The sequence below is a fragment of the Hordeum vulgare genome, chromosome 1H (assembly GCF_904849725.1).
Source record: "Hordeum vulgare subsp. vulgare chromosome 1H, MorexV3_pseudomolecules_assembly, whole genome shotgun sequence".
Lineage (NCBI taxonomy): Eukaryota > Viridiplantae > Streptophyta > Magnoliopsida > Poales > Poaceae > Hordeum > Hordeum vulgare.
Window position 1 is genome coordinate 316,478,101 of NC_058518.1, and position 72,089 is coordinate 316,550,189.

Here is a 72,089-nt window from a genome sequence, read left to right on the forward strand (position 1 = left end):
CAAGCCAGCGTAAAAGATTTGTATAATCATCCAAAGACTCAAGCCATGAGCGGGACAATTTCTAATCATCAATTCCATTCTCTCCCAAGATTGTGCAACATGTTCATGATCAAGTTGCTCAAAATTCATGATATCATTACGGAGAGAGATAATCTTAGCCGGCGGAAAATACTTGGATATATAAGCATCTTTGCACTTTTCCCAAGAATCGATACTATTTTTGGGCAAAGACGAAAACCAAGTTTTTTTCTCGATCTCGCAATGAGAAAGGAAAAAAGCTTCAATTTAATCACATCATTGGCCACATCTTTCTTCTTTTGCATATCACAAAGCTCAATGAAAGTATTAAGATGGGATGCGGCATCTTCAATAGGAAGGTCGGAGAATTGCTCTTTCATAACAAGATTCAGCAAAGCGGCATTGATTTCGTATGACTCCGCACTAGTGGCGGGAGCAATCGGAGTACTAATAAAATCATTATTATTAGTATTCAATAAGTCACAAAGTTTGGTGTTTTCAATCATGGTGACCTCATCAAGCAAGCAAGCACACAAGCGAACAGAGAGCAAGCGAGAGAAAAGGGGGAACGAAAAAGGCAAACGAAAAAGGCAAATATTTTTTTGTAATTTTTTGTTTTTTCAGAAGTGGGGGAGAGGAAAACGAGAGGCAAAAAAGTAAATGCAAGAGATGAGTTTGCGAGACTTACTTGGATGAGTTCTTGACTTGATCCTCCTCGACAACGGCGCCAGAAATTCTTCTACTGCGGCAACACACAACAGTGCCAGAGATTGACATGTTGTCGGAGGTTGGGCTTGCGTTGGTTTTTCCCATGAAGAGGAAAGGGTGGTGCAGCACAGGAGCAGTAAGTATTTCCCTCAGTTTGAGAAGCAAGGTATCAATCCAGTAGGAGAATCTCGTCAAGTCCAGAGTACCTGCGCAAACACAAACGAGCTTGCACCAAACGCTATAAAGGGGTTGTCAATCCCTTCAAGATTGATTGCAAAGTGAGATCTATAGGCGGAAAGTGCAACAAAGTAAAAGAGTAAGGCTGAAAATATGGTGTGGAGTAGACCCGGGGGCCATAGTGTTCACTAGAGGCTTCTCTCAAAATAGCAAATATTACGGTGGGTGAACAAATTACTGTCGAGCAATTGATAGAACCGCGCAAAGTCATGACGATATCTAAGGTAATGATCATACATATAAGCATCACGTCTGAAACAAGTAGACCGATACTTTCTACATCTACTACTATTACTCCACACATCAACCGCTATCCAGCATGCATCTAGTGTATTGAGTTCATGACGAACAGAGTAACGCCTTAAGCAAGATGACATGATGTAGAGGGATAATCTCAAACCAATGATGAAAACCCCATCTTTTTACCCTTGATGGAAACAACACGATGCGTGCCTCGCTACCCCTTCTGTCACTGGGTGAGGTCACCGCATGGTATGAACCCAAAACCAAGCACTTCTCCCATTGCAAGAATCATAGATCTAGTTGGCCCGACAAAACCCACAACTCGAAGAGAATTACAAGGATATGAAATCATGCATATAAGAGATCAGAAGAAACTCAAATAAGATTCATAGATAATCTGATCATAAATCCACAAATCATCGGATCTCGACAAACACACCGCAAAAGAAGATTACATCCGATAGATCTCCATGAAGATCATGGAGAACTTTGTATTGAAGATCCAAGAGAGAGAAGAAGCCATCTAGATACTAGCTATGTACCCGTAGGTCTATGGGGAACTACTCACGCATCACCGGAGAGGTCATGGTGTTGATGAAAAAGCCCTCCGTATCTGAATCCCCCCTCCGGCAAGGCACCAGAACGTCCCCCAGATGGGATCTTGCGGAAACAGAAGCTTGCGGCGGCCGAAAAGTACTTTTGGTGATCTCCTGATTTTTTCTCGAATTTATGGGAATATATAGGCGAAAGACCTAGGGCAGGGAAGGCCCAGGGAGCCCACAAGCCTGGGAGGCGCGGGCCCCTCTGGCCGCGGCTAGGGGGCTTGTGGGGTCCCTGGAGACCCCCTGCCTTGGTTCTCAAGCTTCCCAATCTTCCTCTATTTCGGAAAAAATCTTTTTGGAAGTATCGTTCTGTTTGGACTCCGTTTAAAATCCTCCTCTGAAAAGGGTGAAAACCACGGAAAAAACAGGAACTGACACTTGGCACTGAGTTAACAAGTTTGTCCCAAAAAAGATATAAAAGGCATACAAAACATCCAAAGTTTGACAAGATAATAGCATGAAACCATCAAAAATTATAGATACGTTGGAGACGTATCACACGCCTCTCCAAAAGGTAATATATGTGGTAGAACGATGAACTCCTTGCTCTTGTGCTAAAAATATAGTCTCCTCAACACTCAATCACTCTCTCATAGATTTGGCATGAGTAGGAGAGATTGATTTTGTGGAAAGAAACTTGGGGAGGCTAGAAATCAAGTTTCAAATGGAGGGATTGGAACATCTTGATCTCAACAAATGAGTAGGTGGCACTCTCTCAGAAAGATGGATCTGGCAATGAAGTGTGTGTTCTGACTGCTTCCTCGACGAATGAGAGGTAGGTGGAGGGATATATATAGGCAGCACCCGAAATCCAACCATTACACCATAATTGACCAACTCGATGACACTCAAGTTATAAACTCGATGGTACCGACTTGCTCAAAAGGCAGCAACTTTTGATTCTCGGTGGAACCGATATACACAACTCGGTAGAACTGAAAAGGTGACTAACGGTCAGATAGAAAAACTCGGTGGCAGCGATACTCAAACTTGGAAATTCTGATTTTGTGCAATCGGATACCAGAGGATTGACCAACCGAACTCGGTAGCACCGATGCAGAATCGGTTGCACCGAAATGGTAGGGTTTGGCTAGGTTTCTGTCTCGTATGGATACCGGTAGGACCGAATCTGGAAACTTGGTGGTATCGATTTTGGATATTTGTCTTGGGACAGAAGTGTTATGTGGGAGAATGGCTGACTATTTTTGGTGGCTTTGTCTGAGCACTTGAGCAACCAATTCATCTTAATACCTCATCCCCTTTCAATAGAATTGGCTTTCCTATTACTCAAAAAGTGAGTGCTCACAAAAGTAAAATGAATAGTATTATAGCTTGAAGCTTGAGCAAATCTTATTCCATCCTTGCATCAAGGGGCATCTCCACATAAACCTTTAGCCAATGCATCGTTTGAACTTTTTTGAAATATACTTGGATAAGATCATTAGTCCAATGATGCATATGTTGTGATCAATTATCAGAACCACCTTTAGGGAGCAATTGTGCTTTCATTCTCCCCCTTTTGGTAATTAATGACAACATACAAATCAAAGCTTCGACAAAAGATATAATCAATGATTGGCATCGACGCTTTCAGAAGTATGTGAAAAGCCAGAGCTCCCCCTAAATTTGTGCATTATTTATAATTTGTGTTTGAATGCAAATGCACAATCAATTAGGATCATGGGTCACTCTTCCATATCATATACATCTTGGTGGTGCGCATACATGATAGGAATGAATAGTAGTGCACATAACACCAAAAGGATAAGTGAATGATCATCATATGAATAAAGTTATCCAACGAGAGAAAAGTTTTGAGAAAAAACAAAATGAGAGCAAATAAAGTCAAGACCTCTCTCTCTCTAGAAGTCCTATGATCTATACATTTCTCCCCCTTTGGCAAAAAGTTACCAAAAAGTTCAAAAGTATAGAGCTAATCGTCTACCAGGACTCTATCTCCTCTGGCAGTCGATGATGGAGTCGACAGGAGAGCGTCGACGAAGGCTTCGATAGAAGTCCTTGGAGCTGGAGGTGTAGACACTCGAGGTGCTGGAGCTGGAGCTGAAGCTGAAGGTGCAGATGGCTAAGGTGATGAAGATGGTCTTGCTTCCGTCACTGGCATAGCTGCTGATCTAGGCTAGTTGCTAAAACGAGTAGTCGTGCGAGGAGGCGACTCTTCATCATCACTTCTGCTGGAGCGGTTAATGTTCATAGAATTAACTTCATGATGAAGTTGCATAATTGCAGTACCCATCTTTGTGACTTTAACATCCAAATCATGGAATTTGGTTTCCATGATCCTCCCTAACCACTTTTGGTTCTGCAGAACCTATGATGTGTTCTTCTCCATTCCCTCATTAGTGCTTACTAGAAATTCCATTTTCTCAGCTTGAGTTCTGAGAAGTGGAACTCGTGGTGGCACATTCCTAGGAGCCTTTGCTTCTGCAGCCTCTGTTGCCTCTCTAACTGCGCTGAGCTTGGATTAGTGTCATCCATCACTACCACGTTATCTTCAAATCCAGGCTGAAGCAAAAAATGAAGACGATCATGCAGATATGCATGCTTGCCAACCTTGGCATTAATGAGCATCTAAATATATGGGGCGTATCCACAAGATCTATTTGGATCTGCAGCAGTCCTCCTGCTAGTATCTACTATCAAATCCATCAAATTAAAGCGAGTGTGGGTGTCTAGATGGTGCAGCATATTTATGGAATAGCCTCTAATCATATTTTCATCACCTGATTTAGGCAACAAGGTATGTCTCATGATGGTATTGGGAGTGGGTATCCCTACTTGCAAGAAATAGACAGACCCAAAATTTTGTGTGGCAACGTACTGGCGAGGAATTGGCTCGTACATATTGGCCATGGAGTTGTGATTCGTCTTTGACTCTGAATGGACATACAAGTCTCCTTCCTTCTCCTTTGGGGCACCAATGATAGTGGTCCATTCATGAATTGTGGCTTCATACTTGTGACCATCAGCCATCCAGACAATTGAGCCATCACCATAGAAATGAATAATTGAGTAGAATTGCATGATCAGTTCATCATTCCATGGAGTCATCTCTTTCCCAAGAAATTCTTCAATGTCCACCAATTTGAAGTTCTCTTGAACAAGGGGAAATAAAATTTCATTGGCTTTGATGTAATCCCGGTCAACGTATCTCATATCACTAACAGCTCGACTCTTGTCAAATACTACAGTCTCATAAAAATCATGTTGCCCCTTTGTGTGGAAGAAAGGATCAACAACAGTCCTCCTCTTGACAGCATAGGGATCATTAGCTCTCCACTTCCTCAGCCCTCCATCTCTCCTCTTCTTCATGTCCTCAGCTACTGGGTGAGAAGCATTGTGCAGTGGCAAATGAGGTCTAAGCTTCATGAGAATGGGTGCATTCTCTTCTTCCTCTACAACAAAGGCTCTCGAAGCAGTGCCTTTCTCCTTGGTAGCTACAGGAATGTCCTTTATAGTCCTCCTGGGTGCTACAACCTTCTTAGCTTTTATTGTAGGCTTTAGAGCAGATTTCTTCGAAATGGCATCAGCCATGAGATTCTTCTTCCTCTAAGGAGGTGCATCATCTGGGATCTCTTCTTCTTCCTCCTCACTCTGCTCTGGAGTTCTTACCATAGATGTTGGCCTGGAAGTGACATAAAAAGTTGACTTTCTCTCTCTATTTTGATTGCCTAGAAGAAGGTCTCTCAAGTGTGAGAACCATCCCTTGTCCAACAGACTCTAGGGCTTTGGTTTCAGTAGGTCTTGCATACTACTTCCTGACAGTCATCTTGACAAGAGCCTTGATCTTCTATTTCGAAGGAACATAAATTTCTTCTGGCACAAAGTCAGCATCTTCCTCGTCAAAACTAAGCTTTCTTCTGGACCTGGTAGTTGCCTTGGGCAAGCCATGGGAGCTAGGGGTACCAGGGTCAGAAGGTGTCCTCTCAGGACTTTTGCCTGAGTGCATCTCAATAATGTCATCTCTAAAATCGTTCTGACTACCCTCGGAACCTGACAATCTGGCTATCCAAGCAAACTAGTAGACAAGCACCAGCAGACGAGCAAGCAAGCAAACCCGTGAAATAGATATAGAAGAGCACAAGGGTTGAGCATCACAAAAGACAGAAGATTTTTCAAAATTTGAATTCAGAAACTTTGGGTATGATCTACTACAAAATAAATATCAGTAGCACCGGGTTGGCGTTTTCAGAATCATCGAGACTAACCACTCGCATAACAGAAAGTTGGGCAGCCTTTTCGGTGTAACGAAAAGAGCTACTTGATATGTCTCCGTCGTATCTACTTTTGCAAACTCTTTTGCCCTTGTTTTGGACTCTAATTTGCATGATTTGAATGGAACTAACCCGGACTAACGCTGTTTTCAGCAGAATTGCCATGGTGTTGTTTTTGCGCACAAATAAAAGTTCTCAGAATGACCTAGAAATTTACGGTGATTTTTTGTGGAATATATAAAAAATACTGGGGCAAGAATCAACGGAAGAAGTGGAGCGTGGAGCCCAGAAGCGCACCAGGCACCCCCCTGGTCGCGCGTGGCAGGCTTGTGGGGCCCACGAAGCTCCACCGCCTCCAATCTCAGGTCTATTTAGTCCCTTTCGTCCGGAAAAAAAATCAAGGAGAATAGTTCATTGCGTTTTACGATACGGAGGCACCGCCACCTCCTGTTCTTCCTCTAGAGGGCAGATCTGGAGTCCGTTCTGGGCTCCGGAGAGGGCAGATCGTCGCCATCGTCATCACCAACCTTCCTTCATGGCCAATTCCATGATGCTCTTCACCGTTCGTGAGTAATCTCATCGTAGGCTTGCTGGACGGTGATGGGTTGGATGAGATCTATCATGTAATCGAGTTAGTTTTGACAGGGATTGATCCCTAGTATCCACTATGTTCTGAGATTGATGTTGCTACTACTTTGCCATGCTTAATGCTTGTCACTAGGGCCCGAGTGCCATGATTTCAGATCTGAACCTATTATGTTGTCGGCAATATATGTGTGTTCTTGATCCTATCTTGCAAGTTGTAGTCACCTACTATGTGTTATGACCCGGCAACCCCGGAGTGACAATAGCTGGAACCACTCCCGAAGATGACCGTAGTAAGAGGAGTTCATGTATTCACCAAGTATTAATGCGTTGTTCCGGTTCTCTATTAAAAGGAGAACCTTAATATCCTATAGTTTCCATTAGGACCCTACTGCCACGGGAGGGATGTCATGCAAGTTCTTTTCCCTAAGCACGTATGACTACATACGGACTACATGCCTACATTACATTGACGAACTAGAGCTAGTTACATATCTCTCCGTGTTATAACTGTTGCGTGATGAATAACATCCGGCATAATCATCCATCACCGATCCAATGCCTATGAGTTTTTCCTACTGGTCCTTGCTACGTTACTTTGCCGCTACTGCTATCAGTGCTGCTACAGTTACTCTGTTGCTATTGCTGTTACTTTGCTGCTACTCGTTACTGTTGCTACTACTGCTATCATACTACTCTGCTACTGATACTTTATTGCAGATACTCAATCTTTCAGGTGTGGTTAAATTGACAACTCAACTGCTAATACTTGAGAATATTCTTTGGCTTTCCCTTGAGTCGAATCAATAAATTTGGGTTGAATACTCTACCCTCGAAAACTATTTCGATCCCCTATACTTGTGGGTTATCAAGAAAGATCCAAGAACAACTATGGCGCTGTTGCCGGGGGAGCACAGATATATGCTCTGAGTCACTTGGGATTTTTACGTCTGCTGGTCACTATGAGGAATCTGAAAGATCCAAGAACTAAAGTCTTGCCCTCAACTACGAGGACAGGTAAGGAACTGCCATCTAGCTCTGCACTTGATTCACCTTCAGTTATGAGTAAGTTTGCGACACCACCTCCTGCTAGAAATCTTGATATGTTGCCTGTGCTTGATGATGCTACTTTTGCTGCCCATGATGCTTATGATGATGCTATGCTTGATACTGCTTTGCCACTAGGTGCATTCCTTGATGTACAAATTGCTAAAGTTCAGCTAGATGTGATGATACTTCCGAAACTGCTGATACTATTGAAGTAGAACATTCTATTTTGCCTGTTAGAACTAGCTCTCCTAGATATGAATTGCTTGATATGCCTGAGGGTAATGTTATGGAGGGAGAGATAGCTGAGGACTTTCTTGCTTGTAAGGCTAGCTATGATGTTGAGAAATTACTGCTCAAGTGGAAAGAAAAATCTCTGAACGCTAGGATGAAATACGACCCGAAGTTTGCTACTTTGCCTATCTTTGTGACCGATAAGGAATATGAATTCTCTGTCGATCCCGAGTTAATCACTCTGGTCGAATCTTATCCTTTTCACGGTTATGAGTCTGAAATGGTTGTAGCCCATCTTACCAAACTGCATGATATAGCCACCCTATTCACTAGTGAGGAAAACATCTGCCACTACTATATCCTTAAGGTGCTTCCTTTCTCGCTAAAGGATGATGCTAAGACTTGGTTCACTTCTCATGCTCCTCATTGTGTGCATAGCCCCCAGGATATGATCTATTACTTCTCTGAGAAATATTTCCCTGTCCATAAAAAGCAAGCTGCCTTGCAGGAAATATACAACTTTGTGCAAGTTGAAGAAGAGAGTCTCCCACAAGCTTGGGGGAGGCTCGTCCAGCTACTGAATGCTTTGCGTGATTACCCTCTTGAGAAGAATGAAATACTTGATATCTTCTATAATGGACTTACCGATGCACTTGTTCACAATGTCAGACTCGAAGAATTCATCTCCGATAAATGTGAACAGTATGTTACTCTCACTGCCTCTTTTGTTTGTAGATTCAAATTTTCAGTTGGCCGTGACACATCCGTACTGTTTGATCTGTATGAAAAATCGTATACCATGGATTTAGAGGATTTCAATAGAATTTGCAAGATACCTGTTTGGGGTTGTCTCAATGATCCTCCTAAATCTTCGGTTAGAGATTTTTTCTCTGGTATAACTGTCAGAGAAACTAGAGATATTACGCAGGATACCATGGGGAGCATTCATTTTCCTGCCTTGCATTACTTTGCCCTCTTCGTAGGTAGATGCATTAACGGCAAGATTGAGCATTGTCACCTCTGCGCACCCGACCTCAATATTCTTAAGAGCGCAGTAACGGGTGATAGAAGTTTCAACATGGGAGCCATAATAGCAAGGAGTCTGGATAATAATGCTAATGAAGGGGATTTCTTTGGTGGGATCTATGCCACTGCATAGCAAATTTTCTTGGAGTACCGATCCACGAAGGAGATCCCCCACTCCATACAGCTTTCCTTGATCGCTCCGCTTTGACACGCTATCAGTTCCTTGAGAGGGATGATGAATCCCTCCTATACCGGTTAATATTTAACCGACGGCGTGTTTTCCATATTACCCTTCCTGCTCCTGCCTTCTTTGACTTTCAGGTAAAACGGAGATATTATATAACTAGAGGAGAGGCAGAGGAGTATGAGAGGGAAGCAAAGGCTGCTCGTCTCCGTGAGGCAGCTATTCAGGTAGTGGCTGTAGCGCTCCCGTATAACCCCAATTATGATTTTGGGTATCGCCCGGACCATCCATGGGAGTAGACAAACTTAGGCAAAAATCCTAAGCTTGGGGGAGTACGTGTTTCTCACCGACTTTATATTCTTGCTTACGCTTTCGTTTTGTTAGTCGGTGTTCACACTGTGCCACTGTATCATCCATGCTAGTTTATTTCTTTTTCTCGTTTTCTTCTCGTGTGTTTGTCTAGTTTGAGAAAACCCAAAAAGATTTTATTTTCTTCTTTTGCTTGTTGGGAGCTTTCCCGTGTAAATAGTTTTCTTTTTCTTTGGGTCAAAGTAGAAGACCATGGTTACAATGTTTAGTGGCTCTCGCATGCATATCTATTTATCTGTCAAAGAGCCATATTACTTTGTCATCTCCTTTGTGTTTGCTTGGAGATTCCAGCTTAGTCCAATGCACGAGCACTCTTATTATTGTTCACATCGTTCGGTCGTGCAAGTGAAAGGCAATAATGAGGATATACGATGAAGTGACAGAGCCTGGAAAAGCTGGTATGAACTCGATCTATTTTGTTTATGTAAATATGACTAGCTCTTCGTGCCTGATTCAGCTTTGTTGTGAGAGAAACATGTTTGCAATGACAACTTAGAGATCATAGTTTCTGATGCCATGCTTAATTAGCTAGGAGCTTATAATGGTTTGCCTTGGATGCCAACATGAATTTTGAGATGACTATGATGTAGTGTGATTGGATGGTATCCTCCTTTGAATGATTCAAGTGGCTTGACTTGGCATATGTTTAGCATGTAGTTGAAACAAAATCAACATAGCCTCTATGATATTCATGTTCATGGTGATTTATGTCCTACTCATGCTTGCACTCAATGTTGGTTAATCTCAATGCATTTTGATGACTATTGTCGCTCTCTAGTTGGTCGCTTCCCAGTCTTTTGCTAGCCTTCACTTGTACTAAGCAGCAATACTGCTTGTGCATCCACTTCCATAAACCCAAAGTTGTTCCATATGAGTCCACCATACCTACCTATATGCGGTATCTACCTGTCGTTCCATGGGAGGACTTAAAGATAGAGCCATCGCACCTTGGTGGCGACTCAAAGGGGGTGAGCGAAAGCGAGACTCAGATTTACCCAGGTTCGGCCCCTTGTGAGGAGGTAAAAGCCTATGTCCTGCTTTGTGTGGATTAATGGTGGTTTCGATTACAAGGAGGGCGTAACTCGCCTTACCTAGCTCTCGATTCTCTCTTACTCGCCGGACCTTTCCCTCGGACTCGCCTTTATATACAGGTCGAGGCCCTAGGGCTTACAAAGTCCTCCCATCCTACTCTTGGTAGCTTTCCTTATCTCTAAGTCGATGTGTTCCCAATGATCAGGAGCTTCCTTGACGTTACATCATCCTCATGGTCTGTTTGAACCGCCCTACACCTCCTGGGCCACTGGACGCATAATCAAAGGTGAGTCGCCCCTTTGGTGACCCGGCCCATTAAGGGCGGGTTATCCACAGGTAATATCCCCAACATTAGGCCCGAGATTGTCGTGAATTCATTCGTGTCAATAAACTCCCATCAATCTTGGTGCGACTCTCCACATTTCTGGCCTTCGGCGAACGTTGAGCCACCAACCGTGGTACTTAACCTGAGTCGCCATACAGTATTAAAGGGTGTCGCCTCATCTCCTTGGTTCCAGTCCCCAAACACTGTAACCGTCAACGAATCTTTCGCCCATAATTGCTTATCCCAAAAATCTAGGCGCCATTATTGCATTCACTGACTTGTTGCCTCGATCTCGGCCTTGACATCCTTGTTTTCCGTTCCTGTCCTTTAAATAATAAGAGAAATGGGGGGAGAGAAGCCCCATCACCAACCCCCATCTCATCTTCATCTTCGTGCTCCCTGTGCTCTTCATCTCCGCGCACTGACACCCCGGCACCGTCTTCGAGCTCCAGCACCCCGGCGTTGTCCCCGGCTCCTGGAGTTTTTCTCCATCGACCGCGACTCTCCGGGCACCAACGAACACTAAGCTCCAAGCCTTCCTTCCCGGCGGCGATCTCCTGTTGACAGGTACACACCTTCCCCTTCTTAGGTTTAGACCGAGAACGCCATGACCGTAGCTTCCTTGCGAGCTAGCTCCACAACATGATGAACACCTCAAACTGTTTCAGATCTGTTCCCCGCTCGAGTGATTGGCTTTATATAGCAACAGGCGTTGGCCATTTTAATCACGTCCTCTTGCCAGTTCAAACCCATTTACTGTTGACCAACACTGTAGTTGTACTATATGCGTAGTTCATCACCATTACTTCAGGCGATATCTTCCTATTTTAATCCGTCCGTAGATCCATAATTTACCGCCTGTTTGTAGAAACATGTTCATTCACCTGTTGAGAATACCTCTAAGGAAAAGAACACTTCTGAGAGTCGCCATTTAACTTCAGCCTTCATAGCGACTTAGTTTCATTACTGTAGCCAAGATTCCCTTTCTGCCAGTCTGGAGGGCGAATTAGAACAACCCCCGAAGATATACTCATAGATCGCCCAAATAACGGGCTACGATGCACGTCAACTGTTTGGCGAGTTAACAAACCCTTTAAGAACACCATAGGCCCGTACCAGCGGGTTAGAATATTTTGGCGGGTTAACAAAACCTTTTGCTGAGCCGCCCCATACTCTATTTTTTTGTAGTCATGGCCATTACGAGGTGTGATTGGTTGCCAACCAAAGTCGACGATGCTATGCTCGAGAAATTCGTTAAGTCGGGTCTCCTCGATAGTAAGGAAACTATTGGTTGGAGAACCGCCCCTGGCGAGCTAACCCCCAACCCTACTCCAGGGGAAGTAGTGATCTTCACCGATTACCTTGAGCGTGGATTCAAGCCGCCTGGGTCGAATTTTTTCGGGACGTCCTCCATTTCCTCAATCTCCATCCTCAAGACCTAGGACCCAATTCCATCATCAATTTATACCAGTTCCAGGTCTTCTGTGAAGTGTATTTCCAGAGAGAACCCATGATCCCCTTGTTCTGGAACTTCTTCCACCTAAACCGCCAGACCGAGTTCCCCAACGGTCCCAACCACGAGCTTGGAGGAGTTAACATCCAGAGACGCCGCGAGCATGGATTCCCGATAGTTCTTTTGACCAGCCATCCCAAAGGATGGGCCGAGTCATGTTTCTACTGCCGAGATACTTCTCCACCACGTGAGAACCCTCTCCCGGGCTTCAGAGCAGACCGCCTGCCTATGGATTTCAAGTTCCCTAACAAGCTCACCGAAGAAGAAGAGTCGGAGTTCATCCCACTCATTTTAGATCTGAAATTCCTGAACAACAACGGGCTCATCGGGATCGACCTGTTCCGCTGCTGGATAGAATGGAATATCCTTCCCTTGAGTCGCCGCGAAGGGCTGATGTACGATTACGATGGCACTTTAGACCATCCACAGCACGCCAGTCGCCGCCAACTCTCAGAGAGCGAAATCGTCGGAGTCATTAAGAAGCTGACCGACGAGTCTCTGGAGGAATGCGCCAAGATCGGCCTTAAAGGCTTCTGCCGTGCCAACCCGGTGCCACTAGTAAGAATCTAAGCCGCCACTTGTCTTGTTTATACTTAACAACCTTTGTGGTTAAAGACCTGCCTCTGTCTATCAGAAAACCGATGTGTTTTGGCGGAGGGTCCCCAAAATTGTCACCCCGAAGTCCACCAAGGTGCCAACCAAAAAGAAGAAAACGGTGAGCAAAAAGAAAACCGCCACAAAAGATTCATCTTTTGTTGGCGACTCTCATGCAGACGAGGCACCTTCAGAGGTAAGGCTTTTTCCTTGTCCCTTATTTATGTGTTCCGACTTAAGCTTATACCATATATCCTTACATGTAGGGCGACGATGATGAGAGCAAGAATGACGCAGTCGAGGTAATTTCCATTTCTTCTGACTCACCTTCTTCTTCCCCTAGACCAGCCAGGCGGATCTGTGGAAAAGTGCCCATGTCTCACCCTCATGCTTATATGGACCCTGATTTCCTTTTGAAGAAAGCAAGATTCACCCCCTCTCGCAAGACCCGTAGTCGCTCTAGCAACTTGATCACTGGACTGCCCGAGAAGACAACCGGTCAGAAATGCACGAGTGAGGTACATCTTTGTTTTGTTATATCTTTTGCCGTGTGAAATATGACTCGCCAATTTTGTTAACTTCAAGTCTTTGTCCTGTCAGACTTCTCCTCCCACATCTGGCGACTCGGCCATCTCTGCTCTCCCGTCGATGATTCATGTACAAGGGTAAGTCTTCTTTGTTAACCCAGTTTTTCTAAACAATGACATGTGCTTTTAACCTTGGTGGTTTCGTCGCAGGGCACAAGCGAAGAGGAGAAAAACCGGCGACTCTCCTTCTGCACACCAAACATCTGAAGCCTTAAGCACGGGCACCTCTATTCGTGAGGCTGAAGAGGAGCAAAAGGCGGCTTGTGACATTCCTGTAGGCGATATTCCCGACGCCCGGGATGACTCGCCCGTCATTTTGAAGCAAAAGAAGAAAAAGAAAATCTTTTTGGGGTTTTCTCAAACTAGATAAACAAACGAAAAGAAAACGAGAAAAAGAAAATAAACTAGCATGGATGATACAGTGGCAATGTGTGAACACCGGCTAACAAGGTGAAAGGATAAGCAAGAATGTAAAGTCGGTGAGAACACGTACTCCCCCAAGCTTAGGCTTTTGGCCTAAGTTGGTCTACTCCCAAGGAGGGAAATAACCAGCTCCGGGGTACTCTGGAGTGGACTGTGGACGCCACTGTTGTGTGAGCTCCTCTGGCTCCCACTGATAAACTGGCGTCTCGTACTCGAATGGCGGCTCGGGCACGGGCACCTGTGGTTGGGCATGGCCCCAATATGCGTAGATCTCCGAGGGCATAATAGTGTACCTGCCTACATGAAGATTGAACAAAGAAGGAGCAGGCAAAGTAATAGTATCACGAGTACCCTGACTAAATACCAGGTTATAAATCATCCTTCTACCTATATCTCTCTCAAGAAAGTCATGGCAAACCATGCCATCGTAATCTAGATATCTCTCAGGAAGAAGCATCTCTTCTTCCTCCTCCAGTCTAATGGGTATCTCAAAGTGTCTGGCAAGACGGGTAGCATAGATACCTTCATAGATAACACCTTTAGAACGGTTAAGGTTCAACCGTTGAGCTACTATAGCACCCAAGCTATAAGTTTTATCGTTATAAAGGGCTTCGGGCAAGACTGCAAGATCTGGGGAACTAAGTGACCCAGCTTTCCCATGGCCAATCAAACATTTCCCCACAAATAATGAGAAGTACCGAAGCACGAGAATATGAATGCTAGAAGCTCTAGCACAAGACACTCCTCTCTCCTCTCCTACAACAATAGTACCGATGAAAGCTTCTAAGACCCGTGGACGAGGTTCGTGAATATCCCCAACGTAAGGTAATTTGCAAACATTGCAAAAATCCTAGAGTGACATGCGATGCGGGACATCATAAAGTTTAAACTCAACCATAGGAGGATTCTTCCTCGGATAGAAGTTAAAGCTTTGTACGAAGATATTAGTGAGGAGGAGGTATTGCGAACACTTATCTTCAACGAAGGCGGTAAGGCCTGTGTTTTCCACCAAGTGATAGAAGTCCTCATAAATTCCGGCGGCGCGTAAGAACGTGTCGCTTGGCCATTCGCATGCTCGAACTTCTGCGACTCGAGGGACCGGATACTTGGGCTTCTTCTCACTCGCATCATCCATGGGGTCACGGCTTGACGAGCCTCTCAAGAATCTCCTCATGTTTTCCCTTTTCTATCTCTGAAAATTTCTGAATTTTTTAGTGATTCTAAGGAAAAGTGAATATGGCCCAACGAAACTCGTAGCAACTACTCCCACAAGTGCCTAGAGACCATATTACACATCAAAACTACTTGGGACCAACTAGAATCAGCATACAAAGATTAAGAACATGGTCACCAAGGCAGCAAAAATATGCGGAGTATAAGGCACTAGAGCAAAAACTAATTGGACCAATTGAGGAGTCACTTACCAAGGAGTAATTTCCCCAAAACAGTTCGGAGAACGGTGATTTGAGCAAAGAGACCGAAAATCCCAGCAAGAGGAGCAAGAACACGGGTTTGAGCTGCGAAATGATTTTTTTCTGGAGGTAGGAGAACCAGATGGGAGCAAGAATGAGTGGAGGGGGTGACTGTGGGCCCCACAAGCCTGGGTGGCATGGCCAGGGGGGTGCCCGCGCCCCTAGGGCTTGTGGCCCACTGGTGTGGCCCCCAGACAGACTCTTTCTCCCAGTATTTTTCAAATATTCGAGAAAAATCATACTAGATTTTCACAGCATTCGAAGAACTTTTATTTTTGGGGTACTTTTCCACCTGACGCTAAAACAGAAAACAGGGGAAAATAAACTAGATCTATAATTTTTCTTCTAAGCAACCTAAAGTGAAATCTTGGAACAGAGGTTTGTAACTCCTCGATTCATCCATCTCATGGTCATCGAAAAAAATCCGTCAATGGGGTTGATCAAATCCCCTCGACAAAACTTTCTCGAATCGCAAAAGAAGAAGGAGAATTTGTGAATAGTCACTAGGTCACCTCAATGGGGATGTGTATCTTCCCAACAAGCAAATCATACTTCATCTTGACACGAGGAATAGGGCATTCAAAGCTCCCAATAAGAATCGATGAATTTTTTTCGATAGCATTGATGCAATGTACTCGATATTGTTTCTTAGGAAATTACACCGTATGCTCATTACCGTTGACATGGAAAGTGACATTGCCTTTGTTGCAATCTATGACAGCCCCTGCGGTGCGTAAAAAGGGTCTTCCAAGGATGACAGCCATGGCATCGTCCTAGGGAATATCCAAGATAACAAAGTCTGTTAAGATAGTGGTGTTAGCAACCACAACAGGCACATCCTCGCAAATGCCGATAGGGAAAGCAGTTGATTTGTCGGCCATTTGTAGAGAAATTTCAGTGAGTGTCAACTTATCCAGTTCAAGTCTACGATAAAGAGAGAGAGGCATAACACTAACACCGGCTCCAAGATCGCATAATGGAGTTCTAACGTAGTTGCCTTTAATGGAGCAAGGTATAGTGGGCACACCGGGATCACCTAGTTTCTTAGGAGTTCCACCCTTGAAAGTTTAATTAGAAAGCATGGTGGAGATCTCAAGATCAGGTATCCTCCTCTTATTAGTCATAATATCTTTCATTTACTTAGCATACGGAGACATCTTGAGCATATCTTTCAAATGCATCTGCAGAAAGACAGGTCTGATCATTTCAACGAAGCGCTCAAAATCCTCATCATCCTTTTTCTTGGATGGTTTGGGAGGAAAGGGCATGGGTTTGTTAACCCATGGTTCCCTTTCTTTAGCATGCTTCCTAGCAGCGAAGTCATTCTTATCGTATCTCTTAGTCTTAGGCTGTGGGTTATCAAGATCAACATTAGGTTCAATCTCCACATCCTTTTCATTGCTAGGCTGAGTATCTTCATGAACATCACTATTGATATAATCATTAAGCTCATGTTCATCACCAGATTGTGTTTCATCACTAGAGATAGAGGCATCATTTGGACTCTCAGGTGTAGCAACAACGTTGCTAGCGTGCAGGTTTCTATCATCTTTCTTCTTATTTCTAGGATGACTAGGTGCATCAGTGCTAACTCCTTAAGACTCTTGTTCAACTCTCTTCGGATGACCCTCAGGATACAGAGGTTCCTGGGTCATTCTACCGCCTCTAGTGGAAACTCTAACAGAATTGTCATTCAACTCATACAGCAAGTCATTCTGAGCTTTAAGTACTTGTTATACCTGAGTAGTAACCATAGAGGCATGTTTACTCATAAGCTTAAGATCATTGACATTTCTGTCCACACAAGCACTTAAATGACTAAGCATACGAGTATTCTTTTCCAATTGTCTGCTAACATAATCATTGAAACTCTATTGTTTGGCAATAAAATTTATCAAATTCATCCATGCGTTAGCTAGCAGGTTTATCAAAAGGAATATCACTCTCATCAAACCTACGTAGAGAATTTACTTCTACTACCTGTATCAGGGTATCGAGACCATGGATCTCTTCGATAGGTGGTAGATTTTTGACATCTTCAGATTTAATGCCTTTCTCTCACATAGATTTCTTGGCTTCTTGCATATCTTCAGGACTGAGGAATAGAATACCCCTTTTCTTTGGAGTTGGCTTAGGAGGTGGTTCGGGAATAGTCCAAGCATTCTCATTGCACAAGATGTTATTCAATAGAATCTCAGCTTGTTCTACAGTTCGTTCCCTAAAAACACTACCGACACAACTATCTAGATGGTCTTTGGAAGCATCGGTAAGTCCATCATAGAAGATATCAAGTATCTCATTCTTCTCAAGAGGGTGATCAGGCAAACATTCAGTAGCTGGATGAGCCTCCCCCAAGCTTGTGGGAGACTCTGTTCCTCAGCTTGAGCAAAGTTGTATATTTCCTGCAAGGCATCTTGCTTCTTATGGGCAGGGAAATATTTTTTAGAGAAGTAGTAGACCATATCGTGGGGGCTACGCACACAACCAGGAGCAAGAGAAGTGAACCAGGTCCTAGCATCATCCTTTAGCGAGAAAGGAAACAGCTTGAGCATGTAGTAGTGGCCGATCTTTTCCTCACTAGTGAATAGGGTGGCTATATCGTGCAGTTTGGTAAGATGGGCTACAACCGTCTCAGACTCATAACCATGAAATGGATCAGATTCAACCAGAGTGATTAACTCAGGGTCGACAGAGAATCCATAATCTTTATCGGTCACAAAGATAGGCGAAGTGGCAAACTTTGGGTCGTATTTCATCCTAGCGTTCAGAGATTTTTCTTTCCACTTGCGCAGAAGTTTCTCAACATCATAGCTATCCTTACACGCAAGAAAGTCCTCAGCTATTTCTCCCCCTCCATAACATAGCATGTATCAGGCATAACAGGCAATTCAGGCATAGTAGCAGGTTCTACTTCAATAGTATTAGTTGTTTCAGAAGTGTCATCACATCTAGCAGCAACTCTAGCAATATGTGCATCAAGGGCACCAAGTGGCAAAGCAGTATCAGGCATAGCATCATCGGGCATAGTATCAAGCATAGCATCATCACGCATAGTATCAAGCATAGCATCATCACGCATAGTATGAAGCATAGCATCATCAGGCATAGTATCAAGCATAGCATCATCAAGAACAGGCAACATATCAAGATTTCTAGCAGGAGGCGAAGTCGCAAACTTACTCAAAACAGAAGGTGAATCAAGTGCAGCGCTAGATGGCAGTTCCTTATCTCTCCTCGTAGTGGAAGGTAGGATTTTAGTTCTTGGATCTTTCGGATTCCTCATAGTGATCAGCAGACGTCAATCCCAAGTGACTCAGAGAATATAGATGTGCTTCCCCGGCAATGGCACCAGAAAAAGCCTTGATGTCCCACAAGCTATGGGATCGCAGCAGTTTTCGAGGGTAGAGTATTCAACCCAAATTTATAGATTCGCTCACAAGGGGAAGCTAAAGAATATTCTCAAGTATTAGCAGCTGAGTTGTCAATTCAACCACACCTGAAAGATTAGTGTCTGCAAGAAAAGTATCAGTAGCAAGGTAGTACGATAGCAACGACGCCAGAAAAAGCTTTGACAATCCCTGGCAACTGTGCTAGAAAAAGCCTTGTTGACGGGATGTTAGCGCCAACAAAATCTTGCAACAAGTAACAGCGGAGTAGCAAGTAACAGCAGTAGTGACAGCATCAGCAAAGTAACAAGTAACATCAGTAGTGACAGCAACAACAAACTGGCTCAATCCCTCTTGTAGCAAGGGACAAGCCTAGGCAAAGTAACATAAAGAGAACCAGTAATAAAAGACTCGTAGGCAGTGGATCGGTGATGGATGAGTGTCACAGATGTGATTCATCATGTAACAGCTATAACACGGAGAGATATGTGGCTAGCTCCCGTTCGTCAATCTAATGTAGGCATGTATTCCGTATGTAGTCATACGTGCTTAGGGAAAAGAACTTGCATGACATCTATTTTCCATCCCTCCCGTGGCAGCGGGGTCCTAAGGGAAACTACAGGATCTTAAGGTTCTCCTTTTAATAAATAACCTGACCAACGCATTAACACGCGATGGATACATGAACTCCTCATACTATGGTCATCTCCGGGAGTGGTTCCGGCTATTGTCACTCCGGGTTTGCCGGGCCATAACACATAGTAGGTGACTACAACTTGCAAGATAGGATCTAAAACACACATATATTGGTGACAGCATAATAGGTTCAGATCTGAAATCATGGCACTCGGGCCCTAGTGACAAGCATTAAGCATAGCCAAGTAGTAGCAACATCAATCTAGAACATAGTGGATACTAGGGATCAATCCCCGTCAAGAACTAACTTGATTACATGATAGATCTCATCCAACTCATCACTGTCCAACAAGCCTACGATGAGATTACTCACGAACGATGAAGCGCATCATGGAATTGTCGATGGAGAAAGGTTGATGATTTCCCCTCTCCAGAGCCCGAAACAGACTCCAGATCTGCCCTCCGGATGAAGAACAGGATGTGGCGGCGTCTCCGTATCGCAAAACGCGATGAAACCTTCTCTCTGAATTTTTTTCGAGGCAAAACGAAGATATAGAACTGAGATTGGGGGCGGTGGTGCCACGTGGGCCCCACAAGCCCTCGTGGCGCGGCCAAAGGGGTTGGCCGCGGCCCAGGGGCTTGTGGCCCACTGGCACGCCCCCTCACGTGGATCTTTGCGCAAGTATTTTTCTTTTATTCCAGAAAAAATCTCCGTAAATTTTTAGGACGTTCCGAGAACTTTCATTTCTGCACAAAAACAGCACCATGGCAATTCTGCTGAAAACAGCGTCAGTCCGGGTTAGTTCCATTCAAATCATGCAAATTAGAGTCCAAAACAAGGACAAAAGAGTTCGGAAAAGTAGATACGATGGAGATGTATCAGACTCCGCTGCCACGAGAGGGATGGACAATAGATGTCATGCAAGTTCTTTTCCCTAAGCATGTATGACTACATACGGAATACATGCCTGCATTACATTGACGAAGTGAAGCTAGTTACATATCTCTCCGTGTTATAACTGTTGCATGATGAATAACATCCGGCATAATCATCCATCACCGATCCAATGCCTACGAGTTTTTCCTACTGGTCCTTGCTACGTTACTTTGCCGCTACTACTGTCACTGCTGCTATTGTTACTCTGTTGCTACTGCTGTTACTTTGCTGCTACTGGTTACTGTTGCTACTGCTGCTATCATACTACTTTGCAACTGATACTTTACTGCAGATACTAAATCTTTCAGGTGTGTTTGAATTGACAACTCAACTGCTAATACTTGACAATATTCTTTGGCTTCCCCTTGAGTCGAATCAATAAATTTGGGTTCAATACTCTACCCTCGAAAACTGTTGCGATCCCCCATACTTGTGGGTTATCACTACTCGGTCTCACCGAAGCGCTTCTCAGAAACCCTAAAACAAAAATAGATGGAACCGATTTTCACCAACTCGGTATCACCGAGATGCATGCTGCGGAAGATCAGATCCAAAATTTCGTCATTCTGTATTCTATGGAGGTTTTTGTGGAACACGAAGATTGCAAACTAGGGACTATGGACGGGAGTGATCTAATGCGCATGAATGAGATTAATGGAGCGCATAAGGGTTCAGATTCATACCCTATCTTGGTGATGAACCCGCTAGGTGATGACGGTGGCGAGGATTTCGTCGACAGCGGAGATTCCCAATGGCGGAGGCGCTCGGGGATGCAAAGGCGATGACCAAGAGGTCCTTCGGTGGCAACTTAGGGCTGGATTTTGAAACGTCCGGTCCACCAGACTTTATACCCATCATTGTTGGTGTCACCTATAATAGAATTTTGGTGCCACCGAGTTCCACTATTGTCAGCTGACAGGGAAACTCGGTGAAACTGAGATGGTGGTATCGGTGGTACCGAGATGCAAAACTTGGATCAGATATGGGAATTCGGTGGAACCGAGAATGTGGGGTTGGTTACACCGAGATTCACAAAGAGGTTTTCGAATGCAAGCTTTGTCGATATGGAACTCCGAGTGCTGCTTCACACGTAGGGATCGAGAAGTGATTTTTCAAGTTTTGTGATGAAGCATGAATAGAACTTGAGACGAGAAGGCATAGAGAGAAAGAGGAGGGTCCTCCGCATTCTTGTCCATCCAATTGGCAAAAGATAAATCAAAACCGAATAACAAGAATTGGATGTTCTAGAATGAGCAAAACATGTAGACCAACATGCTCACACAATAAGATCATAGGCAAAACATGGTGAACATGCACAAACACCCTAGCATCTATCAAGCACTTTGGCGATGACGAATTCGTCTATATATAAGTATATTGACATAGGAGACATGTAAGAATACTTGACCATAGGTCATACTCATCGTTTAAGCAGAAGTCGGGTTACCACTTTTACCTAAAGCATTAATGTGTTCATATCTTTAAGAGATGCTCATACCAAAGATTTAGAGTAAAGCTCCCCCTTGATATGACATCCCCCCTAAATGGGACAAACTAACCTTGGGTTTTGTTGTAGAAGACTTAAAGTAGGTGAAGTAGTGGTGGATGCTCAATGTTGATGAAGATCATCTTGAGTTGGGAGCAACCCTTGTTTTTTATTACTCTTCTCACATACATGGGTTAGTCCCAAAACACAAGGAACATATGCAAGAATATATATGGACATGGAGTGAAATACTTCTAGGATGATGTCCAAAGATACATTAATTGCCTTGTCCCTTGCTTACCTTTGAGGGAATGTGTGACTCCTTGAACTAATGCATATGGTTGAGGTTGATTGCATATAGTTCTTGTCAAAATGAATAAGAGTTAATTTCATTGGCAGAGTCACCCCTCAAGAACTTTCTAGTTCTTCCTCCTTGTGATCCACATCAACTTGATGGGAATCCTTGGAGTTGTGGTAGCACTAGATGAGGTAGTGCTAGTAGTGTCCTTGGGAATCCAATCGACCTTTGCTTGGGGTTACTCTTCAAATAAGTCAATGTCATCTTGAAGATTTCCCATGCCCTTATGTCTTGTGGTAGAAGGCCATCTTGAGAGCTTGTTCCCTTGGGAGGAGTAGGATCATACTTATCATTTTGAGGAAGAAACTTGGGAATGGGATATGGATCTTCTTCCCAAACATCTCCGTTGACGTTGTCGTAGCCAAAAACTTGTTTCTTCCAATGTCCTCCTTGCTTGCGCACAATTTCCTCAAATTTCTTACTCCCGGCAAGATCTTGAATAAATAATTTTCATGCTCAAGTATAACTTGGCTAAGAGAATCATTCGTGGAATCAATTCGGTACTAGATGAAGAAACTTTCTTGCCTTTGTTACTAGTGTTCTTCGGTTTAACTTGTGGAACAAAAGTAGACAAGAGTAGTCGTTTGGCTAGATAAGAAGAACTCTTCTTTCGTAAATCATCATTGATTGCTTTTAAGAACTCATGTTGTTGCTCCAAGTTGCGCTTATTGAAGCGTAGCTTCTCATGAGTTCTTGCAAGATCTCTATGATCTTCTAGAGAAGTTTCATGAGATAACTTAAGAGTGTTTAATGCTTTAGTTAGTCATTCAATCTCTTTCTTACCATCATCATTCGACTTCTCTTGATTAACATGATAATTAGCAAGTTCATTTTCAATGTGATCACTAGTTTTATCAAAGAGCAAGTCATCTTCTCCTAACAAGTCATCCTCATCACGATCAAAATCAAGATATTTGGGGTGTGATACCTTGGGGCCTTTAGCCATGAAGCAGTTTCCACACCCCTCATGTGGTGAATCAAATAAGTCATAGGACTTGGAGGAAACAAGTGCAATGCCGACAACACCTTCATCTTGACTATAGCCAGAGTTGGAGTGGTAGCTTCTCTCGGATTGGTTGTCAGACTAGGGGCCAGAAACCTATTCACCAACACGATCTTCATGTATTCTTGTAGAACTATTCTTGGTGAATTTATCCTTCTTATCCGATTCCTTGCCTCTCCGTGAGTGTATTAGATAATAACGATCTTCTCTACTCATTCTCGCTCTGCGAGGTGACTCATCTCTTGAGCTTCGTCTTCAACGTGACTCTTCTCTTCGTTTGTAGGGAGCCAAGCACTTAGTGGAGTAGTGTTCGGGATTCCCACGGTTGTAGCAGTTTCTGTCACGACTAGACGAACCCTTCTCATCATGTCTTGAGCTTGAGCTTCTCTCGTTGCCTCTACTCTTGTAGAAATTGTTGAATTTTCTAACCATGAGGCTTATCTCTTCATTGGTAACAAGACTGTCCTTTGAAGTAGCGGGATGATCGCTTGAAGCTTTGTAAGCACCGCTTGACTTGTTGTGCAGCTCATCTTTGTCCTTGAGTGACATCTCATGAGCAACAATCCTTCCAATGACTTCCGTTGGCTTGAGATCTTTGTTGTTTGGCATCATTTGTATTAATGTGCATACGTTGTCATATTTTCCATCCAAATCTCTAAGTATCTTCTTGATGATGAATTTGTTGGTCATCTCTTTGCTTCCTAAGCCGACAATCTCATCTGTGATGAGAGCTAGCCTAGAGTACATCGCATCGACTCCTTCACCATCCTTCATATTGAACTTGTTAAATTGACTTTGAAGCACATCCAACTTAGATTCTCTAACCGAATCAGTACCTTTGTGCATATCAACCAAAGTATCCCAAATTTCTTTTGCATTCTCAAGGCGGCTGATTTTGTTGAATTCTTTGGGGGCATAGGCAGTTGAATATGATGTCACGGGCTTGTGCATTGTATTTAAACATCTTCAATTCTTCATATGTCGCATCATGATCCGGTTCTTGACCTTCTCCGAAGAAGTCACCTTGGACACCAACACGAACAACTGCCCATAAGGCAATATTATAACCATCAATATGCATTTCATCTTATGCTTCCAACTAGCAAATTAGTGCCATCGAATTACGGACCTCTATGGTGATAACATCCCTCACTAGATGTCGTACTCTCCTAGGATGTGAAACCAATGCAATGGAGACCAAAGCTGTGATACCACTTGTAGGATCGAAAGTACGTCTACGGAGGGGGTGATTAGACTACTTGACCAATAAAAACTTAGCCTTTTCCCAATTTTAGTTGTGGGCAAGTTTTAGCAATTATAATGAGTCAAGTTCACCCTACAGATGCACATCTAAGAGCATAGCAGCAGAATGTAAAACATGCAAGTGTAAAGTAAAGGGTAAGGTAGGGAGATCAAACGCAAGAGGATGTCACGGAGATTTTTAGCATGGTTCTGTAGGTGGCGCTATCGTACATCCATGTTAGTGGAGACTTCCACCAACGGAGGGTAACGACTGCGAGAGTCCATGGAAGGCTCCACCCATAAGGGGTCCACGAAAAGCGGCCTTGTCTATTCCACCGCGACTTCCGTCCACGAAGGACTAGCCTCACTCACGGTAGATTTTCACAAAGTAGGCGCTCTCCATGCCCTTACAAACATATTGGTTCAACTCCACAACACGAAGTAGGTTGCTCCCTAGCGACACCTAACCAATGTAGGAGGCACCACCCTCCAAAACGTAATAGATGCGGTAGAACGATGAACTCCATGCTCTTGTGCTTCAAAAGAGAGTCTCCTCAACACTCAATCACTCTCTCACAGATTTGGCATGGGTAGGATAGATTGATTTGGTGGAAAGCAACTTCGGGAGGCTAGAAATCAAGTTTCAAATGGATCGATTGGAATATCTTGATCTCAACACATGAGTAGGTGGCTCTCTCTCAGAAAATGGATCTGGCAATGAAGTGTGTGTTCTGAGTGCTTCCTCTATGAATGAGAGGTAGATCGAGGGATATATATAGGCAGCCCCCAAAATCGAACTGTTACAGTATAATTGAACAACTCGGTGACACTGAAGTTATATATTTGGTGGTACCGACTTGCTCAAAAGGCAGCAACTTTTGAATCTCGGTGGAGCCGATATGCACAACTCGGTAGAACCAAAAAGGTGACTAACGGTCAGATGGAAAAACTTTGTGGCACCTATACTCAAACTCGGAAATTCCGATTTTGTGCAATCAAATACCAAAGGTTTGGCCACCCAAACTCGATAGCACCGATGCATCATCGGTTCCACCGAAATGGTAGGGTTTGGCTACGTTTCTGTCTAGGATGAAAATTGGTACGGCCGAATCTGGTAACTTGGTGGCACCGATTTTCGATATTAGTCTTGGGACAGAAGTGTTATGTGCGAGAATGGCTGAGTATTTTTGGTGGCTATCTCTGAGCACTTGAGCAACCAATTCATCTTAATACCTCATCCCCTTTTAATAGTATTGGCTTTCCTATGGCTCAAAAAGTGATTTCTCACAAAAGTAAAATGAAGAGTCTTCTAGCTTGAAGCTTGAGCCAATCTTATTCCTTCCTTCCATCAAGGGGCATCTCCACATAAACCTTTAGCCAATGCATTGTTTGAACTTTTCTGAAATACACTTGAATAAGATCATTAGTCCAATGATGCATATGTTGTGATCAATTATCAAAACCACCTTAGGGAGCAATTGTGCTTTCAGTTGGAGGCTCCACGTGAGCCGACGTGTCGAAGCAGGACGACGTGTTGGAAATTGGCTCAAAGAAGAAGTGGCACGGCAATGCTGACGCAGGTTAAAATTTCTGACACAGTCAATGTCGTCTTGATGAAGTGACCATGCGGTGATGCTGGTGTGTCCGCCCTGTGTTATCGGTGGGCAACGACTTTGGTGAGGATTTAGCCTTGGCTATGCTGGCCTCTTGGTCGTCTCTCCGACTCAATGATCCGATGAGGTTGACCTCGGCGCGACGAAGTGACGATATGACTAGCACAGGTGGACTTTCGTGGAGCAATGTTGTCGTGTTTGTTTAACACCGACGCGACAGTGACGGTCACCTTACAAAAGGCTTTAAAATTGTTGGAACATGTTTGAGAACACAACACAATACTCTAGGACAAAATTCCTTGAAACAATACGCGTGATAACTAGTTCATGAAAAAGATGAATACGGTCAGATTCATTTTCGCGTAGAAAATAGATCCGAAAATTGATGCACTCATTGTATATTTTCCAGAGTTTGAATGATCGCATGAAGCTGAAATCTTGAGGTGTTATCGATATAGGAGTTCGGCAGCTGATGAATGCCTTGATCTTTCACAAGATATCCAAGCTGAGCTCTAGACACCTCGCCCCAAACTTGCCCAGATTCCTGTCTAGACTCGACATGACTCTGGTATATCAGAGATTTCCGTATATTTCTTCATCGAGATAAGCCAAAATTATACAAGGTGGTTGCAAACTCAATTCCACACTTTTCTACCAAAGCAATCGTCAAAGAGATGCTCGAGGAGGCAGGGACTGCGAACAAGAATCTGTTGTCTAGAAAAGTTGCACGGTCGCCCGTGGGCAATGTTGACGCTGAGCCCCCGAGTTCCATCAATGATTGTCTCATCATCTTGATACAAATGAGAATTGATATTGATGAAAGCACCTGTACGAACTTAAGGATCCAACACGGAGCGCAACCCTTGATCTAGCCGAGGTGACCAGTCGAGCCGGCGATGAAGATGCGTTCACAAGTTGAACCGTTTTGTCTGTCCGTCAGGACCAAAACAGATACATTCAGACTGGGTGCGGACGTGTGTTTTGTCTGTCTGTTTGTAGATGTTCTAACCAAGTTGCCAAGCGGGAGTGACCGGCGGTGTCAGATCAATGAACCGCTTAGCATTTTTATTTCTAGGCTCTATAATGTACTTTCTCTGTCCCATGATATAAGAGCGCTTTTTACGTTAGTATAGTGTCAAAAACGCAACGGACGGAGTAGAATTATATAGTGTAAAAAACGCGACAGAGGGAGTAGAATTATGGGGACTGATCTGCGCCGGCGCGCCGGCCCAAACTTTCGGCCGGCCGCACGCGAGCCGCAGGATCCACCAACCCCGCGCCGTCCGCACGGTTGGATCCGCATGCAACATTTTTCCCCCTATGCAGCAAAATTTCGATGCGATGCAATAATTTTTTCAACGGTTGCAACATATAACAAAATTTGTGGAAAAAAATATCTACGTGATCGTAGCAAAAAAACGAAGCTGATGGTGCGTGGTAGCAAAAGTCAAACGCAGGTTGTAGCAAATATTTACGTGACGTGTATGCAACTTTTTTAATGAACGGTTGCAGCAAAACATGATGCCGGTTGTAGCAAAAATTAACACGGTTGTAGCAAAGTAAAAAAAATCGATTGTAACGAAAAAATCGACGAACTGAAGTTGCAACCAAACGTATATGCAGTTTTTTTACTGGGACAAAAAATAATAAAAAAACGCTTGCAACAAATATGACGCTGGTTGCAACATATTTAGATGAAAAATGTTGTATCCACTGACCAGTGAAGCACGCGGATGAGAGAAAATGTTGTTTGGGTCCACGCGCGCGAGGGGGTGAGCGGCGCTTCGGTTCGGCGGGCGCGCGGGTGGGAAACGATTGCTAGAATTATTGTGAACGATCATGCCTTTTATGTGCAACTTTTGGTCATGTAAGCTCGAATTGATTATTGTTATTGTTATTACGTACTTTTCCACGGAACTGGTCAAGGTGAACCTAAGCCATTCGTTTTTTGCCTGAAACGGAAACCTAGTCTACGCGCGCTGGAAAGAAAGCTTTGACGTTTGCAGCTTAGAGATGGATGGCTACCTTCTTGAGTTTCTCTCTGGCCAATCTTCCTTCCTACCCTGCTTTCTCTTAGGCCTCCGTCTTCCCCTCTCCGCCATCTTCCTTCCCCATCTCGGCTGCCTAGGACAGCCGGCCGGGCTGCCGGGACGAGCTTCACCATGGAAGGTTATTAATGCTTCTCGTCCTTCTGTTGCATTTGGGTTTGGCCAAGCAGGGAGGCTTCATGCTCGAAGAGATTCCCTATGTGCATAGATCTGGCAGCTAGATCGATCTGAGAAGTACAAAGATTACTCCTTTGAAATGAGGCCTTAGCTCCTCTGCTTGTTTTGCGTGCGTGTAGTTCAATTACAAGTAGTTAGTACTCGGTTCATTTCTAGCTGCTAGCTACGGCCCTGCATGGTGTGCGCCTCTTATTTGAATCTATTATTGACGATACATCCATTCATGGACGCAGCTTCTTTCAAATTAACCAGTACTAGTAGTTTGTTTGTACTTTGTAGCTACCTAGATCCGTGGATTGACAAAACAGGTGAGTATACTAACACTTTGCTATTGCAGAAAATCACTGGGAAACCTTCAGGGGGATTGATTTTGGTGTAGCCGGAGAGTTTAAAGTAAAGGTGGAGGACGAGGAAGCGAGGAATCGTACTGATTCTACCACTTTTGGTCTGCACCAATGTGTTTATACCGTTGGTCCAGTCGAATCCCAGAAGATGGTCAAAAAGGGTAGCTTGGGTAATCAAATATCAAAAGAGCAATTTGTTTTCCTTGCTAGCTTGAACAAGCACCCAAATGCATTTTTTGTTGAGAACTACTACATGGATGGGGATGGCATTGGATGTCTTGTAGTGGAGTCTCTCAACGGCAGATTCCAAAGCTGGCTTAACTATCAGGTTGACACGAAGAATAAGCAGCCTAGTGCTCCTACGCTGTTTACTGCTGATGGGAGAATGCTGCCGACGTTGCGGACCATCATTTTGTAAGTTAACTGGTGGCTTCTTATAATTTGCAGTGCTAGTATGTTCATCCGTTTTTTACCTCTTTACACTTCTTCGCGGATGGCATGCGTTTCCAGCATCATCATTTAGTATCTCTTTAATTTTGTTTATTGTAGACAATCCATTTTCTGGCAAGTAACAAGTACACTTGGTGCACAGATCTCTCTGTAGCTTTGTAGAGCATGTACTGGAGAAGAGATGGTATCCTCGGCACCTCACCATGGATGATCTGTACCTCAAGATGATGAATAATCAACCTACATTGAAAGTTTTGATGTCTGATGGTAACTAGATACCTACACATGCCTTTCCTGTATTTGTGTGACTCTATTTTCATGCCTTGTACATCTTTTAAACATGACCGATCAGATTGTTGATGCACGTTTTAATTGCTACGCTATGCAGTGATACAAGGTACTACTCCAACAAGAATTGCCTCGGTGTGGAACCATGTTAAGGAAATCATCACCCACTGTTGCACACTTGACAATGCCACACTGAGTGGTGACAGTAGTAGCTTTTATGACTTCATTGGTCGTCAATCAAAACGCGTACCATTAGAAACATATCCTGATGCTTGGAGTTATGCTGACAAGTCTGCTTACCTACTGCTCATAATGCAAGAAGAAATGGTGATGATGAAACGATATGTTCAAGCGTCAGGCATTGTTTGGCCAACTGAAGATGGACTCATACAACCAATGTTGCAACTCATCCTCGATCACGATAAGACATCAACATATGATACAGATGTACCATGGGATTACATCCGACTCTGCCGAAATGTCAATAAGAAATTTGACGTACCTAAATCTGTGAAGGTTTCTGAATAGAGCGCATTACAACATAAACAAAACATAAATGACAACACTGATTTCCGAATTCTGTTTTATCTACAGGCAGTGATTAAAGATCACATTGGTTTCCTGAAGAAAATGGAGGAGTGGACACCAATGATCTGGGCAAACTTGTATGAAACTATCGGTAAGTATTGTCAGTCTTTTAATTGCGATGGTATTATTAACTGATGTTGATCATTTAATTCAAAAGTGTCAATCCTTTCATGCAAAAAAATATATCAAGACTGTTTTTGTGTGTTTTTTACCTGTGTTGAATCAAGATCGGTCCGAGTTTTATCTGCTAAAAAAAAGAGACCGGTCTGAGTTCGTATTAGATGTCTTACATGTTGCCTGATGTTTCCTTCATGATTAGACAATTCAAATTAAATATCTTACTTTTTTCCCCTACGTTTGCTTCTTAATTAGGACCTCTTTCATTGAGGCGATGAAACCTGGTGACTACCAAAGTCTGTTGTATCTGGAAGCTCGTTTGGTGGAGTACTTCGGCTTGAAAGAACCGGCTGAACTTCAAGAGAGAAATAAATGAGGGATTGTTTTGTTATGTATTGTACTGTACTAGCAGTCGTCAGCCGAAGACATGAATTCCGGCACCCTGCTACTACTTGTTATGGTTGTTATTGTACTTATCTTCTCTGAGGACATCCAACACCCCCTAGTATTATCCATGGTTCTTAATCCTAACATGAATTTTAACCAAAAATGAGATACTCATTTTCCTTTTCATGAAACCAAGATTGGGCGCACTAGGCCATCCCGTTTTCTCTCTCCCCTCACCTCTTCTCTTGCAGCGCCGCCGGCGACCCATCTGTCTCCGCGTTTGGCACGCCGGAGAAAGCTCCTGCCTAGACAACCGCCCCTTTTCTCTCTTCATCTGATCGCATCCCCCGCCGTCCCGCCCCCCCTCCATATCCCTCCTCTCTATATAACTACCCGCTCGTCCACATGAATACTCATGAAGGTTAGAAGGTACAGGATGCCTTGAAAGAAAAACCTAGTAGGAAGGGGGTAGAAGCAAGCTTTAGCTTCCTATATGCTAGCCGGTGCTCAGCTATCTTGATTTCACGGATGCGACAACCAGACGCTCCTATTTGAAGCACTCGATTGTATATTTTTTATTTTGATATCGCTCTTCAAGCATCGGTGCATTTTTCTTTTAAAAGGAGGCGTCGCCCCTACCTCTGCATCGAGTGATGCATGCAGCCTTTTATTAAACATGAAATCAGTCTGAATCAAGTACAAAGTGGTCTCAAAAAAGAAAAAAAGAGATACAAGGCGTCTATCGCGCCACAACTGATGATTACAACAGGCCTAGATAACTATCCACCTATCCTATTAATATGTCGCCATCCAAATCGGTTGAAGATACCTTGAGCTACTATCTCCCAACGGACACACCCATTAACCAAAGGCTCCCTGACTTCCACAGGAGTGAGTAAGGACCACTTGCGGATCAAGGCAGTAGCCCTCAAGATGACCTGCAAAAAGTGAACATATCTTTGTCTGTTAAATACTAGATCATTTCTGCAGTTCCATGCAGCCCACAACATGGCACAGATTCCAACCCGACTAAGTTTAGCGTAATCAACATTAACCCCCTCCAACCACGTCCCAAATAACATGTTAATGCTAGTAGGAGGAGAAATGTTAAAAGCAATATGTATCGAGCGCCATAAAAGTTTAGCCATAGGACAATCTAGAAAGAGGTGCTTGATATTTTCTTTATTCTCACAGAAGCTGCATCTTTGTTTTCCTTTTCAATTTCGCTTAGCCAAGTTATCCTTAGTTAAGACAACTCCTTTTTGAACAAACCACATGAAGATTTTTATCTTAAGGGGAACCTTGACCTTCCATATATGCATGGATTTTGGAATAGGTGAAGAATCTATGAGGTGCACATACATAGATTTTACAGAAAATATACCATTAGTGGTCAGCCTCCATTGAACATTATCAGGGCAGTCAGAAAGGCTAATGTTCATCAACCTTCTGATTAGATGCAGCCATCTAATCCATCTATCACCAATCAAGGCTCTACAGAACTGAATATTTAGAGGAATCTCACACAATACTGTCGCAACGGACGTCTGTCTGCGTTGGGCAATATTGTAAAGCTGCGGATACTTAATAGCCAAGGGCTCCTCCCCTAGCCATGTATCTTCCTAGAATCTAGTTGATTCATCATTACCTATGATAAACCTAGTTCTGTTAAAGAATGCCGTTTTCGACCTTATCAGACCCTTCCAGAAAGGTGAGTCGCCCGGTCTCGCGGTGACCTGAGCTAAGGTCTTGTGTTGTAGGTACTTGTTCTTCAGAATTTGTACCCACATACCTTCTGTTTCCACAAATAATCTGAATAACCATTTGCTAAGCAGACATCTGTTCTTAACCTCTAAATTTTGAATCCCCAAACCTCCTTGTTCCTTCGATCTACAGATAATATCCCATCTGGCCAGCCTATACTTGGTCTTGACCTCATCACTCTGCCAGAAAAACCTTGACCGATAGAAATCCAACCTTTTCCGCACTCCAACTGGTACTTAAAAAAAGGATAGAAGAACATAGGCATGCTTGATAATACCGAATTAACAAGTACCAAACGTCCTTCATAGGATAAAAGCTTGCCTTTCCAGCGGCTTAATTTTTTTTCAAATCGGTCTTCGATACATTTCCACTCCTTATTTGTCAACTTTCGGTGATGAATAGGGATCCCTAAGTACAAGAAAGGTAGATTACCACCCTCACAACCAAAAAGTTGATTATAAGTGAGTTGTTTTGCTTTTGCGTTCCCAAAAGAGAACAGTTCACTTTTATTAAAATTAATCTTCAGCCCAGATAGCTGTTCAAATAAGCACAATATGAGTTTGATGTTTCTGGCCTTTTTAAGATTATGCTCCATGAAAAGGATCGTGTCATCTGCATACTGTAGAATAGAGACACCCCCATCCACTAGATGTGGTACTAGTCCCCCTACCAGGTCTTTCTCATTAGCTCACCTGATCGTGAGTGCCAACATATCTGCAACAATGTTAAATAAAATAGGGGACATAGGGTCACCTTGTCTAAGACCCTCTAGTGTCTGAAAGAAATGACCCACATCATCATTTACTTTAATACCAACACTTCCTTGTTTTATAAAACAATCGATATGCTTACGCCATATCTCACCAAACCCCTTCATACGTAGGGTTTGTTGCAGAAAAGACCATTTCACTTTGTCGTATGCTTTTTCAAAATCTACTTTGAATAACACTCCGTCTAGTTTCTTGGAGTGCAACTCATACAAAGTCTCATGCAAGACGACGACCCCTTCAAGAATGTTACGTCCAGGCATGAAGGCCGTCTGCGTAGATTGCACCACTGAATGGGCCATCTTAGTTAGCCTATCCGTTCCCACCTTTGTGAAAATTTTGATGCTAACGTTCAACAGACAAATTGGACGAAATTGTTCAATCCGCGTAGCACCCTCCTTCTTTGGTAGCAACGTAATGGTACCAAATTTTAGGTGAAAGAGTTGTACGTGTCCAGAGAACAAGTCATGAAACATCGACATAAGGTCTTTCTTGATAATATGCCAACATTTCTTATAAAACTCAGACGGAAACCCATCCGGACCGGGAGCTTTTCTGTTCTTCATACCCTCAATAGCCTGTAGCACCTCTTTCTCTAAGAATGGAGCGGATAAACACTCATTATCGGCCTGTCCGACTTGAGGAATATCCTCTACCCGATGCTCATCCATAGACACAAAACTATGATCAGGAGCACCAAACAGCTCCCAAAAAGTACCAGGGAACATATCCATAGACATAAAATGATAAGCACCCAACACCTTACTTTTTTTAAAGCTTCTCTCTCCGTCATTTTATTCATTTGGCGGCAACCTGTCTGAGCCCAAACTGCAGCCCGAAAAACCAGGGATCACATGAGAGTAGTTTACAACACTCTCTAGTTGAAGAGCTTCTCTGGCACAACAATGTCCAACAGAATTAAGAGAAGATTTTTTAAAATTTGAATTTAGAAACTTTGGGTATGATCTACTACAGAATAAATATCGGTAGCACCTGGTTGGCGTTTTCGGAGTCATCGAGACTGACCACTTGCATAACACTAGTAGAAAACGGGGCTATAGTCCCGGTTGGTAAGGGCCTATAGTCCTGGTTCATCAACCGGGACTATTAACTTGGGACTAAAGACTCCTCCCTTTAGTCCCGGTTTGCTATGAACCGGGACTAATACATTTCCACGTAGATGGCAGCGTGCTTGGCATGGCCGAGTTCTTTAGTCCCGGTTGGTGTTACCAACCGGGACTACATGCTTTGATGTTTTTGGGTTTTTTGGGGTTTTGTGGTTTATTGTTTATTTTTGCTTATCATTTTCTGTTTTCAAATTTAATTCTTTTTCATTTAGAACATATCTTACGCTTGTACATACCGTACACGTTATGCATAAATCGTAGGATTTATTGTAGGACCAACCATATATTATAGAATTTCGCGTACGACCCTGCATGTGCATATTATATAACACACACACACATACACATATATATATATATGTATATACAATTTGATATATAAAATCTCTATTACAACTTGCGGATCAATTACACGCGTGCATTAATTGGTGAATTGGTATTCTCCTTTGGGATCTATGATCTGCTCCAGCAAAAGTCCCTAAATTTATTTTTGAAGTGCTTGTATGCGTTCCATTCGGAGGAGTTCCTCCCGCTTCTCAAACATCTTTTAAAGAAGGTGTCACATCCCTGGAACCCTAGTCAAGTATGGCATTGTGCTCATATCTTCTTCGCATTGCATCCAAGAAAATTGCAACAATATCAAAGCAAGTGGTGAAGCAAAACTTAACAACCCTAGCCACTTCTCAAATTCAAAGAAATTCTAAATTTGTTCAAATCAATGAACCCAAAATGGCCTCAAGAAAAGTTCAACTTTTCTGATAACTCATGGAAGCAAATAAGCAATGAAGAAAACCATTTTCATAACACATTTGGCATTTTATTTAAATGCAAAAAGCTACTGGTTTCAAGTTTAAAATTTGAATTCAAAAACTTTAAGTTTTCAAAAATATTGAAAACTTTATGGGTGATTGGAAATATTCCAACTAACACCCCAGCATTTTTCAAACTATTTTTAGTTTGCTTCTTGAACCAAAATAAATAGAAATGAATGTCAGTAGTTAAAACAGAAACAGAAATAGCAGAAAATGGAAAAAAACCCTATACTACGCTTACCTGGCCGAGGCCCAGTCGCTCTGTCGTCTTCCTCCTCGCAAGTAGGAGCAGGAGGTGGCCGCCGCGACGCCGCGCGCCTCCACGCAGCTCCCTGCCTGCCTGGCCGCCGTTTCGGGCTGGCGCACGCGGGGATAACCTCCCTGAGCTTTGGCCTATCCATTCCCGAGCGCCATTCCCCCTCTCCTCTCGGTTCTTTCCTCCCCCCTTCTGCCGCCATTGGAGCCCGAGCAGAGCTCGAGCTCACCGTCGTTCTAGCCTACCTCTCTCTCTCCTGAGCCGCGCAATAGGTCCACCGCAACTCCCTGAAGCTTCCTAGCCACGAGACCGACGCCGAGATGCAGTGAAACGACGAGACGCAATCGTCTTCTTCCTCGGGTCACCGAAGTTCATCGCCGGCGTTCTCCCTCTCCAGGACGTCCCCGAGCAAGCTAGCCCCACCTCTGCACTCCCCGTGAGCTTGCGCAGCTTTCCCCCAAGTTCCCCCCTTTGATCCCTTCCTCTAGCCTTGATTTCACCGGAGCCCGACGAGATCCGCCGCAGGAGCTCGTTACCGGTAGCTCTCCGGTGAAGGGTTGGTCCATCTGAGGCCACCAGCAGCTTCAGGCCGTCATGTAGATGTCGTAGGAGCTCAGCCCCATGCGTAGCTCCCTCTATTACGATGGCCCCGATGACGCCCGAACCTTGGCCGCCGCCAAGCTCGTCGCCGGCGTCATCTCCGGTCAGATCAGCCTCGGCTAAGTGCAAAAATGATCCTGCGGGAGACGTGTCGTTCCTCTGATGCACTCCGCGCAGAATTTGGCCGCCTGTGCGCCGTTTCCGAGCCCCTCCGCCATACTGGTGGTCGTTGGAGGCTCCCCGCCGGCAAGGACGACCTCGCCGCCGGTGGATCTCAGCTGGCCTGAGCCACTCACGTGTGGGGCCAGCCTCTCGATGATTTTGGTTAACAAAAATAAAATTAATTAATCTAATTAGTCAATGACATGTGGGTCCAGTACTGTTAATGAGCTAATTAAGTTTAAAACTAATCTAAAACTGGCCAGAGTCACTAACCAGTGGGTCCCACTGGTCAGGTTTGACTTTCAACGACCAGTTGGACCTCCTGATGTCATGCTGATGGAATAAGTGGATTTCTGATTTAAAAGAATTCCAGAAAAATGTCAAAACTTCTAAAAATCATAGAAATTAATCTGTAACTCCAATGAAAATAATTTATATATGGAAAAGTATCAGAAAAATCCAAGGAATCTGAATATGTCATTTTCAAACATGTTTGGAAATGTTACTGGACCAAACATGTAGAATAATAAATAGGTTAAATTTTATAAATGCTATGGAGATGGAATTTGAAAATCATTTGAATTCCACTTCAAATGCTATGATCAAACCTTGTTCAATCACAACCAGCAACTTAACATATCATTTGCATGCATGTTAAAAACAATTAGCTATATTAGCATACCTTGTTTGAAGTGGTATTTGAATCTGATTCAAATCAACTTCAAACCTAATAAACGTTAGCTATATTAGCATACCACCTTGCATTCTCATGCCATGCTCATGCATCATCTTGTTGCATATGACTGTTATTGATTGTTGTCATTTCTTTCAGTAGGCTCCGCTCCTCCAGATTCCACTGAATATCCGACTGACGGATATTGTCCCTCCTCTGAGCAACAAGGCAAGCAACCATTTTGATCATCCCGATAAATCCCATGTTCTCGCTCCTGCACTTATTGCATTAGGATCAAATGCTTCAAATGCTTTTGCCATGGTAGTTGAACCCACTTCCTTTGGATGACTTGTCTTTGTCATAGTAAATAGCTTAACCTTGCAACCTAGCATACCTGATAGATGCTTGAGCCATGATGTGCCTTATCCTGCTATGCATGCTATGCTTAGAGTTGTGTATGGTCTGTCATCTGGGAGATGAACAGAATTGTGAGAATGTGTTCAGTAGGTAAAGGTTGTGTGTTGAACCTGATTTGGTAAAGGTATCGGTGAAAGGCTATGTAGGAGAACATGGCGGGTTGTTTCATTGGAGCCGTCCTTAGGAACTGAGTTCCATGTATGTAATCCAAGACTAGATACTACCACACGTTGGGATACATAATTGACCCTCTCGACTTATTAATCGCTTAGTACTCGGTCCAGGAGTTGAAAGTAGTTTCTAGTGTTTATAGTCATGCTGGAGGCCGTGCATAGCGCTGACCTGAGAGGTGGGCTGTGATGCGGTAGGCAGTGGCACGGTGTACTAAGTGGCACCCGGATGGTGGGCTTGGGAACCCTGCGCATATCGTTTGGGGCCGTGGCGGAAACCTCGGCCGGACTTCCGTGCGGGATACCCTCAGATAGGCGATAGACCTGGACTAACTATTAGCGTGGTTAACGGTCGTGGCCAACTCCCTCGCTGGGCTTCCGCTTGAAGGTTGCCGAGGTGCATGACGTGCACATGGCGATAAGTGGCAAGAGCGTGTGTGAAGAAGTACACCCCTGCAGGGTTATGCTCTATTCGAATAGCCGCGTCCGCGGATATGGACTACTTGGAGGCATATGTTGTTCATAGATAACTTCAATGGCTACTCATAAAATTGTCAAGATAAGCGTGAGTGTCGTGGACGGCATTTCCGTAGGGAAACGGAATGATTCCACGATGGAGTATTGTTGTGGTGTTAGTGGACTCGTGTGCGAGAAATCAAGTTGTCAAAATGTGTTTTAAAATGCAAGTTGTCTAGCCACGAGTCAAATGCTGGCTTTCCGCATGAAACCCCACAATTCCTTTTTGATACATTGCATGAGTAGATAGTTACCCTAAAATCTTGCTGAGTACCTCCGTACTCATGTTTGCTTAATATTTGTTGCAGAGGTTCTTAATGACCCTAATGGAGGGTTCTTCCTAGACATCGACGATGACGAGTACCTGGTATTGAAAGTGCGTTATATCGACTAGAGGGGGGTGAATAGGAGATTTTTAGAATTTCATCACTGAGGAAATTCCTTTTGAGGGAATTCCTCACTGATGACTAACTTACAGCGGAAACAGTAAAGGATCAGATGTGCAAACGTACACAACAACAATATTTCAGAGTGAAGAATGTGAAAACATATTGCACAGGAAGCAGGCACGCAGAATACAGGTCATGATTAACTATCGTGAAGAATTTGGGGTTGAGGAAATTCAGAGAAAGTCTTCAGCAAATTCTTCAAACAGTCACAGTGAAAGTCATCAACAGACGATACAAGAAAATTAAAGAGTTGAGGAATTAGAACCCGTTTCTCAGTGAAGACTGTTGTTGATGACCCAGTTCCAACTACTGTGACAGTTGTACATCTGGTTTGGAGCGGCTTGGTATTGAAACCAAAGGACACCCAGTCCCGGGACACACAGTCCCTACCGTATTCTCCTTGAGCTAAGGACACATAGTCCTTGCCCAACACTCGTGGTAAGTCTTCAGGGCAGACTTCCAAACCCTCACAAACTTGGTCACCTGGCAATCCACAATTGACTGCTGGATTGCTCTAGACCATGACGCCTAACCGTCTGGAGGATGCACAGTGCCCAAAGGTAAAAGGCTTCAGTCCCACACAGGAACAACTTCTTCAGTGATTCTCAATCACTTGGTTTGGTTTGTGGTTTCGGTGGATGGGGTATTTCCTCACTGATGAATTACTCTCGAAAGCTCTGAGGAATTTGGGTTGCTCTTATGACAAGTGTCAGTTTCTAACGGAGCAGCCAACCAGCTAGTGGTTGTGGGGGGTGGCTATTTATAGCCTGGGAGCATCCCGACATGATTTGACACTAATGCCCTTAAATAATATGACCGTTGGAGTGAATAAGACCAATGACTTGGCGTGGTTATCGAAACGGTCGGAACCCTCAACTGTGAGAGTCCTCATGTCACTCATATTCCTCACTTGAGGCTTTTGGTAGGATTAGGCTTGGGTGAGCATCATGAGGAAATTCATTCCATAGTGTTACTTTGACCCCCTTTAATAGTACGGTGTTCCTATTCATCAAATGCGAAGAAAGTAAAACAGAAAACATAAATCTTCACGCTTCAATTTCTTCAGAACGATTTTCTTCAGGAACCACCGATCTTCTCAATATCAATATCTTCATGAGGAGTATCAATTTCATCGCAGATTCCTCGTGATTCATTTCTTCAGCTTCAGACCAATTTCTTCAACTGAAGACATATATTTTTAGGGGTCGATATTCTTCAAATATCTCAAACTCCTCAATGACCTATAGATCCTGTGTACATTCACAAACACATTAGATACTTAACCTATAAGTGTTCAAACCACCAAAATTACTAAGGGGCACTAGATGCACTTACAGGTATCCCAGCTACGATCTGGCCCTAGGGTGGGTCTGTAGTATAGTCAGGCCATGTGCCTTCTAGTTTCATCTGTCTGTACATAGACAGTTTATCTACTTCCGCTGGCTTGTAACTTGAATGACTGCTATGATGGGTCGTGACACCCCCTACTGTGTAATATTATGTGTGTGGCTCTTCCGAGCCTTTTAAATAAAGCTTGTATGTTTATGGTTATGTTGTGATGCCATCGATGTATCTATACATATCGGTATGCCATGCGTACGTGTGTCGTACTTGATATGTATGGGGTTCGATTACCTAGTCGTAGACTTTAGTAGCATTCCTTACAGGGAAATGCCCCTTTGTGATCCAACGAGCCATGGTAGCTCGTTACTGCTCCTGACACATTGGTTGACCGGCGTGTGTCCTTCTTAGCTGATGTGTCTGTCCCCTTTGGGGAAATGTCACGCGATGTAATGGACTCCTTGTAGCTTGCTACGACTCGTCTACATTCGCTGGTGACCGACACCTGCTTTGCTGGGTCATGTATGCCTGTCCCTGTGCGGAACTGCCACTTTGGTTTATGACTAGACATGTTGATCCGGGTTCTTTGTCATTGGATTGCTAGTGACACAATTGCATACGCGAGTCAAAAGGCGCAAACGGTCCCGGCTAAGGTAAGGCTGTAGTCGTGGGGTTAACCGTGTGTGAGACCGCAAAGAGATGCGATGTGTTACAGGCTGGATTCCTATGGCTTAGGATCGGGGTCCCGACAGAAGGAGACCGATATGAATATTTATATGTGCGTATATATATTAGATCATGATATAAAAATTGTGAATACTATTTACGAACCTCAAGAGTTCCTGGATTTTTGACCAGCCGTTTTCTCATAAAGCGAATGTTCTCACAAACATAGTATGCACATAGGTTATTCCCCAATTCCTGCCGCATGCAATACTTTATGAGAATAGAATTCAGTCAGATAATAATCAAGCACTATAATGGTACTGAAACTAGAACTAAAGAGATGCGCGGACGTAGTTAGTACTACTTAATTACCCTGGACGTTCTCCATCGCAACTTTGGTTTCCATTCACCGCGAACATTCTTGATGAACCGGCTCCAAACCCTGCCCGACAAACAAAAAGAATAAAATGGGTCATTGATTAATTGATATCAAGAAATGAACTAAAGAGGCCGAGATAGTGCGATAATGACTGAAGTTACCGGTCGAGCATTAGCTTCAGGGACATGTACTCATCCTCGTCTTTTCTTGGTGAGTCCAGTACATGAACGGTTCCCTCGTCAACCGTAATGACTAGCAGGATCCAGTGGAATCTGCGTTGTATAAGCGGGCATCCATGCAACTCATCAAGCATTATACATACACTTAACATCGAAAGGATAAGCAAAATAGAATTTATAGTAGAAGATAGTAACACTCAACTGAAGTTGTAAGGAAAAAATATTTTTTTCTTTGTGACTTAGTATCTCCAAAAATCGGAACAAGTGATCCTTTGTATCTTTTGGGAATTCTATTACTGCCTTCTCATAAATGCAATTTGGGTCAATGAAGACAATGCCATATGCTCCATCTTTTTTCATTTCAAACATCTTCATTCTGCATAACACCACACACAAAAGAATATAGTGAGGATAATTAGAGGAAAATGAACGAGCCGATGAGCTAGGGTCTTGAATTACAGAAAGAAATCACTTACAGACAATAGCAATAGACGATATATTTGTCGAGTGCGTCTTGATTGTATAACTGCCATAATTCTGGATTGTCAATCCACAAATCTTTTGCAGTGAATAAATGCTCTTCCTTGACTTTCACCATGAGGCACGTACGCCTGAGTTCTGCTTCCTTCATGTACCGGCTATGGAGTCTGTACATTTGTGTTGATAGCTGCTCGACAAGCTCAGGCCTGACGAAAGGTTTCTTGGGATGAAATGTTCATACTTTTTGGTTATCTCCTTCCATCGTGGGAATGTTCTTGTCTCCTACGAGTTGTGCAACAGTGATACCGGCCTCTCTAGCCATCACTTAAGCAACATCGGGATCTACTACGAACTCATCGGTACCTACCTTGAGCGACTGGATCGATTGCACTGACTGCTCTCCCAGCTGGTTAATGGTTTTCCTGCTTCTTTTAGTAAGGAGCTTCCCCTTCATTTTCCCTTTTTCATGTGACTTGATAACAGAGCGGTCATAGTCTGATTTAGTTCTCTTCGTAGGCGGTGGGTGTGACAGATTGGCCAGGACGCGCTTGACGGTTTCCAAAGGTATTATCTCCTTTGTCGGGGGCTTTCTCTTGGCAAAATGGGCCCGCAACTCAGCATCCACTGTCTCGTCTCTTTCCTCCGCGGTCTTCTCGTAAGCCAAATTTGGCAGAGGAGGAGGGGTGGATTTCTTCCTTGGCTTATTCCTCTTTGGACTCTAGTACTTCATCAGAAAATGAAATGGCCGCCCGTTGGAGGGTTGGAGTGGTGGAGTCGGCTGACGCGGTGACAGACTTGCGTTGGGCTCCATGTCGGGGTGGGATCGAGTCGGCTAATGCGGTGGCAAACTAGCACTGCGCTCCTTGTCGGGGTGGTGATGTGGAGTTGGCTGACGCGACGGACTTGGAGGAGGAGTCGGTGGCCTTGGAAAGACGATGCAGTCCTTTCTCCATAAGAAGAGACCACGTAAGACTTCTTGTAGTGTGTGCTGCCCTTCACCTCCAGGAATGTCGACCTCTAGTGACTCATATCCTGGCATCACTTTATCCACCCCGACACGAGCATAGCCAGGTGAAATCGGAGTGCAATGGAAGGTCCATCAGGGGGATTTGTTAAAGAATAGCCAACCGCTACCTTCATGGATATGTTCTTCAGTTTCATGTGTAGCTCATAACTTTTCGTCTCTTTGATTTCATCCAACTTGCTTGCTCACGAAGACCTAGGGCAATTTTGAGGAAGCCCGTCATTGGAATATACAAGCCAAGTTATATAATAAAGATTTCCACTAGTATATGGTGGTGACGAAACGAGAGGCTCTCAATCATGAAGAACATGGTTCTATTATGAAGCACAAGTGTGGAAAAAGATAGTAGCATTGTCCCTTCTCTCTTTTTCTCTCCTTTTTTTTATTTGGGCACTTGGGCCTCTCTTTTTTTGTTTTTATTATTATTTTTTATTTGGGCTCTTTGGCCTATTTTTTTATTTCCTCACATGGGACAATGCTCTAATAATGATGATCATCACACTTTTATTTACTCACAGCTCAAAGCTCAGAACGATGATGACTCTAAAGGAAATGCCTCCGGAAGTGTACCGGGATGTGCAACGATCTAGCTTGGCGTATGACGTTGAAACATCTCGCTAGCTATCTTACGATCATGCAATGGCAATATGAGAGTGACGGCACAAGCCATGAGATGGAACGGTGGGAGTTCCATGGCAATATATCTCGGAATGGCTATGAAAATGCCATAGTAGGTAGGTATGGTGGCTGTTTTGAGGAAGGCATATGGTGGGTTTGTGCACCGGTGAAAATTGCGCGGCACTAGAGAGGCTAGAAATGGTGGAAGGTGAAAGTGCATCTATACCATGGACTCACATTAATCATGAAGAACTCACATACTTGTTGCGAAAGTTTTTATTAGTGATCGAAACAAAGTGCTAAACGCATACTCCTAGGGGAAGGGTTGGTAGGTGTTAACCATCGCGCGATCCCAACCGCAACACAAAGGATGACAATCAATAGATCAGTTATGCTCCGACTTCCTAACATAGCGGTTCATCATACGTGCATGCCACGGGAATCACTAACTTCAACACAAGTATTTCTAGATTCACAACACCCTACTAACATAACTCTTAATATTACCAAATCCACGTCTCAAAACTAATTGAGAGGAATCAAGACTTCTCTTTCTACTCAATGCACATGAAGATGGAGGTTTTTGTATCCTCTTTGGGTACCTATCACCTTTGGGACTACTTTCATAGCATAAGTCAACTACCAAGTCACGCACCACCGTGATCTAAAAGATCTAAGTGAAGCACATAGAGCAAAATTATCTAGCTCAAAATATATAAGTGAAGCACGATGAGCATTCTAGCAAAATCACGATGAGTGCATGTCTCTCTCAAAAGGTGTGCAGCAAGGATGATTGTGACACAACAAAAAGAAAAGACTCCTACGATACAAGACGCTCCAAGGAAAACACATATCATGTGGTGAATAAAAATATAGCTCCAAGTAATGTTACCGATGGATTGAAGACGAAAGAGGCGATGCCTTCCCGGGGCTTCCCCAAGCTTAGGCTTTTTGGTGTCCTTGAATTTAGCTTGGGATGCCTTGGGCATCCCCAAGCTTGAGCTATTTCCACTCTTTATATCTTTGTCCATGAGAACATCACCCAAAAGTTGAAAACTTCACAACACAAATCTTAAACAGAAACTCGTGATAGCATTAGCATAAGAAAACAAACTACCACCCCTTTAGGTGCTGTAGAAATCTTGAATTCTACTTATATTGTTGTTGGGATACTGTATTCTCACTTTTCCATTGCTAGTACCCCCCCCGATACTATCCATAGTTTAATCAAAACAAGAAACCAACTCAACAAAAAAATAGAATCTCCAAAAACAGACCAGTCTGTAGCAATCTGTATACTTCGTATACTTCTGGTACCTCAAAAATTCTGAAATATTACGAATGCCTGGTCAAAAGGCATATCAACCAGCAGAAAAAAGAATCAACTCAAAATCTCTTTTTGAATAAAAATGAAAAATCATCTCGTGAGCGAAAAGTTTCTATCTTTTTCCAGCACGATCAAACAACCATCACCGAGACTAGTCATAAAGGTTTTGCTTGGCTCAAACACAAAAAGAAACACAAAAGACACAATCATAACAGAATTATGATGGTGTGGACGCAACAAAACAGAAAGGAAAAGATAAATTCATTGGGTTTCCTCCCAACAAGCGCTATTGTTTAACGCCCTTAGCTAGGCATAAAAGCGATAGAATCACGTATCGTCGTCTTTGGTGCTCAAACCATAAGTAGCCCTCCTCGTGGATTCATAAGGCAATCTTATTTTCTTTATAGGAAAGTGCTCCATGCCCTTATTTAGAGGAAATTGAAATCTAATATTCCCTTCCTTCATATCGATGATAGCACCAACAGTCCTTAGGAAAAGTCTACCAAGAATAATAGGGCATGTAGGATTGCAATCAATGTCAAGCACAATGAAATCCACGGGTACATAGTTCCTGTTTGCAATAAAAAGAACATCATTGATCCTTCCCATGGGTTTCTTGACAGTAGAATCCGCAAGATGCAAATTAAGAGAACACTCTTCAGTCTCATTAAAACCCAGAACATCACATAAAGACTTTGGAATCGCGGAAACACTAGCACCCAAATCACACAAAGCATTGCATTCATAGTTTTTGATTTTGATTTTGATAGTAGGTTCCCACTCATCATGAAGCTTTCTAGGGATAGATACTTCCAATTCAAGTTTCTCTTCAAGAGATTTTATCATAGCTTCGACGATATGATCGGTAAAGGCCTTGTTTTGGCTATAAGCGTGTGGAGTGTTTAGCATGGATTGCATCAAGGAAATGCATTCAATCAAGGAGAAACTATCATAATTGAATTACTTGAAATCCAAAGTAGTAATTTCATTACTACTCAAAGTTTTAATATCTTCTACTCCACTTTGAATGCTTCTAGCATCAAGATAGATGGACTCCGAATCATTGGGACGTTTTTCAACCAAAGTGGATTCATATCCAGCCCCATCATCATTAGGTTTGACACAAGAAAACAAAGATTCAATGGGAGTCACACCAAGCACTTTAAAATCTTCGTGATTCTTATCACGAGAACACGCCTTTTTAAGCCATTCATGTCTAGCACGAATTTGGGCGGTTCTTTCTTTGCTCTCACTCATGGAAACACGCATAGTTTTCAAAGTTTCATCCATATTGACCTTGGGAGGAGCACATCTAACTTTTAAAGCATCAATATCACTAGACATTCTATCAACACTCTTAGCCAAATCGTCAATTTTGAGTAGTTTTGCCTCTATGGACGCATTGAAAATCATTTGTGAGTTGATACACTCTTTAATATTACTCTCTAGATCACAGGGTAATCTATTGTAATTTCCATGAGTATTGTTGTAGGAGTTGCCAAAGTTATTAGAGGAGTTACTAGGAAAATGCCTAGGAACATAGTTTCCTCTAAAATCATTGTTGTTGCCAAAATTATTCCTACCAACAAAATTAACGTCCAAGGTAGCGTTGCTACTCTCAATCAAGGAAGACAAGGGCATATCATTAGGATCTAAAGGAGCACTACTACTAGCAACCAAATTCATTAACTCATCCATCTTAGCGCTCAACAAGTTAATTTCTTCTATAGCGTGTACCTTCTTACTAGTAGGTGACCTTTCAGTGTGCCACTGAGAGTAGTTCGTCATGATATTGTCTAGGAGTTTTGTGGCTTCTCCTAATGTGATTTCCATGAACGTTCCACCTGAGGAGGAGTCCAAGATATTTCTAGATGCGAAATTCAAGCCAGCGTAAAAGATTTGTATAATCATCCAAAGACTCAAGCCATGAGCGGGACAATTTCTAATCATCAATTCCATTCTCTCCCAAGATTGTGCAACATGTTCATGATCAAGTTGCTCAAAATTCATTATATCATTACGGAGAGAGATAATCTTAGCCGGCGGAAAATACTTGGATATATAAGCATCTTTGCACTTTTCCCAAGAATCGATACTATTTTTGGGCAAAGACGAAAACCAAGTTTTTTCTCGATCTCGCAACGAGAAAGGAAAAAAGCTTCAATTTAATCACATCATTGGCCACATCTTTCTTCTTTTGCATATCACAAAGCTCAATGAAAGTATTAAGATGGGATGCGGCATCTTCAATAGGAAGGTCGGAGAATTGCTCTTTCATAACAAGATTCAGCAAAGCGGCATTGATTTCGTATGACTCTGCACTAGTGGCGGGAGCAATCGGAGTACTAATAAAATCATTATTATTAGTATTCAATAAGTCACAAAGTTTGGTGTTTTCAATCATGGTGACCTCATCAAGCAAGCAAGCACACAAGCGAACAGAGAGCAAGCGAGAGAAAAGGGGGAACGAAAAAGGCAAACGAAAAAGGCAAATATTTTTTTGTAATTTTTTGTTTTTTCAGAAGTGGGGGAGAGGAAAACGAGAGGCAAAAAAGTAGATGCAAGAGATGAGTTTGCGAGACTTACTTGGATGAGTTCTTGACTTGATCCTCCTCGACAACGGCGCCAGAAATTCTTCTACTGCGGCAACACACAACAGTGCCAGAGATTGACATGTTGTCGGAGGTTGGGCTTGCGTTGGTTTTTCCCATGAAGAGGAAAGGGTGGTGCAGCACAGGAGCAGTAAGTATTTGCCTCAGTTAGAGAAGCAAGGTATCAATCCAGTAGGAGAATCTCGTCAAGTCCAGAGTACCTGCGCAAACACAAACGAGCTTGCACCAAACGCTATAAAGGGGTTGTCAATCCCTTCAAGATTGATTGCAAAGTGAGATCTATAGGCGGAAAGTGCAACAAAGTAAAAGAGTAAAGCTGAAAATATGGTGTGGAGTAGACCCGGGGGCCATAGTGTTCACTAGAGGCTTCTCTCAAAATAGAAAATATTACGGTGGGTGAACAAATTACTGTCGGGCAATTGATAGAACCGCGCAAAGTCATGACGATATCTAAGGTAATGATCATACATATAAGCATCACGTCTGAAACAAGTAGACCGATACTTTCTACATCTACTACTAGTACTCCACACATCAACCGCTATCCAGCATGCATCTAGTGTATTGAGTTCATGACGAACAGAGTAACGCCTTAAGCAAGATGACATGATGTAGAGGGATAATCTCAAACCAATGATGAAAACCCCATCTTTTTACCCTTGATGGAAACAACATGATGCGTGCCTCGCTACCCCTTCTGTCACTGGGTGAGGTCACCGCATGGTATGAACCCAAAACCAAGCACTTCTCCCATTGCAAGAATCATAGATCTAGTTGGCCAGACAAAACCCACAACTCGAAGAGAATTACAAGGATATGAAATCATGCATATAAGAGATCAGAAGAAACTCAAATAAGATTCATAGATAATCTGATCATAAATCCACAATTCATCGGATCTCGACAAACACACTGCAAAAGAAGATTACATCGGATAGATCTCCATGAAGATCATGGAGAACTTTGTATTGAAGATCCAAGAGAGAGAAGAAGCCATCTAGATACTAGCTATGTACCCGTAGGTCTATGGGGAACTACTCACGCATCACCGGAGAGGTCATGGTGTTGATGAAAAAGCCCTCCGTATCTGAATCCCCCCTCCGGCAAGGCACCAGAACGTCCCCCAGATGGGATCTTGCGGAAACAGAAACTTGCGGCGGCCGAAAAGTACTTTTGGTGATCTCCTGATTTTTTCTCGAATTTATGGGAATATATAGGCGAAAGACCTAGGGCAGGGAAGGCCCAGGGAGCCCACAAGCCTGGGAGGCGCGGGCCCCTATGGCCGCGGCTAGGGGGCTTGTGGGGTCCCTAGAGACCCCCTGCCTTGGTTCTCAAGCTTCCCAATCTTCCTCTATTTCGGAAAAAATCTTTTTGGAAGTATCGTTCTGTTTGGACTCCATTTAAAATCCTCCTCTGAAAAGGGTGAAAACCACGGAAAAAACAGGAACTGACACTTGGCACTGAGTTAACAAGTTTGTCCCAAAAAAGATATAAAAGGCATACAAAACATCCAAAGTTTGACAAGATAATAGCATGAAACCATCAAAAATTATAGATACGTTGGAGACGTATCACACGCCTCTCCAAAAGGTAATATATGTGGTAGAACGATGAACTCCTTGCTCTTGTGCTAAAAATATAGTCTCCTCAACACTCAATCACTCTCTCATAGATTTGGCATGAGTAGGAGAGATTGATTTTGTGGAAAGAAACTTGGGGAGGCTAGAAATCAAGTTTCAAATGGAGGGATTGGAACATCTTGATCTCAACAAATGAGTAGGTGGCACTCTCTCAGAAAGATGGATCTGGCAATGAAGTGTGTGTTTTGACTGCTTCCTCGACGAATGAGAGGTAGGTGGAGGGATATATATAGGCAGCACCCGAAATCCAACCATTACACCATAATTGACCAACTCGATGACACTCAAGTTATAAACTCGATGGTACCGACTTGCTCAAAAGGCAGCAACTTTTGATTCTCGGTGGAACCGATATACACAACTCGGTAGAACTGAAAAGGTGACTAACGGTCAGATAGAAAAACTCGGTGGCAGCGATACTCAAACTTGGAAATTCTGATTTTGTGCAATCGGATACCAGAGGATTGACCAACCGAACTCGGTAGCACCGATGCAGAATCGGTTGCACCGAAATGGTAGGGTTTGGCTAGGTTTCTGTCTCGTATGGATACCGGTAGGACCGAATCTGGAAACTTGGTGGTATCGATTTTGGATATTTGTCTTGGGACAGAAGTGTTATGTGGGAGAATGGCTGACTATTTTTGGTGGCTTTGTCTGAGCACTTGAGCAACCAATTCATCTTAATACCTCATCCCCTTTCAATAGAATTGGCTTTCCTATTACTCAAAAAGTGAGTGCTCACAAAAGTAAAATGAATAGTATTATAGCTTGAAGCTTGAGCAAATCTTATTCCATCCTTGCATCAAGGGGCATCTCCACATAAACCATTAGCCAATGCATCGTTTGAACTTTTTTGAAATATACTTGGATAAGATCATTAGTCCAATGATGCATATGTTGTGATCAATTATCAGAACCACCTTTAGGGAGCAATTGTGCTTTCATTCTCCCCCTTTTGGTAATTAATGACAACATACAAATCAAAGCTTCGACAAAAGATATAATCAATGATTGGCATCGACGCTTTCAGAAGTATGTGAAAAGCCAGAGCTCCCCCTAAATTTGTGCATTATTTATAATTTGTGTTTGAATGCAAATGCACAATCAATTAGGATCATGGGTCACTCTTCCATATCATATACATCTTGGTGGTGCGCATACATGATAGGAATGAATAGTAGTGCACATAACACCAAAAGGATAAGTGAATGATCATCATATGAATAAAGTTATCCAACGAGAGAAAAGTTTTGAGAAAAAACAAAATGAGAGCAAATAAAGTCAAGACCTCTCTCTCTCTAGAAGTCCTATGATCTATACATTTCTCCCCCTTTGGCAAAAAGTTACCAAAAAGTTCAAAAGTATAGAGCTAATCGTCTACCAGGACTCTATCTCCTCTGGCAGTCGATGATGGAGTCGACAGGAGAGCGTCGACGAAGGCTTCGATAGAAGTCCTTGGAGCTGGAGGTGTAGACACTCGAGGTGCTGGAGCTGGAGCTGAAGCTGAAGGTGCAGATGGCTAAGGTGATGAAGATGGTCTTGCTTCCGTCACTGGCATAGCTGCTGATCTAGGCTAGTTGCTAAAACGAGTAGTCGTGCGAGGAGGCGACTCTTCATCATCACTTCTGCTGGAGCGGTTAATGTTCATAGAATTAACTTCATGATGAAGTTGCATAATTGCAGTACCCATCTTTGTGACTTTAACATCCAAATCATGGAATTTGGTTTCCATGATCCTCCCTAACCACTTTTGGTTCTGCAGAACCTATGATGTGTTCTTCTCCATTCCCTCATTAGTGCTTACTAGAAATTCCATTTTCTCAGCTTGAGTTCTGAGAAGTGGAACTCGTGGTGGCACATTCCTAGGAGCCTTTGCTTCTGCAGCCTCTGTTGCCTCTCTAACTGCGCTGAGCTTGGATTAGTGTCATCCATCACTACCACGTTATCTTCAAATCCAGGCTGAAGCAAAAAATGAAGACGATCATGCAGATATGCATGCTTGCCAACCTTGGCATTAATGAGCATCTAAATATATGGGGCGTATCCACAAGATCTATTTGGATCTGCAGCAGTCCTCTTGATAGTATCTACTATCAAATCCATCAACTTAAAGCGAGTGTGGGTGTCTAGATGGTGCAGCATATTTATGGAATAGCCTCTAATCATATTGTCATCACCTGATTTAGGCAACAAGGTATGTCTCATGATGGTATTGGGAGTGGGTATCCCTACTTGCAAGAAATAGACAGACCCAAAATTTTGTGTGGCAACGTACTGGCGAGGAATTGGCTCGTACATATTGGCCATGGAGTTGTGATTCGTCTTTGACTCTGAATGGACATACAAGTCTCCTTCCTTCTCCTTTGGGGCACCAATGATAGTGGTCCATTCATTAATTGTGGCTTCATACTTGTGACCATCAGCCATCCAGACAATTGAGCCATCACCATAGAAATGAATAATTGAGTAGAATTGCATGATCAGTTCATCATTCCATGGAGTCATCTCTTTCCCAACAAATTCTTCAATGTCCACCAATTTGAAGTTCTCTTGAACAAGGGGAAATAAAATTTCATTGGCTTTGATGTAATCCCGGTCAACGTATCTCATATCACTAACAGCTCGACTCTTGTCAAATACTACAGTCTCATAAAAATCATGTTGCCCCTTTGTGTGGAAGAAAGGATCAACAACAGTCCTCCTCTTGACAGCATAGGGATCATTAGCTCTCCACTTCCTCAGCCCTCCATCTCTCCTCTTCTTCATGTCCTCAGCTACTGGGTGAGAAGCATTGTGCAGTGGCAAATGAGGTCTAAGCTTCATGAGAATGGGTGCATTCTCTTCTTCCTCTACAACAAAGGCTCTCGAAGCAGTGCCTTTCTCCTTGGTAGCTGCAGGAATGTCCTTTATAGTCCTCCTGGGTGCTACAACCTTCTTAGCTTTTATTGTAGGCTTTAGAGCAGATTTCTTCGAAATGGCATCAGCCATGAGATTCTTCTTCCTCTAAGGAGGTGCATCATCTGGGATCTCTTCTTCTTCCTCCTCACTCTGCTCTGGAGTTCTTACCATAGATGTTGGCCTGGGAATGACATAAAAAGTTGACTTTCTCTCTCTATTTTGATTGCCTAGAAGAAGGTCTCTCAAGTGTGAGAACCATCCCTTGTCCAACAGACTCTAGGGCTTTGGTTTCAGTAGGTCTTGCATACTACTTCCTGACAGTCATCTTGACAAGAGCCTTGATCTTCTATTTCTAAGGAACATAAATTTCTTCTGGCACAAAGTCAGCATCTTCCTCGTCAAAACTAAGCTTTCTTCTGGACCTGGTAGTTGCCTTGGGCAAGCCATGGGAGCTAGGGGTACCAGGGTCAGAAGGTGTCCTCTCAGGACTTTTGCCTGAGTGCATCTCAATAATGTCATCTCTAAAATCGTTTTGACTACCCTCAGAACCTGACAATCTGGCTATCCAAGCAAACTAGTAGACAAGCACCAGCAGACGAGCAAGCAAGCAAACCCGTGAAATAGATATAGAAGAGCACAAGGGTTGAGCATCACAAAAGACAGAAGATTTTTCAAAATTTGAATTCAGAAACTTTGGGTATGATCTACTACAAAATAAATATCAGTAGCACCGGGTTGGCGTTTTCAGAATCATCGAGACTAACCACTCGCATAACAGAAAGTTGGGCAGCCTTTTCGGTGTAACGAAAAGAGCTACTTGATACGTCTCCGTCGTATCTACTTTTGCAAACTCTTTTGCCCTTGTTTTGGACTCTAATTTGCATGATTTGAATGGAACTAACCCGGACTAACGCTGTTTTCAGCAGAATTGCCATGGTGTTGTTTTTGCACACAAATAAAAGTTCTCATAATGACCTAGAAATTTACGGTGATTTTTTGTGGAATATATAAAAAATACTGGGGCAAGAATCAACGGAGGAAGTGGAGCGTGGAGCCCACAAGCCCACCAGGCACCCCCCCCCTGGTCGCGCGTGGCAGGCTTGTGGGGCCCACGAAGCTCCACCGCCTCCAATCTCAGGTCTATTTAGTCCCTTTCGTCCGGAAAAAAAATCAAGGAGAATAGTTCATTGCGTTTTACGATACGGAGGCACCGCCACCTCCTGTTCTTCCTCTAGAGGGCAGATCTGGAGTCCGTTCTGGGCTCCGGAGAGGGCAGATCGTCGCCATCGTCATCACCAACCTTCCTTCATGGCCAATTCCATGATGCTCTTCACCGTTCGTGAGTAATCTCATCGTAGGCTTGCTGGACGGTGATGGGTTGGATGAGATCTATCATGTAATCGAGTTAGTTTTGACAGGGATTGATCCCTAGTATCCACTATGTTCTGAGATTGATGTTGCTACTACTTTGCCATGCTTAATGCTTGTCACTAGGGCCCGAGTGCCATGATTTCAGATCTGAACCTATTATGTTGTCGGCAATATATGTGTGTTCTTGATCCTATCTTGCAAGTTGTAGTCACCTACTATGTGTTATGACCCGGCAACCCCGGAGTGACAATAGCCGGAACCACTCCCGAAGATGACCGTAGTAAGAGGAGTTCATGTATTCACCAAGTATTAATGCGTTGTTCCAGTTCTCTATTAAAAGGAGAACCTTAATATCTCGTAGTTTCCATTAGGACCCTACTGCCACGAGAGGGATGTCATGCAAGTTCTTTTCCCTAAGCACGTATGACTACATACGGACTACATGGCTACATTACATTGACAAACTAGAGCTAGTTACATATCTCTCCGTGTTATAACTGTTGCGTGATGAATAACATCCGGCATAATCATCCATCACCGATCCAATGCATATGAGTTTTTCCTACTGGTCCTTGCTACGTTACTTTGCCGCTACTGCTATCAGTGCTGCTACAGTTACTCTGTTGCTATTGCTGTTACTTTGCTGCTACTGGTTACTGTTGCTACTACTGCTATCATACTACTCTGCTACTGATACTTTATTGCAGATACTCAATCTTTCAGGTGTGGTTAAATTGACAACTCAACTGCTAATACTTGAGAATATTCTTTGGCTTCCCCTTGAGTCGAATCAATAAATTTGGGTTGAATACTCTACCCTCGAAAACTATTTCGATCCCCTATACTTGTGGGTTATCAAGAAAGATCCAAGAACAACTATGGCGTTGTTGCCGGGGGAGCACAGCTATATGCTCTGAGTCACTTGGGATTTTTACGTCTGCTGGTCACTATGAGGAATCCGAAAGATCCAAGAACTAAAGTCTTGCCCTCAACTACGAGGACAGGTAAGGAACTGCCATCTAGCTCTGCACTTGATTCACCCTCAGTTATGAGTAAGTTTGCGACACCACCTCCTGCTAGAAATCTTGATATGTCGCCTGTGCTTGATGATGCTACTTTTGCTGCCCATGATGCTTATGATGATGCTATGCTTGATACTGCTTTGCCACTAGGTGCATTCCTTGATGTACAAATTGCTAGAGTTCAGCTAGATGTGATGATACTTCCGAAACTGCTGATACTATTGAAGTAGAACCTGCTATTTTGCCTGTTAGAACTAGCTCTCCTAGATATGAATTGCTTGATATGCCTGAGGGTAATGTTATGGAGGGAGAGATAGCTGAGGACTTTCTTGCTTGTAAGGCTAGCTATGATGTTGAGAAATTACTGCTCAAGTGGAAAGAAAAATCTCTGAACGCTAGGATGAAATACGACCCGAAGTTTGCTACTTTGCCTATCTTTGTGACCGATAAGGAATATGAATTCTCTGTCGATCCCGAGTTAATCACTCTGGTCGAATCTTATCCTTTTCACGGTTATGAGTCTGAAATGGTTGTAGCCCATCTTACCAAACTGCACGATATAGCCACCCTATTCACTAGTGAGGAAAACATCTGCCACTACTATATCCTTAAGGTGCTTCCTTTCTCGCTAAAGGATGATGCTAAGACTTGGTTCACTTCTCATGCTCCTCGTTGTGTGCATAGCCCCCAGGATATGATCTATTACTTCTCTGAGAAATATTTCCCTGTCCATAAAAAGCAAGCTGCCTTGCAGGAAATATACAACTTTGTGCAAGTTGAAGAAGAGAGTCTCCCACAAGCTTGGGGGAGGCTCGTCCAGCTACTGAATGCTTTGCGTGATTACCCTCTTGAGAAGAATGAAATACTTGATATCTTCTATAATGGACTTACGGATGCTTCTAGAGACCACCTAGATAGTTGTGTCAGTTGTGTTTTTAGGGAACAAACTGTAGAACAAGTTGAGATCCTATTGAATAACATCTTGTGCAATGAGAATGCTTGGACTATTCCCGAACCACCTCCTAAGCCAACTCCTAAGAAAATAGGTATCCTATTCCTCAGTCCTGAAGATATGCAAGAAGCTAAGAAATCTATGAAAGAGAAAGGCATTAAATCTGAAGATGTCTAAAATCTACCACCTATCCAAGAGATCCATGGTCTCGATAACCCGATACAGGTAAATTCTCTTCGTAGATTCGATGAGAGTGATATTCCTTTTGATAAACCTGCTAGCTTATGCTTGGATGAATTTGATAACTTTGTTGCCAAACAACAGAGTTTCAATGATTATGTTAGCAGACAATTGGAACAGAATGCTCGTATGCTTAGTCATTTGAGTGCTTGTATGGACAGAAACGTCAATGATCTTAAGCTCCTGAGTAAACATGCCTCTATGGTTACTACTCAAGTAGAACAAGTACTTAAGGCTCGGAATGACTTGCTCAATGAGTTGAATGACAATTCTGTCAGAGTCGTCACTAGAGGCGGTAGAATGACCCAGGAACCTTTGTATCCTGACAGTCATCCTAAGAGAATTGAACAAGATTCTCAAGGAGTTAGCACTGATGCACCTAGTCATCCTAGAAAAAAGAAGAAAGATGATAGGGATTTGCACGCTAGCAACCCTGTTGCTGCTACACCTGAGAGTCCAAACGATGTCTTTGTCTCTGATGTTGAAACACAATCTGGTGATGAACATGAGCCTAATGATAATATCGATAGTGATGTTCATGTTGATGCTCAACCTAGCAATGATAAGGATGTGGAGATTGAACCTGTTGATCTTGGTAACCCACAGCCTAAGAATAGGAGATACGATAAGAATGACTTTGCTGCTAGGAAGCATGGTAAAGAAAGGGAACCATGGGTTCAGAAACCCATGCCCTTTCCTCCCAAACCATCCAAGAAAACGGATGATGAGGATTTTGAGCGATTTTTTGAAATGATTAGACCTGTCTTTCTGCAAATGTGTTTGACAGATGCTCAAAATATCTCCGTATGCTAAGTACATGAAGGATATTGTTACTAATAAGAGGAGGATACCTGAGGTTGAGATTTCCACCATTCTCGCTAACTATACCTTTAAGGGTGGAACTCCTAAGAAACTAGGTGATCCCGGAGTGCCCACTATACCTTGCTCCATTAAAGGCAACTATATAAGAACTGCTTTATGCGACCTTGGAGCCGGTGTTAGTGTTATGCCTCTCTCTATTTATAGTAGGCTTGAACTGGATAAGTTGACACCCACTGAAATCTCTCTGCAAATGGCCAACAAATCAACTGCTTTCCCTATCGGCATTTGCGAGGATGTGCCTGTTGTGGTTGGTAACGTCACTATCTGAACAGACTTTGTTATCTTGGATATTCCCGAGGACGATGCCATGGTGGTCATCCTTGGAAGACCCTTTTTAAACACCGTAGGGGCTGTTATTGATTGCAACAATGGCAATGTCACTTTCCATGTCAACGGTAATGAGCATACAGTGCACTTTCCAAAGAAACAATATCGAGTACATTGCATCAATGCTACCGAAAATACTTCATTGATTCTTATTTGGAGCTTTGAATGCCCTATACCTTCTGTCAAGATGAAGTATGATTTGCTTGTTGGGGATATTCACATCCCCATTGAGGTAACCTAGTGACTATTCGAAAATTCTCGGTTTCCTTTTTCGATTCAAAAAAGTTTGCCAAGGAGACTTGATCAACCTCATTGACGGATTTCTTTCGATGACCATGAGATGGATGAATCGAGGAGTCACAAACCTCTGTTCCAAGCTTTCACCTTCTGTTGCTTAGAAGAAAAATGATGGATTTAGTTTAGTTTTCCCTGTTTTCTGCTTTTAGCGTCCCATAGAAAAGTACCCCAAAAATAAAAGTTCTCCGAACGTCCTGAAAATCAAGTATGATTTTTTCTGGATTTTTTAAAAATACTGAGACGAAGAGCTAGTCAGGGGGCTGCACCAGTGGGCCACAAGCCTTGGAGGCGCAGGCACCCCCCTGGTCGCGCCTACCAGGTTTGTGGGGCCCACGTGTACCCCCTCCACTCATTCTAGCTCCCATCTGCTTCTCCTACCTCCAGAAAAGATCGTTTCGCAGCTCAAACCCGTGTTCTTGCTCTTCTTGCTGGGATTTTGGATCTCCTTGTGCAAAGCACCATTTACCGAACTATTTTGGGGGAAATTACTCCTTGGTAAGTGACTCCTCCATTGGTCCAATTAGTTTTTGCTCTAGTGCCTTATACATCGCGTATTTTTGCTGCCTTGGTGACCCCGTTCTTGAGCTTTGCATGCTAATTTTAGCTGGTCCCAAGTAGTTTTGATGCGTAACATGGCCTCTAGGCACTTGTCGGAGTAGTTGCTATGAGTTTCGTTGAGCCTTGTTCACTTTTCCTTTGAGTCACTGAAAATTTCAGAAAAAGGAACATGTTCAGGAGAATCTATCATGGTGGTTCCTCAAGCAAGAGAGGTCCCCGTCTCACGATTCAGGAGCCTGATCCTTACCAACAGAGGAACGCACAGGTACAACCATGTGAATGGCCTTCTGATGAATTCATGATTGAGGCAGGTTTCAAAGACGAGTTTGATACACTTGTTCACAATGTCAGACTCGAAGAATTCATCTCCGATAAATGTGAACAATATGTTACTCTCACTGCCTCTTTTGTTTGTAGATTCAAATTTTCAGTTGGCCGTGACACATCCGTACTGTTTGATCTGTATGAAAAATCGTATACCATGGATTTAGAGGATTTCAATAGAATTTGCAAGATACCTGTTTGGGGTAGTCTCAATGATCCTCCTAAATCTTCGGTTAGATATTTTTTCTCTGGTATAACTGTCAGAGAAACTAGAGATATTACGCAGGATACCATGGGGAGCATTCATTTTCCTGCCTTGCATTACTTTGCCCTCTTCGTAGGTGGATGCATTAACGGCAAGATTGAGCATTGTCACCTCTGCGCACCCGACCTCAATATTCTTAAGAGCGCAGTAACGGGTGATAGAAGTTTCAACATGGGAGCCATAATAGCAAGGAGTCTGAATAATAATGCTAATGAAGGGGATTTCTTTGGTGGGATCTATGCCACTGCATAGCAAATTTTCTTGGAGTACCAATCCACGAAGGAGATCCCCCACTCCATACAGCTTTCCTTGATCGCTCCGCTTTGACACGCTATCAGTTCCTTGAGAGGGATGATGAATCCCTCCTATACCGGTTAATATTTAACCGACGACGTGTTTTCCATATTACCCTTCCTGCTCCTGCCTTCTTTGACTTTCAGGTAAAACGGAGATATTATATAACTAGAGGAGAGGCAGAGGAGTATGAGAGGGAGGCAAAGGCTGCTCGTCTCCGTGAGGCAGCTATTCAGGTAGTGGCTGTAGCGCTCCCGTATAACCCCAATTATGATTTTGGGTATCGCCCGGACCATCCATGGGAGTAGACAAACTTAGGCAAAAATCCTAAGCTTGGGGGAGTACGTGTTCCTCACCGACTTTATATTCTTGCTTACGCTTTCGTTTTGTTAGTCGGTGTTCACACTGTGCCACTGTATCATCCATGCTAGTTTATTTCTTTTTCTCGTTTTCTTCTCGTGTGTTTGTCTAGTTTGAGAAAACCCAAAAAGATTTTCTTTTCTTCTTTTGCTTGTTGGGAGCTTTCCCGTGTAAATAGTTTTCTTTTTCTTTGGGTCAAAGTAGAAGACCATGGTTACAATGTTTAGTGGCTCTCGCATGCATATCTATTTATCTGTCAAAGAGCCATATTACTTTGTCATCTCCTTTGTGTTTGCTTGGAGATTCCAGCTTAGTCCAATGCACGAGCACTCTTATTATTGTTCACATCGTTCGGTCGTGCAAGTGAAAGGCAATAATGAGGATATACGATGAAGTGACTGAGCCTGGAAAAGCTGGTATGAACTCGATCTATTTTGTTTATGTAAATATGACTAGCTCTTCGTGCCTGATTCAGCTTTGTTGTGAGAGAAACATGTTTGCAATGACAACTTAGAGATCATAGTTTCTGATGCCATGCTTAATTAGCTAGGAGCTTATAATGGTTTGCCTTGGATGCCAACATGAATTTTGAGATGACTATGATGTAGTGTGATTGGATTGTATCCTCCTTTGAATGATTCAAGTGGCTTGACTTCGCATATGTTTACGCATGTAGTTGAAACAAAATCAACATAGCCTCTATGATATTCATGTTCATGGTGATTTATGTCCTACTCATGCTTGCACTCAATGTTGGTTAATCTCAATGCATTTTGATGACTATTGTCGCTCTCTAGTTGGTCGCTTCCCAGTCTTTTGCTAGCCTTCACTTGTACTAAGCAGCAATACTGCTTGTGCATCCACTTCCATAAACCCAAAGTTGTTCCATATGAGTCCACCATACCTACCTATATGCGGTATCTACCTGTCGTTCCAAGTAAATTTGCATGTGCCACTTTCTAAACCTTCAAGAAATAATTGTTTTGCATGCCCGAACCGCTCATGTGGTGACACAGGGCTATCGGTATCTTCCATGCTAGGCGTGTTATCCTCGATATGTGTTTATTCACTATCATTCACGAGAAAGGGGTGGTAATTGGAATGCCCAGTTCCATGCTCAAATCGAAAAGATAATTGCAAACAAAACTCCCCCTGGATTGATGTTGGTATGGACGGCACCCGAGGATTCGGCTAGTCGTGGACTGTGATTGATCGGTGGTGGGGGAGTCAAAAATTTACTTTTCTGTTTGGGAACCGCCTATAGCATGTGTAGCGTGAAAGATGGTGAGAACTCTTGGTCATTGCATTGACAATAAAAGCATGCCACCCAAAATTATTATCTCTGTTTTCAAAGCTTGAGCTCTAGCACCTCTGCAAATCAATGCTTCCCTCTACGAAGGGCCTGTCTATTTATGTTTCTGTTGAGTCATCCTCTTCTTATAAAAGCACCAATTAGAGAGCACCTCTGTCATTTTTATGCTTTGCTTTTAACTGTGATTGAGTATGACTGTGACTGGATCCTCTTTGCCATGAATTACAATGTTTAGTCAGCCCTTGGTCTTTGAAGGTGCTCTGGATTTATGTTTTGCGGTCTCAGAAAGAGCTAGCGAGATACCATCTGTTCGTACTCCTTCATGATTGTTTTGATTGAAGTGTTGACGTTTGAAACTTATTATTATTTGCTCGCTAGTTGATTGTGCCATTGATATGAGTTTACCGTGATACCTAGATGTCATTTGCTTATGTGGTTAGCTTGTGATCTTGTTGAAATTCTAGTTATGAGTTAGACATAGTTGCAAGAACAAGATCAAACAGAGTTCGTAAAAGTTTTTCTTTTGTCTCTTTCAGTTTGTCAACTGAACTGCTTGAGGACAAGCAAGGTCTTAAGCTTGGGGGAGTTGATACGTATCCGTCGTATCAACTTTTCCAAACTCTTTTACCCTTGTTTTGGACTCTAATTTGCATGATTTGAATGGAACTAACCCGGACTGTCGTGGTTTTATCACGGCAGATGTCCTTCTGAAAGGACTTAAAGATAGAGCCATCGCACCTTGGTGGCGACTCAAAGGGGGTGAGCGAAAGCGAGACTCAGATTTACCCAGGTTCGGCCCCTTGTGAGGAGGTAAAAGCCTATGTCCTGCTTTGTGTGGATTAATGGTGGTTTCGATTACAAGGAGGGCGTAACTCGCCTTACCTAGCTCTCGATTCTCTCTTACTCGCCGGACCTTTCCCTCGGACTCGCCTTTATATACAGGTCGAGGCCCTAGGTCTTACAAAGTCCTCCCATCCTACTCTTGGTAGCTTTCCTTATCTCTAAGTCGATGTGTTCCCAATGATCAGGAGCTTCCTTGACGTTACATCATCCTCATGGTCTGTTTGAACCGCCCTACAACCCCTGGGCCACTGGACGCATAATCAAAGGTGAGTCGCCCCTTTGGTGACCCGGCCCATTAAGGGCGGGTTATCCACAGGTAATATCCCCAACATTAGGCCCGAGATTGTCGTGAATTCATTCGTGTCAATAAACTCCCATCAATCTTGGTGCGACTCTCCACATTTCTGGCCTTCGGCGAACGTTGAGCCACCAACCGTGGTACTTAACCTGAGTCGCCATACAGTATTAAAGGGTGTCGCCTCATCTCCTTGGTTCCAGTCCCCAAACACTGTAACCGTCAACGAATCTTTCGCCCATAATTGCTTATCCCGAAAATCCAGGCGCCATTATTGCATTCACTGACTTGTTGCCTCGATCTCCGCCTTGACATCCTTGTTTTCCGTTCATGTCCTTTAAATAATAAGAGAAATGGGGGGAGAGAAGCCCCATCACCAACCCCCATCTCATCTTCATCTTCGTGCTCCCTGTGCTCTTCATCTCTGCGCACTGACACCCCGGCACCGTCTTTGAGCTCCAGCACCCCGGCGTTGTCCCCGGCTCCTGGAGTTTTTCTCCATCGACCGCGACTCTCCTGGCACCAAGGAACACTAAGCTCCAAGCCTTCCTTCCCGGCGGCGATCTCCTGTTGACAGGTACACACCTTCCCCCTCTTAGGTTTAGACCGAGAACGCCATGACCGTAGCTTCCTTGCGAGCTAGCTCCACAACATGATGAACACCTCAAACTGTTTCACATCTGTTCCCCGCTCCAGTGATTGGCTTTATATAGCAACAGGCGTTGGCCATTTTAATCACGTCCTCTTGCCAGTTCAAACCCATTTACTGTTGACCAACACTGTAGTTGTACTATATGCGTAGTTCATCACCATTACTTCAGGCGATATCTTCCTATTTTAATCCGTCCGTAGATCCATAATTTACCGCCTGTTTGTAGAAACATGTTCATTCACCTGTTGAGAATACCTCTAAGGAAAAGAACACTTCTGAGAGTCGCCATTTAACTTCAGCCTTCATAGCGACTTAGTTTCATTACTGTAGCCAAGATTCCCTTTCTGCCAGTCTGGAGGGCGAATTAGAACAACCCCCGAAGATATACTCATAGATCGCCCAAATAACGGGCTACGATGCACGTCAACTGTTTGGCGAGTTAACAAACCCTTTAAGAACACCATAGGCCCGTACCAGCGGGTTAGAATATTTTGGCGGGTTAACAAAACCTTTTGCTGAGCCGCCCCATACTCTATTTTTTTGTAGTCATGGCCATTACGAGGTGTGATTGGTTGCCAACCAAAGTCGACGATGCTATGATCGAGAAATTCGTTAAGTCGGGTCTCCTCGATAGTAAGGAAACTATTGGTTGGAGAACCGCCCCTGGCGAGCTAACCCCCAACCCTACTCCAGGGGAAGTAGTGATCTTCACCGATTACCTTGAGCGTGGATTCAAGCCGCCTGGGTCGAATTTTTTCGGGACGTCCTCCATTTCCTCAATCTCCATCCTCAAGACCTAGGACCCAATTCCATCATCAATTTATACCAGTTCCAGGTCTTCTGTGAAGTGTATTTGCAGAGAGAACCCATGATCCCCTTGTTCTGGAACTTCTTCCACCTAAACCGCCAGACCGAGTTCCCCAACGGTCCCAACCACGAGCTTGGAGGAGTTAACATCCAGAGACACCGCGAGCATGGATTCCCGATAGTTCTTTTGACCAGCCATCCCAAAGGATGGGCCAAGTCATGTTTCTACTACCGAGATACTTCTCCACCACGTGAGAACCCTCTCCCGGGCTTCAGAGCAGACCGCCTGCCTATGGATTTCAAGTTCCCTAACAAGCTCACCGAAGAAGAAGAGTCGGAGTTCATCCCACTCATTTTAGATCTGAAATTCCTGAACAACAACAGGCTCATCGGGATCGACCTGTTCCGCTGCTGGATAGAATGGAATATCCTTCCCTTGAGTCGCCGCGACGGGCTGATGTACGATTACGATGGCACTTTAGACCATCCACAGCACGCCAGTCGCCGCCAACTCTCAGAGAGCGAAATCGTCGGAGTCATTAAGAAGCTGACCGATGAGTCTCTGGAGGAATGCGCCAAGATCGGCCTTAAAGGCTTCTGCCGTGCCAACCCGGTGCCACTAGTAAGAATCTAAGCCGCCACTTGTCTTGTTTATACTTAACAACCTTTGTGGTTAAAGACCTACCTCTGTCTATCAGAAAACCGATGTGTTTTGGCGGAGGGTCCCCAAAATTGTCACCCCGAAGTCCACCAAGGTGCCAACCAAAAAGAAGAAAACGGTGAGCAAAAAGAAAACCGCCACAAAAGATTCATCTTTTGTTGGCGACTCTCATGCAGACGAGGCACCTTCAGAGGTACGGCTTTTTACTTGTCCCTTATTTATGTGTTCCGACTTAAGCTTATACCATATATCCTTACATGTAGGGCGACGATGATGAGAGCAAGAATGACGCAGTCGAGGTAATTTCCATTTCTTCTGACTCACCTTCTTCTTCCCCTAGACCAGCCAGGCGGATCTGTGGAAAAGTGCCCATGTCTCACCCTCATGCTTATATGGACCCTGATTTCCTTTTGAAGAAAGCAAGATTCACCCCCTCTCGCAAGACCCGTAGTCGCTCTAGCGACTTGATCACTGGACTGCCCGAGAAGACAACCTGTCAGAAATGCACGAGTGAGGTACATCTTTGTTTTGTTATATCTTTTGCCGTATGAAATATGACTCGCCAATTTTGTTAACTTCAAGTCTTTGTCCTGTCAGACTTCTCCTCCCACATCTGGCGACTCGGACATCTCTGCTCTCCCGTTGATGATTCATGTACAAGGGTAAGTCTTCTTTGTTAACCCAGTTTTTCTAAACAATGACATGTGCTTTTAACCTTGGTGGTTTCGTCGCAGGGCACAAGCGAAGAGGAGAAAAACCGGCGACTCTCCTTCTGCACACCAAACATCTGAAGCCTTAGGCACGGGCACCTCTATTCGTGAGGCTGAAGAGGAGCAAAAGGCGGCTTGTGACATTCCTGTAGGCGATATTCCCGATGCCCGGGATGACTCGCCCGTCATTTTGAAGCAAAAGAAGAAAAAGAAAATCTTTTTGGGGTTCTCTCAAACTAGATAGACAAACGAAAAGAAAACGAGAAAAAGAAAATAAACTAGCATGGATGATACAGTGGCAATGTGTGAACACCGGCAAACAAGGTGAAAGGATAAGCAAGAATGTAAAGTCGGTGAGAACACGTACTCCCCCAAGCTTAGGCTTTTGGCCTAAGTTGGTCTACTCCCAAGGAGGGAAATAACCAGCTCCGGGGTACTCTGGAGTGGACTGTGGATGCCACTGTTGTGTGAGCTCCTCTGGCTCCCATTGATAAACTTAAGTTTGGTACTCGAATGGCGGCTCGGGCACGGGCACCTGTGGTTGGGCATGGCCCCAATATGCGTAGATCTCCGAGGGCATAATAGTGTACCTGCCTACATGAAGATTGAACAAAGAAGGAGCAGGCAAAGTAATAGTCTCACGAGTACCCTGACTAAATACCAGGTTATAAATCATCCTTCTACCTATATCTCTCTCAAGAAAGTCATGGCAAACCATGCTATCGTAATCTAGATATCTCTCAGGAAGAAGCATCTCTTCTTCCTCCTCCAGTCTAATGGGTATCTCAAAGTGTCTGGCAAGACGGGTAGCATAGATACCTCCATAGATAACACCTTTAGAACGGTTAAGGTTCAACCGTTGAGCTACTATAGCGCCCAAGCTATAAGTTTTATCGTTATAAAGGGCTTCGGGCAAGACTGCAAGATCTGGGGAACTAAGTGACCCAGCTTTCCCATGGCCAATCAAACATTTACCCACAAATAATGAGAAGTACCGAAGCACGAGAATATGAATGCTAGAAGCTCTAGCGCAAGACACTCCTCTCTCCTCTCCTACAACAATAGTACCGATGAAAGCTTCTAAGACCCGTGGACGAGGTTCGTGAATATCCCCAACGTAAGGTAATTTGCAAACATTGCAAAAATCCTAGAGTGACATGCGATGCGGGACATCATAAAGTTTAAACTCAACCATAGGAGGATTCTTCCTCGGATAGAAGTTAAAGCTTTGTACGAAGATATTAGTGAGGAGGAGGTATTGCGAACACTTATCTTCAACGAAGGCGGTAAGGCCTGCGTTTTCCACCAAGTGATAAAAGTCCTCATAAATTCCGGCGGCGCGTAAGAACGTGTCGCTTGGCCATTCGCATGCTCGAACTTCTGCGACTCGAGGGACCGGATACTTGGGCTTCTTCTCACTCGCATCATCCATGGGATCACGGCTTGACGAGCCTCTCAAGAATCTCCTCATGTTTTCCCTTTTCTATCTCTGAAAATTTCTGAATTTTTTAGTGATTCTAAGGAAAAGTGAATAAGGCCCAACGAAACTCGTAGCAACTACTCCACAAGTGCCTAGAGACCATATTACACATCAAAACTACTTGGGACCAACTAGAATCAGCATACAAAGATTAAGAACATGGTCACCAAGGCAGCAAAAATATGCGGAGTATAAGGCACTAGAGCAAAAACTAATTGGACGAATTGAGGAGTCACTTACCAAGGAGTAATTTCCCCAAAACAGTTCGGAGAACGGTGATTTGAGCAAAGAGACCGAAAATCCTAGCAAGAGGAGCAAGAACACGGGTTTGAGCTGCGAAATGATTTTTTTCTGGAGGTAGGAGAACCAGATGGGAGCAAGAATGAGTGGAGGGGGTGACTGTGGGCCCCACAAGCCTGGGTGGCATGGCCAGGGGGGTGCCCGCGCCCCTAGGGCTTGTGGCCCACTGGTGTGGCCCCCAGACAGACTCTTTCTCCTAATATTTTTCAAATATTCGAGAAAAATCATACTAGATTTTCACAGCATTCGAAGAACTTTTATTTTTGGGGTACTTTTCCACCTGACGCTAAAACAGAAAACAGGGAAAAATAAACTAGATCTATAATTTTTCTTCTAAGCAACCTAAAGTGAAATCTTGGAACAGAGGTTTGTAACTCCTCGATTCATCCATCTCATGGTCATCGAAAAAAATCCGTCAATGGGGTTGATCAAATCCCCTCGACAAAACTTTCTCAAATCGCAAAAGAAGACGGAGAATTTGCGAATAGTCACTAGGTCACCTCAATGGGGATGTGTATCTTCCCAACAAGCAAATCATACTTCATCTTGACACGAGGAATAGGGCATTCAAAGCTCCCAATAAGAATCGATGAATTTTTTTCGATAGCATTGATGCAATGTACTCGATATTGTTTCTTAGGAAATTGCACCGTATGCTCATTACCGTTGACATGGAAAGTGACATTGCCTTTGTTGCAATCTATAACAGCCCCTGCGGTGCGTAAAAAGGGTCTTCCAAGGGTGACAGCCATGGCATCGTCCTAGGGAATATCCAAGATAACAAAGTCTGTTAAGATAGTGGTGTTAGCAACCACAACAGGCACATCCTCGCAAATGCCGATAGGGAAAGCAGTTGATTTGTCGGCCATTTGTAGAGAAATTTCAGTGAGTGTCAACTTATCCAGTTCAAGTCTACGATAAAGAGAGAGAGGCATAACACTAACACCGGCTCCAAGATCGCATAATGGAGTTCTAACGTAGTTGCCTTTAATGGAGCAAGGTATAGTGGGCACACCGGGATCACCTAGTTTCTTAGGAGTTCCACCCTTGAAAGTGTAAATAGAAAGCATGGCGGAGATCTCAAGATCAGGTATCCTCCTCTTATTAGTCATAATATCTTTCATGTACTTAGCATACGGAGACATCTTGAGCATATCTTTCAAATGCATCTGCAGAAAGACAAGTCTGATCATTTCAACGAAGCGCTCAAAATCATCATCATCCTTTTTCTTGGATGGTTTGGGAGGAAAGGGCATGGGTTTGTTAACCCATGGTTCCCTTTCTTTAGCATGCTTCCTAGCAGCGAAGTCATTCTTATCGTATCTCTTAGTCTTAGGCTGTGGGTTATCAAGATCAACATTAGGTTCAATCTCCACATCCTTTTCATTGCTAGGCTGAGTATCTTCATGAACATCACTATTGATATAATCATTAAGCTCATGTTCATCACCAGATTGTGTTTCATCACCAGAGATAGAGGCATCATTTGGACTCTCAGGTGTAGCAACAACGTTGCTATCGTGCAGGTTTCTATCATCTTTCTTCTTATTTCTAGGATGACTAGGTGCATCAGTGCTAACTCCTTAAGACTCTTGTTCAACTCTCTTCGGATGACCCTCAGGATACAGAGGTTCCTGGGTCATTCTACCGCCTCTAGTGGAAACTCTAACGGAATTGTCATTCAACTCATACAGCAAGTCATTCTGAGCTTTAAGTACTTGTTCTACCTGAGTAGTAACCATAGAGGCATGTTTACTCATAAGCTTAAGATCATTGACATTTCTGTCCACACAAGCACTTAAATGACTAAGCATACGAGTATTCTTTTCCAATTGTCTGCTAACATAATCATTGAAACTCTATTGTTTGGCAACAAAATTTATCAAATTCATCCATGCGTTAGCTAGCAGGTTTATCAAAAGGAATATCACTCTCATCAAACCTACGTAGAGAATTTACTTCTACTACCTGTATCAGGGTATCGAGACCATGGATCTCTTCGATAGGTGGTAGATTTTTGACATCTTCAGATTTAATGCCTTTCTCTCACATAGATTTCTCGGCTTCTTGCATATCTTCAGGATTGAGGAATAGAATACCCCTTTTCTTTGGAGTTGGCTTAGGAGGTGGTTCGGGAATAGTCCAAGCATTCTCATTGCACAAGATGTTATTTAATAGAATCTCAGCTTGTTCTACAGTTCGTTCCCTAAAAACACTACCGACACAACTATCTAGATGGTCTTTGGAAGCATCGGTAAGTCCATCATAGAAGATATCAAGTATCTCATTCTTCTCAAGAGGGTGATCAGGCAAACATTCAGTAGCTGGATGAGCCTCCCCCAAGCTTGTGGGAGACTCTGTTCCTTAGCTTGAGCAAAGTTGTATATTTCCTGCAAGGCATCTTGCTTCTTATGGGCAGGGAAATATTTTTTAGAGAAGTAGTAGACCATATCATGGGGGCTACGCACACAACCAGGAGCAAGAGAAGTGAACCAGGTCTTAGCATCATCCTTTAGCGAGAAAGGAAACAGCTTGAGCATGTAGTAGTGGCCGATCTTTTCCTCACTAGTGAATAGGGTGGCTATATCATGCAGTTTGGTAAGATGGGCTACAACCGTCTCAGACTCATAACCATGAAATGGATCAGATTCAACCAGAGTGATTAACTCAGGGTCGACAGAGAATTCATAATCTTTATCGGTCACAAAGATAGGCGAAGTGGCAAACTTCGGGTCGTATTTCATCCTAGCGTTCAGAGATTTTTCTTTCCACTTGCGCAGAAGTTTCTCAACATCATAGCTATCCTTACACGCAAGAAAGTCCTCAGCTATTTCTCCCCCTCCATAACATAGCGTGTATCAGGCATAACAGGCAATTCAGGCATAGTAGCAGGTTCTACTTCAATAGTATTAGTTGTTTCAGAAGTGTCATCACATCTAGCAGCAACTCTAGCAATATGTGCATCAAGGGCACCAAGTGGCAAAGCAGTATCAGGCATAGCATCATCGGGCATAGTATCAAGCATAGCATCATCACGCATAGTATCAAGCATAGCATCATCACGCATAGTATCAAGCATAGCATCATCAGGCATAGTATCAAGCATAGCATCATCAAGAACAGGCGACATATCAAGATTTCTAGCAGGAGGCGAAGTCGCAAACTTACACAAAACAGAAGGTGAATCAAGTGCAGCGCTAGATGGCAGTTCCTTATCTCTCCTCATAGTGGAAGGTAGGATTTTAGTTCTTGGATCTTTCGGATTCCTTATAGTGATCAGCAGACGTCAATCCCAAGTGACTCAGAGAATATAGATGTGCTTCCCCGGCAACGACACCAGAAAAAGCCTTGATGTCCCACAAGCGTATGGGATCGCAGCAGTTTTCGAGGGTAGAGTATTCAACCCAAATTTATAGATTCGCTCACAAGGGGAAGCTAAAGAATATTCTCAAGTATTAGCAGCTGAGTTGTCAATTCAACCACACCTGAAAGATTAGTGTCTGCAAGAAAAGTATCAGTAGCAAGGTAGTACGATAGCAACGACGCCAGAAAAAGCTTTGACAATCCCTGGCAACTGTGCTAGAAAAAGCCTTGTTGACGGGATGTTAGCGCCAACAAAATCTTGCAACAAGTAACAGCAGAGTAGCAAGTAACAGCAGTAGTGACAGCATCAGCAAAGTAACAAGTAACATCAGTAGTGACAGCAACAACAAAGTGGCTCAATCCCTCTTGTAGCAAGGGACAAGCCTAGGCAAAGTAACATAGCGAGAACCAGTAATAAAAGACTCGTAGGCAGTGGATCGGTGATGGATGAGTGTCACAGATGTGATTCATCATGTAACAGCTATAACACGGAGAGATATGTGGCTAGCTCCCGTTCGTCAATCTAATGTAGGCATGTATTCCGTATGTAGTCATACGTGCTTAGGGAAAAGAACTTGCATGACATATATTTTCCATCCCTCCCGTGGCAGCGGGGTCCTAAGGGAAACTACAGGATCTTAAGGTTCTCCTTTTAATAAAGAACCTGACCAACGCATTAACACGCGATGGATACATGAACTCCTCATACTATGGTCATCTCCGGGAGTGGTTCCGGCTATTGTCACTCCGGGTTTGCCGGGCCATAACACATAGTAGGTGACTACAAGTTGCAAGATAGGATCTAAAACACACATATATTGGTGACAGCATAATAGGTTCAGATCCGAAATCATGGCACTCGGGCCCTAGTGACAAGCATTAAGCATAGCCAAGTAGTAGCAACATCAATCTAGAACATAGTGGATACTAGGGATCAATCCCCGTCAAGAACTAACTTGATTACATGATAGATCTCATCCAACTCATCACTGTCCAACAAGCCTACGATGAGATTACTCACGAACGATGAAGCGCATCATGGAATTGTCGATGGAGAAAGGTTGATGATTTCCCCTCTCCAGAGCCCGAAACGGACTCCAGATCTGCCCTCCAGATGAAGAACAGGATGTGGCGGCGTCTCCGTATCGCAAAACGCGATGAAACCTTCTCTCTGAATTTTTTTCGAGGCAAAACGAAGATATAGAACTGAGATTGGGGGCGGTGGTGCCACGTGGGCCCCACAAGCCCTCATGGCGCGGCCAAAGGGGTTGGCCGCGGCCCAGGGGCTTGTGGCCCACTGGCACGCCCCCTCACGTGGATCTTTGCGCAGGTATTTTTCTTTTATTCCAGAAAAAATCTCCGTAAATTTTCAGGACGTTCCGAGAACTTTCATTTCTGCACAAAAACAGCACCATGGCAATTCTGCTGAAAACAGCGTCAGTCCGGGTTAGTTCCATTCAAATCATGCAAATTAGAGTCCAAAACAAGGACAAAAGAGTTCGGAAAAGTAGATACGATGGAGATGTATCAGACCCCGCTGCCACGAGAGGGATGGACAATAGATGTCATGCAAGTTCTTTTCCCTAAGCATGTATGACTACATACGGAATACATGCCTGCATTACATTGACGAAGTGAAGCTAGTTACATATCTCTCCGTGTTATAGCTGTTGCATGATGAATAACATCCGGCATAATCATCCATCACCGATCCAATGCCTACGAGTTTTTCCTACTGGTCCTTGCTACGTTACTTTGCCGCTACTACTGTCACTGCTGCTACTGTTACTCTGTTGCTACTGCTGTTACTTTGCTGCTACTGGTTACTGTTGCTACTGCTGCTATCATACTACTCTGCAACTGATACTTTACTGCAGATACTAAATCTTTCAGGTGTGTTTGAATTGACAACTCAACTGCTAATACTTGACAATATTCTTTGGCTTCCCCTTGAGTCGAATCAATAAATTTGGGTTCAATACTCTACCCTCGAAAACTGTTGCGATCCCCTATACTTGTGGGTTATCACTACTCGGTCTCACCGAAGCGCTTCTCAGAAACCCTAAAACAAAAATAGATGGAACCGATTTTCACCAACTCGGTATCACCGAGATGCATGCTGCGGAAGATCAGATCCAAAATTTCGTCATTCTGTATTCTATGGAGGTTTTTGTGGAACACGAAGATTGCAAACTAGGGACTATGGACGGGAGTGATCTAATGCGCATGAATGAGATTAATGGAGCGCATAAGGGTTCAGATTCATACCCTATCTCGGTGATGAACCCGCTAGGTGATGACGGTGGCGAGGATTTCGTCGACAGCGGAGATTCCCAATGGCGGAGGCGCTCGGGGATGCAAAGGCGATGACTAGATTTGGGAATTCGGTGGAACCGAGAATGTGGGGTTGGTTACACCGAGATTCACAAAGAGGTTTTCGAATGCAAGCTTTGTCGATATGGAACTCCGAGTGCTGCTTCACACGTAGGGATCGAGAAGTGATTTTTCAAGTTTTGTGATGAAGCATGAATAGAACTTGAGACGAGAAGGCATAGAGAGAAAGAGGAGGGTCCTCCTCATTCTTGTCCATCCAATTGGCAAAAGATAAATCAAAACCAAATAACAAGAATTGGATGTTCTAGAATGAGCAAAACATGCAGACCAACATGCTCACACAATAAGATCATAGGCAAAACATGGTGAACATGCACAAACACCCTAGCATCTATCAAGCACTTTGGTGATGACGAATTCGTCTATATATAAGTATATTGACATAGGAGACATGTAAGAATACTTGACCATAGGTCATACTCATCGTTTAAGAAGAAGTCGGGTTACCACTTTTACCTAAAGCATTAATGTGTTCATATCTTTAAGAGATGCTCATACCAAAGATTTAGAGTAAAGCTCCCCCTTGATATGACATCCCCCCTAAATGGGACAAACTAACCTTGGGTTTTGTTGTAGAAGACTTAAAGTAGGTGAAGTAGTGGTGGATGCTCAATGTTGATGAAGATCATCTTGAGTTGGGAGCAACCCTTGTTTTTTATTACTCTTCTCACATACATGGGTTAGTCCCAAAACACAAGGAACATATGCAAGAATATATATGGACATGGAGTGAAATACTTCTAGGATGATGTCCAAAGATACATTAATTGCCTTGTCCCTTGCTTACCTTTGAGGGAATGTGTGACTCCTTGAACTAATGCATATGGTTGAGGTTGATTGCATATAGTTCTTGTCAAAATGAATAAGAGTTAATTTCATTGGCGGAGTCACCCCTCAAGAACTTTCTAGTTCTTCCTCCTTGTGATCCACATCAACTTGATGGGAATCCTTGGAGTTGTGGTAGCACTAGATGAGGTAGTGCTAGTAGTGTCCTTGGGAATCCAATCGACCT

General features: G+C 43.5%; 1 protein-coding gene across 1 annotated transcript; it reads left to right on the plus strand.

The window, feature by feature from the left end:
* Nucleotides 1-28,108: 28,108 nt before the first annotated feature.
* LOC123410225 lies at nucleotides 28,109-30,593 on the plus strand. Its single transcript, XM_045103135.1, has 6 exons — nucleotides 28,109-28,261; nucleotides 28,655-29,075; nucleotides 29,254-29,378; nucleotides 29,500-29,915; nucleotides 29,994-30,078; nucleotides 30,360-30,593. The coding sequence occupies exons 1-6, from the start codon at nucleotides 28,255-28,257 to the stop codon at nucleotides 30,380-30,382; spliced, it is 1,077 nt and encodes a 358-aa protein (XP_044959070.1). The 5' UTR covers nucleotides 28,109-28,254; the 3' UTR covers nucleotides 30,383-30,593.
* Nucleotides 30,594-72,089: the final 41,496 nt, after the last annotated feature.

Excerpts from the sequence above, each read along its gene's own strand:
- LOC123410225 (XM_045103135.1), top strand. Across the intron at positions 29,379-29,499 it reads GAAAGTTTTGATGTCTGATG|TGATACAAGGTACTACTCCA; the intron begins GTAACTAGATAC and ends TACGCTATGCAG. Across the intron at positions 29,916-29,993 it reads ACGTACCTAAATCTGTGAAG|GCAGTGATTAAAGATCACAT; the intron begins GTTTCTGAATAG and ends TTTTATCTACAG.